The 72,089-nt window shown below is 37.9% G+C and overlaps 1 protein-coding gene across 2 annotated transcripts; it reads left to right on the forward strand.

Annotated features, from left to right (window-relative positions):
• Positions 1–7,654: 7,654 nt before the first annotated feature.
• On the forward strand, positions 7,655–36,291 carry SUCNR1 (succinate receptor 1). 2 transcript variants are annotated; one of them, XM_074298018.1, is made up of 5 exons: positions 7,655–8,054; positions 8,759–8,817; positions 27,987–28,162; positions 33,410–33,651; positions 34,519–36,291. In XM_074298018.1, the coding sequence occupies exons 4-5, from the start codon at positions 33,610–33,612 to the stop codon at positions 35,446–35,448; spliced, it is 972 nt and encodes a 323-aa protein (XP_074154119.1). In that variant the 5' UTR covers positions 7,655–8,054; positions 8,759–8,817; positions 27,987–28,162; positions 33,410–33,609; the 3' UTR covers positions 35,449–36,291. The 2 variants fall into 2 exon arrangements, with proteins under 2 accessions (XP_074154119.1, XP_074154120.1); XM_074298019.1 differs by lacking the exon at positions 33,410–33,651 and having other exon boundaries at positions 7,656–8,054.
• The last annotated feature ends 35,798 nt before the right edge of the window (positions 36,292–72,089 follow it).

A 72,089-nucleotide genomic window follows, 5' to 3' on the forward strand; every position in this document is an offset into this window, starting at 1 on the left:
ATTTTTACCCCCCCCAAAATGTGGAGTTTTCCTAAATTTCTACTATCATCCCTCTTCTTTTTCTCTCTACATTCCCTCCTTTATCACTCTTCTCAGTTGAACAATTTGATATTGCACCTCATTGTGCAGGATGAACTCTCAAGGACTAAGTATGAGTATTGCTACTCATTCAGGTCAGTGCCCATTGGGTGACTGGCAATCTCAAAGCATGGCCTGGTCCCTGCCCAGGTTCACACAGCCAGCATCTCTCAGAGGTGGAATTCAGACCCAGTTTGGCCTGCCTCCGAGGTCAGTTCTATATGTCCGCTCTATTCACGCTTCCCCATGCTCTGGCCTTCCTCTTGGCCAGAGTGGTTCTTCCGAGGAATTGCTGATTTCCCTATTTGTGGTCACGGCACCGCAAACCTCGCAGATGCTCAACTTTGAAATTACAGATATTTGTGACTCTTCCTCCTCTTCACCTTCCACATTCAGAAAGACTTGGCTATTTTTCTAATGTCTCTATCAGGCCTGTCCCTTTCCTTTGTGCTCCCACTTTAGTTCAGCCCTTTATCACTTCATTGCAATGGCTTCTTAACAGGCTTCACTTCCTCCAGGTTTTTCCTCTCTATTCTCCTGAAGCCCTTGTTTTCCTAAAACACCACTTTTCCCTACCGGTGTCATTCTCTCAGGAAAGAAAATAAGGACAAATATCCAGTCTTCATTCTGGATCATCTACATGATCAGGTCCTAAACTTCTGCATTTCATTTCCCAGGAACACCTAAACAAACTCTCCAAAGTGTCCTCACCTCAGCTGTTCATTTTTTGTGGTTCCACAAACATGATCTGCATATTTCTGATTGTCTCTAATGACTTCTTCACACATCTTTACTGCATCCCATCTCAGCTCTTCAGGAGAGCTGAAGTCCTTCCCCATTCATGAAAGCTTTAAAAAACATTTCAACATTTCTCCTTCCCTCCATCCTCTTGTCTCTCTCTCCATCCTTTTAACCTTTTCTCCCTTAGTCCCTCTCTGTCTCTCTCTCTCCTCTTTCTTTCTCTCTCAGTCTCTGTCTCTGTCTCTGTCTCTGTCTCTGTCTCTCTCTCTCTGTCTCTCTCTCTCTGTCTCTCTCTCTCTGTCTCTCTCTCTGTCTCTCTCTCTGTCTCTCTCTGTCTCTCTCTCTCTCTGTCTCTCTCTCTCTCTCTCTCTCTCTCTCTCTCTCTCTCTCTCTCTTTCTCTCTCTCTCTCTCTCTCTCCTCCCTTTCGCTCTGTCTCTTTTTCTGTCTCTCTCTGTCTCTTCTCTCACCCTCTCTCCCTCTTCTTCTTTTCCCTGTCCCTCCCTCCTCTCCTCTTAATTCTGAACTTTACACCTAATTAAATGAGTGTTTCCATATTCCTGAAATATCAGAAAAAGATTGCACATGAAACTGAGAATCTTGATCATAGAAACCTCCTTCCAGGAAGTCTGAAATGGATTCATCCCAAAATGGCCTTTCTGTCCTTTTGATTCATTTGTCAGTTAATTATGTCATATCAATTATTGTCATCTCTGACATTGTTTTTCCACACCGTGCTTCTGCCTTTCCTTGTCTTCTCAGAGCTTAGCCTAGTATTTGGCATTTTAGAACTTAATAAATATTTTTAGGTTGATAGATTTTTCTTGGTGTGGCTAGGAGGTAGAGTGGATAGAGTGCCAGCTCTGGAAACAGGAAAACTCATTTTCTTCCGTTCAAATCTTGTTTCAGACACTTACTAGCTGTGTAATCTCTCAGATAAATCATTTAACTACACTTGCCTCAGTTTCTTCATTTGTCAAATGAGATGGAGAAGAAAATGACAAACTACTCCAATGTCTTTGCCCAAGAACCTAAATGGGGTTATGGAGTCAGGTATGGCTGAAAATGACTGAACAGTAATAAATGCCTTGCCTCCTTGAGGGGAAGCACTGTCTTTTTGTATCCCTTTTAGCACTGAGCACGTCTATAAATGTTCAACTGAATTCATTACCTCTAATGGGGGAAAAAATCTCCCAGGAGCCATCTGCCCCCATAGAGAGGATTATGGGGACTGAGTATGGATCACAACATAGTATTTTCACTTTTTTGTTGGTGTTTGTTTGCATTTTGGTTTTTTTTTTTAAATTTTTTCCCCCTTATTGATCTGATTTTTCTTGTGCAATATGATCATTGTGGAACTATGTATAGAAGAATGGTATATGTTTAATATATATTGGATCACTTGTTGTCTAGAGGAGAGAGTAGAGGAGGGAGAGAGAAAAAATTTGGACCACAAGGTTTTGCAAGGATGAATGTTGACAACTAGGCATGTGTTTTAAAAATAAAAAAAGATATATATCTTTTTATGTGTATGTATGTATGTGTGTGTGTGTGTATATACACACAATGTTGAACTTGAACCAATAAACCAATAAACATTTACATGTGGACAGATTATCACTCTCTCTGGAGCCTTGTATGAAGGGGAAGGCCATTTTAGTGTCTGTCTTCATAGACAGGACCTTTTAGAACTGTTTTATTGATGCCTTTTCTTTTTGTTCATTATCATAACCATAATGGATTCATCCATCAAATCCTCCCTCAAAGTAAATAGAAACAGTTAAACAAAACAAGCCAACACATCAATCATATTTAGCAATATGCAAAATATTCATCCTCCCTGGACTACTACCTTCCCCAAAAGGAAGAGAAGATGCTTCGTTATCAGTGCTTTGGAGCCTAGATTGTTCAAGGCCCTAATCAGAAGAGTGCATTTCTTTTTATTTCCATTATTGAAGTGATTTTGTATGTTTTTCTCTTGTTTCTTGCATCAATATATGCAAGTTTTCCTATGGTTTTCTGAATAAAATGCACATACTTTAATTGAGTCAGTTATTTTTGAACACACTTTCCTCTGGATTTTTGCTGCAATGATAAAAATTGCTACTCTGAATATTTTAGTATACATAGGAACTTCTTCAGTATTCTTGACCTTCTTGTGATGTGCACTTCAACCATGATCCCACTTAGGGTATGAACAATTTGAGACAGAGACAGAAAGAAAGAAAAAGATGGGAGAGAAGGTATTAAAAAGACTGATGATAGATAATGCATTTATTAAGCATTTACTGTATACTAAGCTCTAGGAACACAACTATTGGGGAACAGTTACTGGCTTCAAGGAGTTTATAATTCAATGTTTATTTTTTTTAATTTTTAAATTAATTTTATAATTATATATTTTTTGACAGTACATCTGCATGGGTAATTTTTTTTTTACAACATTATACCTTGTACTCACTTCTGTTCTGAATTTTCCCTCCTTCCCTCTCCCCTCTCCCCTCTCCCCTCTCCCCTCTCCCCTAGATGACAGGCAATCCCATACATGTTAAATGTGTTATAGTATATCCTAAATACAATATATGTGTGCAAAACTGAATTTCTTGTTGCACAGGAAGAATTGGATACAGAAGGTAAAAGTAACCTGGGAAGAAAGACAATAGTGTAAAATTCCCAGTGTTCCTTCTCTTGGTATAGCTGATTCTGTCCATCACTGATCAACTGGAACTGAATTAGATCTTCTCTATGTTGAAGATTTCCACTTCCATCAGAATACATCCTCATACAGTATTGTTGTTAAAGTTTATAATGATCTCCTGCTTCTGCTCATTTCACTCAGCATCAGTGGATGTAAGTCTCTCCAGGCCTCTCTGTATTCCTCCTGCTGGTCATTTCTTACAGAGCAATAATATTCCATAACCTTCATATACCATAATTTACCCAACCATTCTCCAATTGATGGGCATCCGTTCATTTTCCAGTTTCTAAACACTACAAAAAGGGCTGCCACAAACATTCTTGCATATACAGGTCCCTTTCCCTTCTTTAGCACTGCGGGATCAAAGAGTATGCACAGTTTGATAACTTTTTGGGCATAATTTAATGTTTAATGGGAAAAGACAGCACATAACAAAGGACAAAGGGATTGAGGGAAGGGGAGGGATGTGCATGGGAAAGACATGATGTGATCCCAGCAAGATTAGCTGGAAGTTCACCTATCTGAGCTAGAGAAGAGATCCACGATTTTAAGTTCAGTCTTTTTTATTTTGTTATTTTTCATTGTAGAACTCACCTATTCATGCTTATAGTTCTCTATGCACAATTGCTGTATAGTTGTGCATTTGCTCTCTCTTCAGCACCTTTGTCTTTGCTGTCCTGAGTTACCGGTTTTAAGTTCCAGGTGAGCTAAATGAAGATTTTTTTTTATTGGTTTTCAACTAATGCTTGACATGTTGGAAAATACTTGGGATGAAACTGCTATCAACTCCATTTAATAGCTGAAAAATTGCCTTGTGGGTGCCCACGGTCACAGCCATCATAGGGCTTTGTTGAACGAGCAAATATTTCAAACATCCATTGACTGGCTACTACATTTAAGGCCATTTTTCTTGCTTGAGGGGACCAGTGATATGAACACTTGCTTGTTAATATATTCTGCTTATACAAGTTACATTGATCTTGGACTTTAGAGTGGACAGTTTTCTTTATCACATGTCTATAAAGCCAGTAATATGAGTTTTTAGGGAAATTGAGGCTGAGAGAAATTAAGTGACACGCCCAAGATCACAAAGGCAGTAGGCAGCAGAGACAGGGTTCAAGCCTAGTCTCTGTCACCCCAGAACTAGTACTCATTCCATGGTCTTGTTTGAGACCCAATGATCCATCTTGTTGTGTCCCCTTGGATTTTAGCTAAGTTGGTCCTCACATTGGAAAATATCTGTCATCCTCATACCCATGTTCAAAATTTCTCCATTCTAGTAGACTTGCCAGAGTTTGTTCTTTGCTGATATAGCCTTTTTGAGAACCCATGGCCAGTCCTAAACTGTGGTGAACAGGACTTTCCACTACATCCTGTAAAAATTCCCTTCTTACTATCTTGACCTTTACTTGGGAAATCTTCCTTAAACTCTATGATAAATATAGATGTAGGATCTTATTGCTATCCTATTGGAAATCAAGATGGTTGCCCCTGACTTGTATAACCACTTGGTGTTTACTGGAAGTTTGTTAGGTATATTCTTAAGCAAAGATCCAGTGCTTGAATTACGCCTGTGATAGGGCTTTGGATAGTTAATCAAGCTATTTTGCTGATTGCTAGAGTTTGATTTGAATAACTGATTTGTGTATGTCTGTGTAGGAATGAATCTCACACTCTTTGTGTTGAGACTTTTTCAGTCTATTAGGTCTTAGGAATAGAGCTTGCTACCTGAATAACCCTGAGCAAGTCATTGTTCCTTTCTAAACCTCAGTTTCCTAAAAGATAAAATGGGGCAATAATTGGTTGATTGTTGTCATTAGTAATTGAAAAAGACCAAAATGACATCACTCCATTGGAATGGATGTTCAGTGACTGAGACTACTACTGGCCAATACAAATTCTAAATGTGTTATAGTATATCCTAAATACAATATATGTGTGCAAAACCGAATTTCTTGTTGCACTGGAAGAATTGGATTCAGAAGGTAAAAGTAACCTGGGAAGAAAGACAATAGTGTAAACAGTTTACACTCATTTCCCAGTGTTCCTTCGCTGGGTGTAGTTGTTTCTGTCCATCACTGATCAACTGGACCTGAATTAGATCTTCTCTATGTTGAAGATATCCACTTCCCAAGTTCTATCACAGGCATGTGAACAATTGCAGTGGATTGTCTAAGTGTGCACATCTCGTGTTTCTTTTGAGTGACTATAATTCTGCATTGTTCATAGAGTCCAATGCTTCCTTTGATAAAGGTGGGCTATGCTGGGTGGTGATCCTTTGCCGTGTCTCCCAATGGATTCCAAAGTTCTTCAGAGAGACCTTGAGAGTGTCCTTGTATTAGTTCTTCTGGCCCACGTGTGAGCACTTGCCTAGCCATTGGGCTGACCTCATTGCTGTATCCCTCTGAGATCTGGACAGTCTACCGGTGCCATGCCAGGAAATTGAATCGGGTCACTTCCATTTGAATTGTCTTGAAGGTCATCTGGTGTTAGAGTTTTTTACTCTCCCTAACTAATGCTAATCGGTCCTTATTCCTAGGCCTGTCAGAGAAAAACTGGCAAATATAATGTCATCAATTTCACCTGTTTTGAGGTCCTCAGAATCCTCTGGCTGCTATCTCATAGAAAGTAGTTTAAAGTATAACAGAGCACCCGAGAGTTTAAATGAACAAACTTAGATTTTATTCCTGTAAATCACATCTGCTCTATGACCTCCTGCACATACCTTAGTCCAGTCTCCAGGTGGTAAGAGGGGGAAAGGGGGAAAAAAGGGAAGGGCTCTTCCTGTCCAGAGCTTAAATAGAGTCAACGAGATTACAGACACAAGCCAATCAATGATGAAAGCTACATCCCCAAGTTGACAGAGACTTCAGAGAGAGATTTAGGTTCCCATCATGGGTGGAGGTCCCACCCATGAAGGAAGTCCCTAAGTACTCAACTCTTAAGCACATATGGGGAGAAAGACCATTGGTCCACTTACATCTCAATTGCGCTTGCCTGACCTTTCTTTGGACCCTTACAACCTGGCAAGATAAAACTCTGAAGCTCTTTCCAACCCAATGAGAGAGTGCATCTCCAAATAGGCTGGCCATGTTCAAATGCCAAACATACAAACACCTCAAAAAGGGACTATTTAGGGCATCTAGGTGGTGCTGTAGATAGAGCACCAGCCCTGAAGTCAGGAGGCTCAAGTTCAAATCTGCTTTCACACTTAATACTTCCTAGCTGTGTGACCCTGGGCAAGTCACTTAATCCTAATTGTTTCAGCAAAAAAGGAAAAAAAAGGAACTATGTATAGGGCATTTATGTGACCTTGGGCAATAACAGTACTTGGGTACTTGTTAAACACTTAATGTGTGCCAGTCACTGTGGTGGTGATAGAAAGAGAGAAATGAAAAAATCCTTGGGAATATTTCCTTTCAGGGAGTCCACCTTCTAATTGGGCGAACAGAGTGAACACATACAAATGTACACAGAATGAATTTAAAACACTTTGGGGAATGAGTGCACTAATAGCTGAGAGGGTCAGGAAGGGCTTTATAGGTAGACAGTGACAGGAGCTGAATCTAGAAAGAAAATTTTACAGGTTGAGTTGAGGAGAGCATTTCAGAGGCGGGGAACATCCATTAGATTGGAAGTTCTTTGAGAGTGGAGACTGCCTTTTGCCTCTTTTTTTATCCCTAGTGCTTAATTAGGTCAATACTTGGAACATAGTAGGTGCTTAATAAATGTTTACTGGGTTCTTAAACATTCATTACAAAGTATAAAATTGACAATAATTCTATTTTTTAGACATAGTCAAGTCGGCATAGCTTTAAAACTCCCATGCCTTGTGAGTGTAAACACTTTATTCTTATAATTTCAGAAACTTACTTAAAAGTAAAACTTTTGTTTTAGAATTACCTCCATGATCCACCCATATAACATTAGCCACTGACCATTTAATGCAAAATCAAATTGATTCAATTAAAGCCATTGGATACTACACCAATATTTGTAGACTAATCCTATCACCTAAGGATTAATCTTATTTCCCAATCGTCTTCTAGTAATGGGGAAAAGCTGAGATGACTCTTAACCCACCTCCTCATTAAATACCTACCAATTGGCTTCATAAAGAGAGGTCCAATCAAAAGGACTCTTGTAAGTCTGAAAGACTCTGTCAGGGATCATTCAGGGATCTTTGGTCATTGATTCAATTTGTTGGTTACTGCTAGTCTAGCTAATAATTGATTAACCTTGGACTATTGTATCTTTGTTTACCTGAATTTTCAAATGTACCAAAAGGAATGGAGATGAGAGATTGAATATTCAGGGTGAGGATTAGTGAGTTGGAAAATGTGGCTGGATCATAGAGTGTGAGATGGGAATAATGTTCAAGAAGGCTGTAAATATAGGAAGGAGGCAGATTGTGAAGTTCCTTCCTGGGGACTTGTGGTAAAGAAAGCATCTCACTGAAAATATTGTGATGCAGTGGAAAGAGTCTGGGATTGGGCTGAAGAAGATTTGGATTTGAATCTCACCCCTGAACCACTTCAGGTGAATTTACTGAACATGCTTGAGTTTCCTTGGCTGAAAAAAATCAAAGGGTTGGACTCTGAGTTGCCTTTTACCTTGATACCTAAGAGTCTACAGAATATCACTTTTATCTTAAAGTGTAAAATGAGTTGATGAAAAGATAACCTTTTTAGAATTTACTTTTCTGGAGATTATTTATGAGAAATGGGATTTGCCAAGTGGTGAATCATATGGGTGGTTCTCACTTTACTGAAGTGGGTGAGGAAAGTGCTTGTGCATGAGGAAAAAGAAGTCAATTTCAGATAACCTGGGACAAATACAGAGGAAGTGGTCAAAAGGACCACAGGAGAACATTGGGGAATCAGAGAACATTGGAGAACATTGGTTAAATTGGAGTGAATTGGTTAGTCTGGGGAATAGAGGAAAAATTAGCAAGGGATCTCCACTGGAGCTCCCTTAGACCACTGGGAGGTTAGATTTTTGGGGTTTTTGGTAGAAGTTCAGATGGACTTGGTGGAGAACTTTACTTATTTTATTTGAAACAAATTATTTGGCAACAGTCCTTCTAATCTAATTACTTAAAAAACATAAGTGGGTAAAGGGAAATACCGGGATTCAATTGTGGATTCATGAAGAATTATTCAGCAATGGGGAAGTTTAATCCACTTCAATATGAAAAAGCCTTTTGAAAATTAAATTTTTCCCCTGGCTAATCTTTATTTCAGATAGCATCCTGACACTGGAGATTAGGAAGAAGGCAAAGATTTGAAGAGCAAGAAATTCGGTGAGTAAAAGGGGTAAATTTAAGGCTACAGGCGAAGATTTTTTTTGTTTTCTTTTAATGTTGCTTTTTTCCTATTCTGATTAGATCACTTTAGAGGCACCAGGGAGTGTTAATTGAAAAATGTATCTTATGTAAAGGATACTTATCTATTAATGCAGTGCTTCTTAACCTGGGATCCAAACTGGGTGGGGAAAAATTCTTGTGATAATTGCATTTTGGCTTCCTTTGAAATCCTATGTGTTTTATTTTATGCATTTAAAAGCAGTATTCTAAAAAGGTTTAACAGTCTTCACCAGGCAGCTAATGATTAAGAACCTCTGCATTAATCTGTGCCTTGTGAGAGCTATCATTTGTGTCCCTTGACACCTGGAAATTGGTGATTTCTAATCTACTTTAATTGAGGATTGCTAGATGCCAGTGACAATTAATGAATTACTAAGCTAAGCAATGTACACTTGCTCTCTAGTACTGTCTATTATATATACCATTTTTGAGTAAAATATCTTTATTAGATAATATGTGCTGAGAGTTATTAGATAATGTATGATATAATTATGTTCTTTTATTTATCTATCTATCTATCTATCTATCTATCTATCTATCTATCTATTTATTTATTTATTTTCCTTTTTCTGAGGCTGGGGTTAAGTGACTTGCCCAGGGTCACACAGCTAGGAAGTGTTAAGCATCTGAGACCAGATTTGAACTCAGGTCCTCCTGAATTCAAGGCTGGTGCTCTATCCACTGCACCATCTAGCTGCCCCCAATCATGCTCTTTTAAAAATGTTTTGAGTTAATTATATTTGTCTAATTGAACATTTGTAATCTCCCTCCTCTACTCGTTAGAACTTGGAAATATCATTAAACTTTCCTGGATCTCAGTTTCTTCATCTATAAAATGAGTTTAATTAAACTCCCTCAGACATTCCTTCCAACTCTAAATATATGATTGTATGAAATAAAATAAGTAATCTATTTCAAAATGAAGTTTCCCCCCCTGAAATCAATTTTCTCCTTATTAGTTGAAATATCTTAAAATATACTCAAGAATATACAGAATTGTAACTGTTGTTGGTGGAGAAATAACTCATTGCAATTTTTTTTCCTTTTCCCCTATGCAAAGCAATGCATGGTTATATTTTCAGATGATTTTAGATACTTTCCTCCTCCATCTCCAAAAAATAGCAGTATTTTGCATGACTACATCATCTTTTATTATAGTTGAGAAAATTGCTTGAACAATTCTGTAGAATTGTAGACCAAGAGGTCAAAGGCAAACAGAAGGACTGACTGAGCCCTATTTTCCTATAAGGCTCACCCAAAGAGACAGAAAGCAAACACTTCTCTCTTTGCTATCTTTGTACATAAGATTAAAAGCAAAAGCTGCTTCTACCTTCCTGGAACCACATAGTCCATAGGTGATTGCTTAACTTTAGCCTCCAGATCTGGGTTGAAAATGAAATTGGATTTGCAGCAATTTAATCATTTCATTATGGGACAGTTCCAGCAAATTCTGTTCCTTCATATACTCCAAAAGGCATCAACTTGAATCCTTTTCCTCTTAGGGTCAGAGCATTGTGTGAAGTGGGTTAAGATAGTCTTAGAGACCCTTATTGTACATTCTAATCAAGGAGCACCTTTTGTGCTGGGAAATTGGAATAGGAAAGCAAGGAATTAAACAAACTTTACTGTCAAGAAACTCCATCTAAAACATAAGAAAAACTCCTCTCCATAGTCTCATTGTTAGAAAGGTTTTTTTGTTTGTTTGTTTGTTTTTTGTTTTTGTTTTTGTTTTTGTTTTTTTTCTGACAACAAGCATAAATTTGTTTCTTACAGTATCCATTTGCTTAGTTTTGCCCCCTGGGACCAAATGGATCAAGTTTAAGCCATGATTTTAACCTCTTCTAATGCTTAAACACTACTCCTATGTTCCCTTCTCCTCAGTCTTTCTTATCTTCCCCAAGATAAATATACCCAGTTTCTTGGAGTGATGCTCCAATGGCAGAAAACCATATACTACTCCCATCAAAAACCCAGATACCCTGACTTAGCTCATGAGTTTAAATGAATAAGTTATTCATTTAAATTAGTTGGGATCCTTATTTCTAATTATGAGGAAATGCTCCATTTCCCTGATTTATTTTTTCCACAATGGGTGAAAAAGTATCAGAGCTTTTGCTTGGCCAAGCCCTATGATTTCATTGATATAAAAACATTTTCCAATCAAAAAGCTTCTTCTGTCAATCCAGATCAGCAATTGCCTGGTGATCTGTCACATTCAGTGGTTGCTTAGAGGACTGAGGAAAAATGACCTCCTCAGGATCCCACAGCGGACAGGGAGATTTGAATCTTGTTTTTCTGCCTCAGAGGTCAACTTCCTGCTCATTAGGATCTCCTGCTTCTAAGATATGAGCCTGTTATTATGTATGAACCCATTTTACAACAAAAGAGAATATTCTTTCAGCTTCAAGAGAACTTGGAATTTTATTTTTAAGAAAAGAGAAGATGGGGAAGCTAGGTGGCACAGTGGATAGAGTACCAGCCCTGAAGTCAGGAAGACCAGAGTTCAAATCTGGCTCAGACACTTAATACTTCCTAGCTGTGTGACCCTGGGCAAGTCACTTAACCCCAGCCTCAGTTAAAAAAATGTGTAACAGGCTATAATTCAGAAGAAATCAGAAGTTCTGGTTATCAGAAGAAAAATTTTAGCAGAACTTGGAAGGCAGCGACTGTGCCAACTGAGAATTAATGATAGATATAAGGGAGAAATCACCCATATCTCCTGTGCTTCATCACAGCACATGCTAAAGGGCTCAAGAAAAGGAGAACAAAGTCCCCAAACCTAAATATCAACAGAGGAACTTGGTTCACTGGGGATGTTAAGTCCTTTCAATCCTAACCAACTCTTCATGACCTCATTTGGAGTTTTCTTGGCAGAGATATTATGATTTGCCATTTCCTTCTCCAGTTCATTATACAGATGAGGAACCGAAGCAAATAGGGTTAAATGACTTTTCCAGGTCACGCATATAAAGTGTCTGAGGTGGAATTTCAACTTGGGAAGATGAGTCTCCAATGAACCACCCAGCTGCCTTCTCTACAGATGGGAGATCCAGTAGACAACAGAAGCAAATTGTGAGGAGGAAGCAAAGCTGAGAGAGGCCGATATGGCTGCACAGGGAACTTCTTGTCTGAGTTTTTAAAAAACAAAGCTGTGTAGGGAAGATGGAAACATGGGCAAGTAACTGGACATGAAGAGAAACCTTAGCACGGCCCTATCAAAACAGGGTCAGAAATATTGAAACGGAGCAACTTGGGGTTTACAAAGGAGGTCAAGGACAATTAAAAAATGACCTGTAGCCTAGTGGTTGAGGAGCTAGAGAAAGATCAAAGAAGAGCACTTGGAGTAGATGGGACAATGAGAAGGTAGAAGTACTCAACTCTGATTTTCTATCTGTTTTATCTACCAGGGAGAATGACATTCAGACTGGGAAGGAAAGAAAAATAAATGGATGACCTAAACATTAGTTAATTAAATAACTATTTATGTTACTATAATGTTTTACTATAAAAGTCAAGTGGGGGGGGGGGAACAACGGTATCTCCCACCCTAATGAAAATTAAAACTCTCAAGAAAGAGGGGAGTGGAGAGAGAATATGCTTAAATTTGTATTCAATAGGTCTTCTCTGGGTATGGATAGGATTTTTCATTATAAGTTCTTCAGAGTAGATATGGATGATTACTACTGAGAATAGCTGGTCATCCCAGAACATTGTTATTACTTTATATACAGAACATTTCACTTTGATTGAGTTCATGGAGAACTTTCCAGATTTTTTTTTTCTTCCTTGAAAGCATTCTGCTTATTATTTCCCAGGGAACAATAATATTTATAAACACACACTACAGTTTGACAGATTCCCCAATTGATAGGCTTGCCCTTAATTTCCAATTTTCTTGGCCCTGATAAGAGTTGCTATGAATATTTTTTTTTCTTTTTCTTTATGTATATTTGCAACAGAAATACAGTTCTCAAGAGTTCCCTTTACCTTTTTCTGCTTCTCTTAAAGAATCCTATGGTTGGAGATCAAATTTTTTGTTTAGATCTGGTTTTTTCCTTAGAAACAAATGGAATTCATCTGTTTCATTAAATGTCCATCTTCTTCCATAGAAGAAAATGCTCAGCTTAGCTGAGTAGTTTATTCTTGGCTGTATTCCAAGTTCTTTTGCCTTTTGGAATATCAGATTCCAGGCCCTTCGATCCTTTAATGTGGAGGCAGCCAGATCTTGAGTGACCCTTATTGTGGCATCTCAGTATTTGAATTGTTTTTTTTTCCTGGCTGCTTATAATATTTTTTTTTCCTTAGTCTGATAGTTCTGAAATTTGGCCACAATATTTTTTGGAGTTTTTATTTTAGGATGCTATGAATATTTTTTGGTACATATAGCTCATTTTACTTTCCCCCCAAATCTCTTCTGGTATTCTTGTCCAATAGTGGAGCTATTAGTTCAAAGAAAATGTATGAATTTATCAATTGGTATGGCCCTTATTTCTTATAAATTTGACTCAATTTGAAAATTTTTTTCAGAGAAAATTGCTTCAAAATCCTTTTTTACAATAATTATTTACAATAATTTTCACAGTTATTATTGCTAACTTTACTTATCTCATTTATTCTCTCTTTTCACACTGTCCCTCAAAAAAACAACAAAAAAAGTTTTGCTACTAACCACTTCCTCCCCCAATATGCCCTTTCTTTTATCACCTTCCCATATCCCATTCCCCTTTTATTTTCCTGCAGGTAAACTATTGAGTTTGTATGTTATTTCTTCTTTGAGTCAATTCTGATGAGAATAAGGTTCACTTTCTCACCCTTTCCTTCCTCTTTTACCCTTCCTCTTTTTTATCGCAGACAATTTGTACTATTCCAAGGATTGATTATAATTTTGGAAGAGATTACTGAACTTTTCTCCCAATACATTTCTCACCCCTGATTTTTCATTAAAAAAAAAAAAAAAAGATATGTTATTCAACTCACACTTGTGCTTTCTGTCTATATATATTATTTCTAACTGCCATAACAATGAGAAAGTTTTAAAATGTAAAGAAATAAACCTTAATTCCCTTATGATGTCATTTTTCTGATTACCTCCTTATCCTTCTCCAGAATCCTGTATTTGAAAATCAAATTTTCCATTTGGCTTTGGTATTTTCATCACACATGTTTGAAAATCTTCTATTTCATTGAATAATCACCTTTTCCTCTGAAGGAGTTTTGCTGGGGAGGTGATTCTTGGTTGTACTCCTAGCTCTCTGGAATATCATATTCCAATGACTCTGGTCCTTTAATGTAGAAGCTGCTATATCTTTTGTTATCCTGATATGGCTCCATTATACTTGAATTTTTTCTTTCTAGATGCTTGCAGTATTTTCTTGACCTAGGAATTCTGGAATTTGGCTACAATATTCCTTGGAGTTTTCATCTTGGGATTTCTTTCGGGAGGTGATAGGTGGATTCTTTCCATTTCTTTCTTACTCTCTAGTTCTAGAATATCAGGATAGTTTTCTTTGATAATTTCTTGAAAGATAATGTCCAGGCTCTTTTTTTGACCATGACTTTCAGGTAGACCGATAGTTTTATAAACTCTCTCCTGGATCTAATTTTCAGTTGTTTTTCTAATGAGGTATTTCACTTTTTTTTTTTAAGCTTTTTGTATCTTGATTTCTCGTAAAGTCATTGGCTTCCATTTGCCCAATTCTATTTTTTTAAAAAATTATTTTCTTCAGTGAGTTTTGGTACCAGATGGCTGTTTGCTTTTTAAGCCATTCTTTTCCACATTAGCTTTTTGCCTTTCCTTTTGTATCTCTCTCAATTAGTTTCTTATTTTTTTTCTCTATCTTTTATATGATTTTCAAAATCCTTTTTTGAGTTCTTCTATGGCCTCAGCCCAATTCTTATTTTTCTTGGAGGCTTTAGATGTAGGAAGTAAGTGTGTTTTGATCTTTCTTGTCACCATAATAACTTTCACTGGTCAGAAACTTTCCCTCCCCCACCTCTCCACTGCTGATGTCCCCATCCTAATACTTAACTTTCTTTGTTAAAGTAGGGCTCTGTTTCCATAGTGGAGTATGCACTGTCCCAAGTTTTGGGATTTTGTGCGGTTGTTTTCAGAAATCCTTCTAGGAATCTGACCACAAGCTCGTTTCTACCCTGGAGCTGTAAGATCTACTGTGCAAAATCAAGAGTTCTGTTTTGCTGACTTTCAGGCCCTGGAGAACTGGGGCTGAGGCTGGCCTGTGTTAGGGCTGCATACCAGACTCCCACCCCACCACCAGAAACCCTGTCTACTGACCCCCCCAGAACTCCCTGGCATTTCTGGCAGTGATGTCCAGAAGCCTCCAGCATGACTGATGATTCAGAAGTTCTGTCTCCCTGATGCTGGAGTCTGGGCTGGGGCTGTGCTGGTCAGGCCTGTTCTGGGATTACCTTCCAAGTCTTCTTGGATGTCTCTGAGCTGAGAGATCTGGAAGCCACCAGTACTGTCTCTAATTCAGAGGTCTAGCTGAGGCTTGGTCCAGGTCAAGACTGGTGTTGTACTGGTACAGCCTGCATGGGGACTCTTGTGTCATAGACCTTTTCTGCTGACCTAAGTTGCCTTCAGCTGGAAAATGTTCTACTCCATCTTTTTAGGTGTTTTGATGCTCTAAAATTTCCTTTAGTCATTATTTAAAGGAATTTAGAATCATTTGGGGGAGTGGTTGGGCAAGTTCCTGCCTTTACTCCACCATCTTGGCTCTGGCCCAACAGAAGGGGAATATTTTAAGAAATCAAAGTGCTTGAGCCTACCTCTTTGATCCCAATATTCTACTAGAGATGCTATAGAGCTGTGAATCACAGCACCCAGTATCAGAAAAATCAAAAGGTAATTTAATGGTAATGAAACCACACAAAGGAGGAATAAATAAGTAACCAGCAATATATCAAATTCTAAAAGTACAAGATGTCTCCAGAGATGAGCATTTCGGGACAGGTCAATTATGTATCAAGACTGAGAAAGTAAATGGGCTGCTTGAATCGACCTTGATATCTCAATTCTAGTGGAATGATGTGAAGGGCCCCACCATAATGGGCAATTTCTCTATGGAAGGTTTTTGTAAACACAGATTTATATTGCAAGGGACAAGAAAGCATGGGGTGACACATCTTTATCTGGTGGGAAAATGCCTTCACTGATGGAACCTGATGAAATAAGAACCCTTAGCAGAAATGTGGTAAGTGCCCCATAAAAACCTGAATACTTATTTTGAGTCCTTTGTCAGACAAACTAAGCCAGCAGATGAAAAGTCTTTGTACTTCTGGGAGCATCTGGTTCTCAGAATACTCACGGCCTTTGCCTCTTTTGGAAGTCGGGTTGGAGAGGAATGAGGGAATCATAAAGGTCAGGGAGCAAGAAGGGGGTTAGGAGCTGGGGGAGTTGGATGGGTTACAAACTTCAAGGCTCAGGAACCCAGATGGAGAAGATGAGGAAGCAGGAATGATGGAGCCAGGATCTCACTGTTTAAAACAAAACCACAAAGCCCTAGATAACGCCAAGGAGATGAAAATATTTTAAGTACTTATAAAACACTGAAAATTCTGACTATTGAGAAACAAGGTTAATAGCTCAAAGTTATGAGCACAATCTGGACATCCTGATGGTAATAATAAAGCATGGTTATAATTATAGAATGAAGCAATAGACATGCTTTTGTGTCTTTTTAAATGGATCCATGATTTTGTTGGTACAGGCAGCTCTTGGTGCGTTTCCTTTACCAACTCAGACCTTCACAGTGTAGCAAATATGTTTTAAGGATTTAGTGTCAGGAAAAACTGAGCTCAAATCCTGCCTCAAATACATCTCTGGGTCTGTTTCTTCATCTGTATATAGGAATAATAATATTTTACTCAAAAGGTTATGTGCCTCAGTTTCCCAATCTGTATATGTGGATAACAATACTACTTTACTAACAAGGTGAATCTATATGAAGTCCTTTACAACCTCTAAAACACTTTTAGAAATGCCAGCTGCTGTTATTTTCCCACAGAGAGAAAGTTGGGTATATGGAAACATTAGATAACTTGTTCAGGATCATGTAGCCAGTTCATAGTAGGAGGGGAACTTGAATCCAAGTCTTTTTGATTATGAAACCTGCACTGTCCCGTCCTCAATGTTGCCAGTTGTGGACAGTTGTGGATAGTTATCTTTTCAAAAAAAAAAAAAAAAACTTTGGAGTCTTAAGTGGAAATTTAAAAAAAAATCCATCTTGCATAGCTTAATTAGAATATAATCAACTAGAGCATATTAGAATTTGAAAAGGATTAAAACTCCTGGGATTCTCTCACCAAAAAACTTGACCTCTGGTTTGTGGGAAACTTGCAAAAACAGTTGTACATGGAAATGTAAACATTATTCTAACCAAGTATTAATGGATACCTTGGAGAGGGCTTGCTGCTCCATTAAGAAACTGAAAGTTATGTTATTTCACAACTCAACATGACCTAAAATCATTACAGAATCCTAGAGTTAAATCTGGAAAGGGCCCTGGGGACCCTCAAGCCAATCTCTTCATTTCACAGCTAAGGAAATATCTCTATTAAGATGAATGACTTGCCCAAATCCTCTGACTCAACTTGGTTTTCTTTCTATACACACGATAATTATTTGTCTTGGGAAGTGAGAGATTGGAAAGTGTTCTGCATAAAAGGTGATGAGGTTGAAGATGGAGGCTTGTCTGTTTTTTCTTTTTAAAGGGAAGGAAGGGTTATGAGGAAGAAAATCATTGGACAGTAATAGATGATGAAGAAAAAGTACCAATAAAACATTTTTTTTTAAAGAGAATCCATTATAAGATTTGCTTTTGACAAATGATAGTTGGCCCCTTTTTTGATGCATTGTAGAGGGAATCATTTTTTCAAACTTAGAATGAATTGGACTAGTTGACCTCCACAATCTCTGAAGTATAGAGCACTTATGATTTTGAGAGTCACCATGGTGCAGATACTAATAGTTGGTTAGTTGCCTATCAATCATGGATGTCCACTATATGTCAACAAAGGAAAATTGTGAGTGGGAGGAGGAGAGAGAGGAATAGCATATAATTTCTTCCTTTTGGCAAAGAGTTACCAGGAGATAGAGCATAATTCTGTCAATATCCCAGATGGAGCTCCTCTAGCCCTAATAATAGTCACTCATTTCTGTCTCCCAAATAGAAGTTCTGTGATAAATTTCCTAGAGGTAAAGGGATAGTGGGAGGGCATTATCATTTAAGGGGAGTTTTTATTCCTGCTTTGATCCATTAAGGCATCTTGTTACTCCCTCAGTGTATGAAGTTAGCCATCTACATCTTCCAATCTTCTGGAACTCTTCACTATGTCCTTAATACAAATTCCATCAAGGTGGGCTTGCCCAAGTTCTGGGAACTTTCCTATATGTTGTTGTGAAGATGCCATTGGAGCATAAAATGGTAGAGGGAATATTTACTGTCTTTCACTTTCTACATGAAGATGATTAGCTTGGCCAGCCTTCTTATCCAAAGGATTCATTTCTGTTGAGAGCAGGTAATATTTTGCACCCCATTTATGTCTAGAATCAATTTCCCTATTGCCCTTGTTGGGTGATCTATAACTTTACTTCTATGGAAACTCTGGTCTTCTGTGACACTTAGTCAACCATCGTCACTAGAAGGCCATTAATATTACTTATATAAGACTTTGCCACAGAGAAATTTAGGATTAATGAAAACACTGTGTGATCCTGGGCAAGTCACTTAACCCCAATTGCATCAGAAAAAAAAAAGAAAGAAAAAAAAAAGGATGAATGAAAAACACTGGGCCAGTTCATTGTCATCTGCAGTGTTTGTCTTAGATACATACATATACATTGATACATGTGTGTAAATAGATATATATCTACATGTGTGTAAATAGATGTATATCTACATATGTATCTAGCTATAGATATAGATGTATATAAATGGTTTGGATGGGTCTTACACTATTTAGCTGAACTGGAAAAGGGGTGAGGAGGGAAAGATAAGGAGTATGTTCCTTCTAATCATTTTTTTTTGGAACCAGAGTCCGATCTGAAGAAATCTGTCTTTTAATGACTAGATTTAGACTCTCCATTTATCTACTTTTATTATTTCCCTGACTCAGACATTCTAGGGAATGATTTATTTATGACTCAAGTAGAGGACCTTCCCCCAAAAGGAAGGAGTTAAAAAGAAGCTCTTTTAAGATACATGTATTGGGTATGAAAGAACTCCCTATATGGAAGCCCCTTCAGGTTGGTAAGCTTGTGTACCTAATCGATGAGGAGAGCTTGCCATAGGGCATTGAGAGCCTAGCCTACAATCCAAGAAGAATGCAATTAAAAATAGGGGATTTGCTTTAGGAAGAAACTTTGACTTCTAGAAAGTTTTTAATACTGGCTAGCATGGAACGAACACACAATGTTCTGGTTTATATTACAAAGCCCCATAGTGTATTTATGTGAAAGTGGTTTTTGTTTTTTAAGATTCCAGGAAAGATCTAACCCAGAGGCTCATTTGATGACCTTAGGCTTTGTCTGTCCAAGTCATTTTCATAGCCACTATTAACCACATACTGTTAAAACCAGGGTCCTTTCTTCTTTCACTTGAGTAGTCCTACACTGATCATATTTCATTATTTTTTATTGCTGTTTATTTGAGTAGCTTTCAGACAATGGTCAAAAGTCAATTCAACAGAAATCTATCCAGGAATGCTCAAAGAAGCTCACTCTTTCCCTTCCACATATGTAACCTGAAGCACAATATTTCTACAATCTATTGATTCTTTTAGCTTTAATCTGATCGTGATTAGAGAGAAATGAATTATCATAGATAATGATGTCTCTAGGTGGGGCAGTGACTAAATTACTAGTCTTGGAGTCAGGATGGGTCTAAATTAAAATATTCCATTGGATCCTAAGCAATTCACTTAACAACTGCCTCTGTTTCTTTCCTCATCTCTAAAATGCCGGTAATAATAGCGCCTGCCTCATTTGGTTGTGGTAAGAACCAAATAAGATAAAGTGCATTGCAAAACTTCACGTGCTGCATAAAATTAGCTTGCTATTATTGAAAGCATGGTAGAATGTTTTCATTTTTCTCAAGATATTTGTTGATTTGCTAGTCCTAAAAGTTCATTTTTTTAAGTATGTGTGTGTACATAATCATAAATATATACACATAAGTATGCATACATATATAAGTGTTCGTCACACATGCACTTCAACAAACAATTTTAAAGCATCTGTTCTTGTCATTGAAGCTCAGAAAATCCTTACAGTCCTTAAAGGAGGTGACGTAGTACCTTCTACTGACTGATAAAGCGTGAGCCAAATATGTAAATACAAGCAAATATGAGAGAGAGATGAGATCACCAGTAGGTCTCAGGCTGCACCAAGGAGGAGGTACCCACTGTGAATTTTGAGGAAAATAAGGCTTCATAGAGCTCCAGAGGAGAGATCCTCCTAGGATGGAGAATAGCCTTAACCAATTGATGGAATATTTATCTTCTATCCTGGATTATCTTGAAGAATTAGCCTCCACTTATCTTTCCAAGTAAAACAGAAGTTCCTTGAGACCAGAAACTTAAAAAAGAAAACCAAAAAAACCTTATTTCCAGTACCTAGCATCCTGTCTGAAATGTAGCATCCATTCAAAAGACGCTTAATTGATGTTTTTTTTTCAAATTGAATTTCAAAGGACTTTATAAGACAAATCTAGACCATGCTGAAGTTTCTGGACAGCAGGGCCTATGTCACATATTTTTATATCTTCCAGATCTAGCACAAGGGAGTAATTAATACTTGTTTTACTTAATAACTGAAATCAAATCATTAAGCATTGAAGAAGGGCCTCTTATGTGAAAGACTACAAAATGACCAAAACAACAACAAAAAACAAAAATGAAAACAGAAAGATATCATTCCCTGCCCTTAAAATGGATATAGTCAAGTGTAATTAGGAAAAAAGGTAATTGAACATGTCTTTATCAAAATTACTTAAAAGTAATTTTTTTAAACATTTGGTTTTGCTCAGGTTCATACCAATATAATCTGTTAATCTGCTTTGAGTTATATCATAGAGAAAAAGCCAGTTATCATAGGAAAAGCCAGTTAATTATGAATGTTATTGAAATCATTGTAAATCTGATGGTTATCCCTTTCTCTTGGGAATGGGGATGGCCATCCCTTTTTTCAATGTGATGAATGTGCTTTCTCCAAGGAGCTCAAAACCCATTCCTAAATAGGTTTTTTGAGAAAACTTTAACAAGGTAGGGAGGGGGAAGGAAAGGCAAATGAATCATTTGGTTTTTTTCTTGAATTGTTCATTAAATGTAGGAAAAAGGGGATTAGATTATGATCAAAGTTTTTGTATTACAAAGGAAAACCACTTGTTAGCTCAAGAGTGGCTACTGGTAAGGGAAATGACTAGTGAATTTAAGATGTTATGTTTCAATATGTTTTTGCTGAGCTTGTGAAAGGCTGAGAAATTCTAGATGAGTACATTTCAAATACATTGCTATTATTCATGGGCTATAAAAAGCTTTTTCCATTTAATATTATAGCTGAATGTGCCTCATTACCCTTATTTGGTCTTTAACACATCAATGCTTGCAACCATTCCCTGTTTGTAAATCTTATTATTCAAGACAGCTAGGTGTTTTGGGCAGTATTCCTTGCTGGAGTTCATGCACTTCTATATGGACTTTCTTCTTCTCTTCCTCTCCAACATGGAGAGTTGCCACATACCTACATGGAAATATGTTTGCCTCTTGCAGAACTTCTTAGATTACTCAAAGAGTTTTACATAAGAAAAAGGTTGCTATGGTTAATGGTTTAAACCACCAGAAAAAATCTACAAGAACAAGTCCTAAAAACATGGGACTTTATGAGATTTGTCAAAAATTGCAAAGATTAATATAAAATAGTTTTTATATCCAGAAACAGGAATTATATATATATCTACTGTATGCATTTATCAGCTACATCTTTTCACAAAGTTCTGGGATATCCTGAGAGTGATTTGTAAAATGATTAAACAGATTAAGACTGCTCTTCCCCATTTTTACGGGGCCAGTAACAATGCCCCAATTCTATTTAACATTTGACATCAATTAGCTTTTTACAAAGGAGTATTTGCTTTTCATCTATAGCAAGAACTAGCATAAAAATATTTTTTTCTGACACCCTAGGGGCATAGTCCTTCCTGTACCATGCTGATCTCTTAGGAAGATCAGGCTTAAAATTTTGGTCAACTTGTATATATCATTGGTCCCATTAAGTTCATGTTTTTATATGACATGACTTCCAGATGAATTCTTCCATTGGGCTAAAGTGAGAAAGATCAGTCCAAAGATAATTACATATTTTTTTGAGCATCAATGCTATGCTAGCTGTAGAACCCAGCCTGGATTCTGGATTCCTATGAATCTTGAGAGACTCTTACTCAACGTACCTATAATGGAAAGCAATGAACTAGACCAAAATGGCCCTGTTTTGTTTTTTTTTTTTTAATAATTATAAAATTTTTTTCTTGACAGTATATATGCATGAGTAATTTTTTTTATAACATTATCCCTTGTAATAATTTTTCCAAATTATCCCCTCCCTCTCTCTACTCTCTCCCCTAGATGACAGGCAATCACATACATTTTACATGTGTTACAGTATAACCTAGATAAAATATATGTGTGTAAATCCCATTTTCTTGTTGCACATTAAGTATTAGATTCCGAAGGTGTAAGTAACCTGGGTAGATAGACAGTAGTGCTAACAATTTACATTCACTTCCCAGTGTTCCTTCTCTGGGTGTAGTTGTTTCTGTCCATCATTGATTAACTGGAAGTGAGTTGGATCTTCTTTATGTTGAAGATTTCCACTTCCATCAGAATACATCCTCATACAGCATTGAAGTGTACAGCGATCTTCTGGTTCTGCTCATTTCACTCAGCATCAGTTGATGTAGGTCTCTCCAAGCCTCTCTGTATTCCTCCTGCTGGTCATTTCTTACAGAGCAATAATATTCCATAACCTTCATATACCATAATTTACCCAACCATTCTCCAATTGATGTACATCCATTCATCTTCCAGTTTCTAGCCACTACAAAAAGAGCTGCCACAAACATTTTGGCACATACAGGTTCCTTTCCCCTCTTTAGTATTTCTTTGGGATTTAAGCCCAGTAGCAGCAATGCTGGGTCAAAGGGTATGCACAGTTTGATAACTTTTTGGGCATAGTTCCAAATTGCTCTCCAGAATGGCTGGATTCTTTCACAACTCCACCAACAATGCATCAGTGTCCCAGTTTTCCCACATCCCCTCCAACATTCATCATTATTTGTTCCTGTCATCTTAGCCAATCTGACAGGTGTGTAGTGGTATCTCAGAGTTGTCTTAATTTGCATTTCTCTGATCAGTAGTGATTTGGAACACTCTTTCATATGAGTGGATATAATTTCAATTTCATCATCTGAGAATTTTCTGTTCATATCCTTGACCAAAATGGCCCTGTTTTTCAAGGGAACATATAACTTGAGGAGGAAAAAGTAACTATGGGGTAGTCTTTTATCTCACAATATCACCCCATCATAATGTAGCTGAAGACAACGGTAAGGTTGGTAATGGGAGTGGCAGAAGACATTGGCAATTTCTGCTAGGCAGTCAACAGAAAAAGGTCCTTCTCACCTATGTGGTTTGTCAACTGGAACCAATTAAAAATCCTCACTTGTTCTAGTCTCACTCAGTGGCTAGTGCTGATTCTCCCTGAAGCAAGTCCCTTGTGTCCTCCAAATGGAGAGAGAATATCTATCTCCTGAATCCTCTAAATGATCTTAGGCAAGCCCACCTCTTGCACCATTTACACAGACAAGGAAGAAGACAATATGGATTCTAAATCATAACAATTGTCCAATTTTTGGATCCTTACAGAGAAAAATGTCAGACTTTTTGAGGCAGAAAGTGAAACTGCATTAGAATGATCAAATTTTGGAGTAGGCTGGATGCTTTCAAAAATCACCATATAGTGGTACTCCCTCCCCCCCCAAAAAAGGCAAGATGAAGTAGGATAAAAGTGAGGCAGTATATCAAAGTATATTGAACATTCACAGTAAGGGAAACTAAATTCAAATCTTGTCTCAGATCCATATTAGCAACAATGACACACAAACACAGTAGTCAAAACTTCATTTTCCTTATTTGTAAAATGGGGCATATCTTATTTCCATTTAATTACTTCCTATTGTGCTCCACAACCCTAGGATATTTTGAGAAGATAAGACAAGAGATGAAGAGAAATTTGGAAATGAGATGAATGTCAGGTGACCCTGATGTTGAGTCTTGATATCTTTCATGACAATGACAAAAACAAATATTGTTATTCCCATTTGAAAGAAAAGGGAAACTGAGGCTGCCAATAGTTACATGGGTCCGAATGGAGAATTGTACCTTAGAGTTCTTTCTCACACAGTAGAAATCTCTTCGAAGTAGCCATTTCTTGGAGACAGAACAAAAACAAACTCCAAGAACTTTTTACATAATTTTCCTCATCTAGGGACCTTAAAAATTCCTCAAACATTCTTCTGGTTAGACTCTTATTTTTCAAATGTCACTCTTTATTTCCAAAGGCATGTTTTGTTCTGGGAAACACTAATCTGGTCCTGGAAATGGTCACAGAATCCCAGAAATATGTAGAAGCTGTCCTTAAAGCAAGCCTGAATTCTTTTTTCTTCTATCATTTGAGGAACCTTAGATATAAATTAAACATCTCCCCTCCCTCTTAAAGGGAGTTTTTAAATATTCCCATAGACTTACATAGGAATTATTTTCTTCTAACTAGTAAAGTTTTTATAAGATGTCTCAGTTTGGTATCAAAATATGTCTTTGAAAGTTAACACAGGTTAATGGTAGTAGATAGACTGTAGAGCCTACAATCAGAAAAGGCTCATGGGCAAATCCAAACTCAGATACTTTATTTTTTGTGTGACTTTGGGCCAAACATTTAACCTCTATCTTCCTGTTTCCTAAACTAAAAAATGGGATTAATAGCTGCTTGTTACAGTCATGTCTGACTCTTCACGTTTCCTTTGGGGATTTTCTTGAAAATATTGGAATGGTTTGCCATTTCCTTATCCAGCTGAATGAGGAAACTGAGGCAAAAAGGATTAAGTGAAGTGCAAAGGGTCACATAGTAAGTGTCTGAGGCCAGATTTGAATGCAGAAAGTTTTCCTGACCCCTATTTCAACACTTGATCTAATGCATCATGGAGCTGCCCAAAAAAAATTATTGCTGTTCAGTCATGTGCTACTCTATGATCTCATTTGGGATTATTTTAGCAAAGATTCTAGAGTTCTTTGTTATTTCTTTTTCCAACTCATTTTACAGATGAGGAGACTGAGGCAAATAGTTGCAGAATTAGTAGTGTTTGAGACTGGATTTGAACTAAGGTCTTCCTGTCCAGGACAGGTTCTCTCTCCACAGTACCACCTAGCTGCCTAATAGTGCATTAATGTGTCCCTATTTTCCCAAGTCCCTCCAGCATTTGTCATTTTGCTTTTCTTACAAATTAGTCAATCTGATAGGTACAAGATGGCACTTCAACATTGTTTTAATTTGCATTTCTCTAATGAATAGTGATTTACAGAATTCTTCTACATTGAGGGTTTTGATTTCTTTTGAAAACTACCTCTTCATACCTTTTGAGCAGATTGTCATTTGGGGAATGACTCTTATTTTAGGAATCTGGCTCATTTTCTTATGTATTTGAGAAAGGAACCTTAATCTGTGAAATTAAAAAAAAAATTCTCCCAAATTTCCTATTTACCTCCTAATTTTGGTTGCATTGTTTTGATTTGTGCAAATTCTTTTAAATTTAATGTAATCAAAATTATCTATTATACTTTCTATGACCCTCTTTATCTCTTATTTGTCATAAACTCTATATCAAATACTACAGTGTTTTGGTTATTTATTTCCATAATATGTCCCTAATCTCTTCTACTGATTAACCACTCTATATTTTATCAAGTACCAGATGGTTTATTTTTATGAATACCAATTTGTTTGAAATCTGATACTGCTAGGCTTCCTTCTCTTATTTTTCTCCTACTGATTTCCTGTCTTGGCCTTTTGTCCTTCCAGATGCATTTTTTCCTAGCTTTATAAAATAATTCTTTGGTAGTTTCTTTGGTATAATGCTAAGTAAGCAAATTAAATCAGGCAGAAATTTTTATAACTTATAATTATATTGGATCAACATGCATTTATATGATATAATATATAAATAATATATAATATATATAATGATAATATAATGAGCAATTAATAGTTCTTTAACTGTTAAGATTTGTTTTGATTTGTGCAGACTATTTTGTAATTGTGTTCAGATAATCCCTTTGTTTGTCTTAGCAGGTAGACTTGGAAGTATTTTATATCATCTACAGACATTTTAAATGTCATTTATCTTTCCATTTTTTTTTTCCTTCTGGGTTTGTTGGTAGTTATAGAAATGTTGATGATTTATGTGAGTTTATTTTATATCTTGCAAATTCACTAATGTTAATTGTTTCAACTAGTTTTTTTTTTATTTGATACTTCAGAGCACTCTAAGTATACCATATTTGCAAATTTTATTTCCTCAGTGTATATGTTTTTCCTTTGATTTCTTCTTGCTTTTTGTTTCATTTTTGTTTTTTGTTATTTTTTTGCTGTAGCTAATGTTTGTAGCAGAATACTGAATGCTGGTGATATTATTGTTTCACTTCTGATCTTATTAAGAAGACTTCAAGTTTATCCCCATTAGGCAATATTTTCTGATGTTTTAGATAGATATTATCTTTGAGACTCTTTATTCATATGCTTTCTAGTGTTTTAAAATAGGAATTGGGAATTGTATTTTGTAAAAAGCTCTTCCTGTATTTATTGATAAAATCATGATTTTTTAAAAATTTTGTTATTGATACCAATTCTGTTGAGTTTTCCTGATATTAATCCACCCTGTATCTCTGATATAAATCCCCTCTTTTCATTGAGTATGACCCTTGTGATTATGCTCATGAATGATGAAACCTTAAAGGGACTATTCAGTTTGCATTGGCATTCAGTTTCTTCATTTTGGAAAAGTAAATCTTAATTATCCTTGCATACGTTTTGAAAATAAAAATCTTTAATTAAAAAAAAACAATAAAAAATAAAATGTCATAATCCCCCTAAAAAATGAAAACTTTTTTCTACTTCCATAAACTAGGTACAAAGAAACATTTGAGTAGATCTAGAAGACAAAAAAAAAAAAAAAAAAAAAAAAAAAAAAAAAAAAAAAAAAAGAAAGAAAAGAAAAAAAAAAAGGAAAAAAAAGTAAATCTTATTATCCATTGTTTCTTTTCTGGTCCCACAAAGAAATGAGTGGATAGCAAATGAGCCATTTCTTTTAAATACCAGATCTAGCTTTTCTTCTGTGGGAAAAAAATACTAAGGATGTTGACTTTAGACTTTTTTTTCCTAAATCCCAAATTAGCACGTAAGTAATGAATTGCTAGATATGTTTTTGTAGATTGTGGATCAGAGTTCACTGAAGCATATTTATCTATCTACTTTTGATAGACACAAACTGCATGAGGGAGGTATGCATTGTGGGTCTACAGCCAAAGGTTCTTAATAATTTTAGATAGAGATAACTAGATGAATATATGGTTAGAGATAGATGAATAGATAGATGTGTACATCTATCTACATAAATATTTATGTAGATATTTAGGTAGATAGATGGCTGAATAGATAGAGATGAATAAATGGATGGATGGATGTAGATACTGATATCTATATGTATACAGCACATACATACAGATAGGTAGATGAATGAATGAGCAAATGGATAGAGATAAATGAATATCTATATGTGTAGATATTTATATTTCAAATTTAATTTCAAATCTAAATGCTCTGAAACCAGCTCAGATGTAATAGCTTATGAGTGAAAATAAGCAACACTCAGCTAATGTTTTAATTGTGCAGAGGGGAATTTAAACATTCGAGTTTTCTAAATCTTCACTTTGTTCTTCCTCCCTCATGAAAGAGTTAATGGGCTTGTGCCTCCCCTTTACAGGAAACTGCACATAGGTCTGCTTTGGCAGGGCAGATAAATAAACTCTTCAATGTGCTTTGAATGATTGCATGATATGCAAATGAGATGAAATAAGGCAATACAGCTGCTGTCCCGCCACCCAGAAGCATCACTCATCGCAGGGGCTGCTGAGGAGTGCCTGCCCATCCGAAAGAATGGTAAGCTACACTATTCCTCTCCGGAGTCGAGTTGTTCATGTCATGTTGGATCAGCAACTAGTGGCCCGCCTGGAAAAGGGGTGATTAATATTTTGGATAATGCTTAAACCATGGTCAGCTGGTCCAAATTCACTCCAGAAGTGTGTTTGTGGGGGGGGGGGTAGGATGTAACTTGTAAATTGTTTTCTGTCTTATGGGTTAATATCAAAAGCACTGTTCTCTTTAAAAATTAATGTTCCTTTAAAATAAAACTGCCAAAGGCTTGGTTCAACTTATGGATCACGTTAGTGGTCTCTGACAGTATTTTAAGAAGAGCTTTAATATTCACTAAAATCAGTAAGTAGAGTTCATGAAATAGCTATGGTTATTTAGCAGGAAAAGTACAGAGGACAAACAATATTATGTTTGCTAGGAATACATGTAGCTGTTCTGTCCATTGGCTAGCAACATATATTAAGGAACTATTTTAATAAAACTATTTGAATCATTGTTTGCATTTAACAGGAATGTCATTTTTATTTAACATTAATAATTAAAATAAACCTGAGGATTTATTTTGGGGAAAAAAAAACCAAAACAAATTCCCAACATATTGAAGAGCTTGAACCACACTAGTTTTTAGAAAACTTGATTTAAGATGCCATATGAATATATGTATAAGGAGTCATATGATTATTTGTAAATACAAGCACCTAATAAATATTCTATCAGGGCATAAAATATTAATATTTTAATTCTTTGCTATAGGAGGTCATTTGCACAACAAATGTAAAGTGCTCAAAATCTAAATGGTTTTTCTTTCCCCCCAGCATTCAAAGAGTTTTAATAATTGAAAACCTTATTAAATAGAAGTAGTTACTTATTTTCAGCAGAGGTAATTCACCTTGGTTTGTTTTGAAAAAACCTGCCTGGGGGTTCTAAGAAAAATTCTATAGGTAGAGTACTATGCAATCCTCAAAATGCTTTATAAATACCAACTATTATATTATCATTCTTAGTGGTTTTGTTGTTACTGCAAAATGTTTTCATACACTGAGATATTCCTAATTTGATTATTTCAGTTTTACAACTAAAATTTCAAATGCATTTGAAATGGATGCAAATGGATTTTTACAACTTATAGCAAAAAACAAACAAACAACATCAGTGGGAAATTACAACATAAATGTGATAGTGAATGTGCTCAAATGCCCAGAGGAGCAAACTGAATGGATGCTGGATTCTTTCACAGAAGTCATATTTTTAAAATGATTAATCCTTTTAAATGAGCGTGATCTCACATAAAGCTTTGGAAGCCTCAGACATAGTTTTAGAGATAGTTCAGAGGACTCAGAATGCTACTTTCATGGCCATTCTCTCCTCTATCAGCAACCATTTGAAGAACCTAAGGAGAAATGTTGTCAATTAACCTGTAACCATTTTGTCACTTTTTCTATTCTGTATTTTACAATATTAATTATTATCTATATAATATTCTATATTAAAGAGTATCTAGAGATAGAAATACAAATGTCAGTTCTTCATTGGAAAACATTTTTTGATTCTAGTAGGAAAGGGGAAAGGGTGGATATTATATAGGGAAAAATCCTGGGAAGCATCTTGAGACTCTGTAAAATACTTGCAAAAACAACACTCCTAAAGATCACGGTTGCCATCATTATGTTTTGATACCTAATTGATTAAATACTGAGGGTCCTAGGAAGCTTAACTTAGCCCATAATCATTGGTTTTAAGATTGCCTGTCTTTGCCATCTCCTATCTATTAGAATAAAAGGAAAGGAAATCAGTTGCTAGTGCTAGGGAACAGATGCCAGAAGAGAGAGCCATTTGGTAGCTTGTGACCTCTTTAAGCTTTGGTCTTTCCATTGGAGTTCCCTTCATCATTAACCTGAGGTGAAGTTCAGGGATAAAACTCTAGCCCTAGGATATTCCCTTGCCCCAGCTTTCCTAGTTCTGCCTGAGAGTTCATTAGTCATCTGGCTTTTATTGGCTTTTCCTGTTGCTATCATCCCCTCCAGGCAAGGACTCAGCCTTCCCTCTCTGTTTCACTCATTCATTCAAGCAAGTTTGGAGAATACACAAGAGAGCATGAGGTGCTCTCACAAGGAGTATAGTGGGAAGTGGGATCCAGATTATGTGGAGAGGATGGGGGGAGGGAAGAGAGAAAAGGCACTAGTGAGGCACAAAATTAGGCACAAATGTGATTCCTGTTTTGAAAAGCCTTCACCTGTAATAATTTCTCATTTTGATACATGAAATTAATTTTGTTTAAAGCCAGTCCAAAGTATAAATCGCATTATTATTTCTTAATGACTCTTTAAAACAACCTTATATTATTTGCTTTTGTTTTCTTCCATCTCTAAGCATCTCTGTCCTTCCCTCCTTCTCAAGAACCATCCTTAGAGCTAATAATTTTTAAAAAGAAAGGAGGAAAAAAAAAACAAACTAGACTATATCAGCTCAGTTGGATAATATGTTTAGTGCTCCACATCAGGAATACTTCAGCTGTCCAAATAAGGAGGGAAATTCCTTTTTCCAATCTCTTTTTCCAAGGCCAAGCTGAATCATTATCATTATATAACAGTCTGTTTTGGTTGTGGCTCTACCCATGTATATGGTTGCAATAATGGATATCTTTTCCTGTTTATTTTACTCCATAATAGTTTTTATAAGTCTTTGCATGCTTTTCTGAATTCTTCAATATTATCATTTCTAAAGGTCTAGTACTGCTCTATTTCATCCATCATCATAATCATAATTTATTTTGCTGCTGTTCTACAATTAATTGACATTTACTTTATTTCCAGGTGTTTTTTTTTTGTTGTTGTTTTTGTTGTTGTTGTTTGTTTGTTTTTTGCTCTTATTGAAAAAAAGTTATTACGAATATTTTGCTGTATATGGGACCATTATTTTTGCCTTTGAGCTTCTTGCCATAGATATAGACTGCCCTGAAAGTCTTATTGTGGTTTTAAATCTTAAAACCATCCTAAGACTTTTGAGTTAACACACACACTTGATAGGTGTGCAAACACATAATATACAACTAACTATAAAAATAATTTAATAATAATTAATAATTAATATACTACAGTAGCATACGTATATGAATACATGTGTAAGTATATAGGATAGCTCAAAGTCTTAGTATAGTTTTAAGCTTTTAAAGTATATATTTAAGTTCTTCTCTATGCCCCATGCCAAACCCTAACTGCCTTCATTCCTAGTGTCCAAATGGTTTTAAATCATGAATTCTTCTACTGCCATAAGTTTTTCAAAATGTCTGCTTCACTAATAGATTAGTGATTTATATAACATCTACCTGATAAAGCAAAGCAGCAAGGAAACAAATTAAATTGTCAACAATAACAAAAAAGTTACCTTGATTTGTTTTTGACTGAATTGTTTCACCTCCAAGGGATAAAGGGGGGGGGAATATCACTAAATTTTTTTGATGGTTTGCCAAATATATAGTTATTAGGATTATCCAAGCATCATTTAAATTATAAAATTGCTATAGATGATTCTATAAAATAAATGAACACATGGTACATATCAGCATCCCTTGCAGTCCAGTAATGGTCCCCAAAAGCCCAGGTGTATGAATTACAGTCAAGCACATTTTTATGGTGTCTCGAAAGATTTTAAAGATGTTTCATACAAGTTATCCTGTAATTCCCATAATTTATCAGTATTATTGAATAGAGCCACTAAAATCCCTCATTAGAACTCTTTAGTATTGTTCTTCCTCATCATTATACATTAATCCTGAAACAAATATTAGATAAAATATTGGATTTGGTGCTTCTAGGGAACACAATATGATAGAGTGGGGAAAACATGATATTTAGAATCAAAACTCTTGAGTTCAAGTTCTTGTGCCACTATTAATTTGCTCTATGACCTGAGGCAAAGTCACTTTAACACTCTCTGAATCTCAGTTTTCCCATTTACAAGATGGGAATAATAACAGCAGTAGGATCTACTTTGTGAGATTCAAAGATAATATATGTGAAGGATTGTCCAATTCTAAGACTATAAATGAGTTATTACTATTGCATGTATTTTCAACCACTGTGCCCAAGCTGATGCTGCTGAACTTGAAAGCACTAGTGGATAGGTCTCTGACTTGAACTTTTACATTTACTTCTGACTAAGGGGGGCTCTTAACTTTCATTTTTAAAAAGCTTGTTATTGCTGGGGTTTTTCCTAGCACATTTCCTTGTCCCCATTTTTAGGTCCCAAGTGATGTTCTATCATTATATGTAACTGATATAAGTTGATTCAGGAAAAATTCCTCTTCTTTGGGGGACATAAAATAAACTTTAAATGATTTCAAGTTGTTATTGATTGATTATGCAAAGAAATCTCTGAACAAAAAAGCAGTGAATGGTTCTCCTGAAGTTCCTATGCTGTAGTTCCCAGTAACGTTCCTCAAACCATGGAAATCAGCTTTTCAAAACTGAAATTTAAGTTGTTTTATGAAATCTTCAGGATTAACAAAAATTAGATGCAACTCATTTTGCTTAATGTTTGTACTGGTATATTTTTCAGAAAACAAAATGTCCATCTTTTTTTCTTTCTTTCTTTTTTTTTTTCCTGAAGCTGGGGTTAAGTGACTTGCCCAGGGTCACACAGCTAGGAAGTATTATTAAGTGTCTGAGACCAGATTTGAACTCGGGCCCTCCTGAATTCAAGGCTGGTTTTCTATCCACTGCACTACCTAGCTGCCCCTGCTCCATCTTTATTTTTAATTTCCTATTGGTCAACTGTCCTTATACCTCAGAAGACTTTTATAATTTTTGAAATGAGGAATTTATTATTGACTTTGTCATTATTTAAGAATTCAATACTAACTAAGAATTCAATACTAATAGCTAGCATTTTTATGGCACCTTAAAATTAGGAAAATTTAAAGCACTATCTATCTATCTATCTATCTATCTATATCTCTATCTCTATCTCTATCTCTATCTCTATCTCTATCTCTATATCTATCTATCTATCTATCTATCTATCTATCTATCTATCTATATATATATAGAGAGAGATTTTATTTAGTCTTTGTCATCTTTATGAAGTAGATACTATGAATGTCTATTTTTCAATGAAGAAAATGAGTCACAGAGAGGTTATGACTTGCTGCGTCACATCAAGGAAGCATACAAATGAAATGTACAGTATGAAATATAAATATAGAAATATATTACAAAGTAATTAAATAAGGGAATCACCAAAGGTCTCTTATAGAAGGTGCTTCTTAAACTGAGTCTTGGAAAAAATCTGGGCATTCCAAGAAGCCAAAGTGAGACCAGATACCATTCCAAGGATGGGGATCAGCATTTGCAAAGGCTTTGGGAGAGAATTATGTAACCCAATTTTGATGGAATGCAGATTGGAACTAATCTGAAATCGATCTGGGAAAAATTGATTGGAGCTAGAGTTGGAAGATGGCACTCTTGAATCTAGTCCACAAAATCATAACTTCTCAGGTAATTCGGGTAGCTATGTGCTACCCAATTGGAAGTTGATAGGTCATAATTTTTTGTAACTGGAGAGGAGAGCTGGCCACATTGATTATTGCTTGTCCAAAATATTATTTTATGGAGAACTCACACAGGTCAAGTGCTCATAAGGTGGTCAGAAAAAGTGATACAAGGACACGCTCAAGGTCTCCCTTAAGAACTTTAGAACTGATTGCATGACATGGACACAGGACCACCCAGCATGGCGTGCCTTCCTCAGAGAAGATGCTGTCCTCTATGAGTAAAGCAGAATTGAATTAGCTCAGGAAATTCACAAAGTTAGAGAAATTACCTGAAAAGTTCAAAGGGACTGTCTGTATTAATGATATCATTTTGGTCCTCTTGAAGAACAAAGGACAACCACCTTCTACAAGATGAGACTGAAAGATAGAAAAGAAAAGTGACCTGGACAATAGAAAGAGAGCTGGGATTTGAGCCTCGGTTGCTTGACACAACTAAGAATGTTGGGGAAGGACATGTGAATGTTTAGCACAGAAATGTTCAAAATACTTGTCTTTGTTTTTCATAAACATATGGAGATATAATTCTACCCTGTTTCCTAAAAATCAGGATCTCAGCCATTCAACTGTTGTGATTTGTTATAATTTGTAAGGTTGTTGTTTAGGCTAAAAATATGTATTAGTTCATAGATTTAGAGCTGAACGTGACCTCATACTGCTTCAACCTTCCCATTTTATGGATAAAGAAATGGAGTAGAGAGTTTTAAATGACTTTTTTGATCACAGAAACATTAGGGTTTTGTTAATCAGTTTTTTGTCTCATGGGAAAATTTCATTATTCCTAATTTTTTTTTTCCTTTTTCCTCTTGCTTAGGATCAGAACAGGACTTGTGACAATTGGCTGGAAATAGAGGAAGCCCTAGAAAAATACTTTCTTCCTACTGTCTATTCCATTGAGTTTGTCGTTGGCATCCTTGGGAACGTGGCTGTTGTTCTGGGCTATCTTTTCTGCCTAAAAAACTGGAAAAGTGGCAATATTTACCTCTTCAACCTCTCCCTTTCTGACCTCACCCTCTTATGCACACTCCCCATTTTGGTTAGACAGTATGCCAATGGGGAAGGGACATATATCTTGTGCATAAGCAACAGGTACTTACTCCATTCCAACTTATACACAAGCATCCTTTTCCTTACATTTATCAGTATCGACCGGTACCTGCTGATGAAATATCCCTTCCGGGAACATTTCTTGCAAAAGAAAGCAGTTTCGTCCTTGATCTCTGTGGCCATCTGGATCTGGGTGACCCTTGAGCTTCTACCAATCCTCTTTTTCCTTGACCCGAACGATAGCACCACCTGTAATGACTACGCGAGTTCTGGAAATCCCGAAATGAACCTTATCTACAGCGTGTGTCTGACCTTCCTAGGGTTCCTCATTCCACTCTTTGTCATGTGCTTCTTTTACATGAAAATTGTGCTTTTTCTGAAGGAGAGAAGCAGACAACTTAGCACTTCTCTCCCCCTTGAGAAGCCTCTCAACTTGGTCATCATGGCAGTGGTGATATTTTCAGTTCTCTTTACCCCCTATCACATCATGCGAAATGTGAGGATAGCATCCCGCCTGAAGATCTGGGAGCCGACCAAATGCGTAAAGGTCATCATCAACTCATTCTACATTCTGACCCGGCCCTTGGCATTTCTAAACAGTGTGGTCAACCCTGTCTTCTATTTCCTGATGGGAGATCACTTCCGGGAGATGATGATCAATCAAGTGAGGGTCATCTTCAAATTCATTAGAAGGTGACCCCCTCCTGGCCTGCTGAGGACATCCTTCAAAGACAAAGGGGTTCTCCTTTCTTCAGGGGAGCACGTTCTTGTTTCTCTTACAGATCTGTGGAAATGTTAAGACGTGAGTCAAGGAACTCTCTCTGAAGAAATGAAATTGCAGATCCTCAATAGGGCAATGGAAAGTTACGTGGTGGAGGGGATACACTCTCAGAATGAGGAAGGAAGAGCTATATGAATGTCACCATAGTGATGGAAAAAGACAATGGATTGTTCCTGTGATGAGAGAAAGGGATAGGTGGCCCATGGCCTTGACAATGGCTGCTACTCCCTACCTCTCTAACACATTGGGTCTCACCTCTCTAACAAAATGATGGGAATAACAGACTATGCAGTCAAATCTCCATCACTAGAGGGAAAGATCATGTTAGGAGATCACAGCTGTCAAGGAAGATGGGGACCAATGGGAAGAGAAATGAAAGAGTGGACAATTGGAACTATGTGTTGTTTAGGTTGTAATCTCTTATTTTTGTCAAAAAGAGTGAGTGTGGACAAAATCACTCTTCCTGCTCCATGAGGAAATTGGTCAGTAGAGAAGAGGCACGTGAAGGAATGCTGACAAATTGAAGGAGTAGAGTACTAGGGAAGGGAGAGGAGGTTTTTGCTCTCCTTAAATCCTTTTCTATTTTTTTGTATACATGTGGTATTTCCTGCTGGAGAGTGAGCTTCCTGAGAACAAGTTGTTTCTTTTTTGCCTTTGTTTACCCAGTACTTAACATGGGGATAGAAATCAAAGCTTAAAACTCTACTATAACTCTGGGACATTTGGTGTAGTAGGTGGTCAATAAATGTTAATTCCAGGGACGTGTGATATGGTATGCATATTAAATATAATATGGGTGGATGGGAGATGGGGCAAAGGGACAATCTGGAAGAGCATCCCTTTCTCTGTAGTTTTCTAGTTGCCACCTTTGTGACCTTCTCCCTGGAGCATTGCAAGAAGCTTCTCACTGTTTCCCTGTCTCAAATCTCTCCCCACTCCAGTCCATTCCCTACCCAGCTGCTGAAGTGATTCTTCTAACTAACCATCTCGTACTCTCTCCTCAAAAACTTCAATGGCTCCCTATTACTTCCATGACCAAATATAAAATTCTCTGATTTCCAAAACCCTTCAGAATCTGGCCTTTCCTTCATTCTTATACCTTCTTCCCTTCCATGCCTTCTAGGATCCAGTGATTTCCTTTCGTGCTTTGAACATAACACTCAACTTATTCACTGCCTGGCTTTCCCCACTGGTTGAAATGTTCCCGTCCTCACCTATGTCTCCTGGCTTTCCTGGATTCCTTTAAGATCTGGTTCAAAGTCCATTTTTCTAGGGGCAGCTAGGTGGCACAGTGAATAGAGCACTAGCCTTGAATTCAGGAGGACCTGAGTTCAAATGTGGTCTCAGACACTCAACACTTCCTAGCTGTGTGACCCTGGGCAAGTCACTTAACCCCAGCCTCAGGGAAAAAACAAAACAAAGTCCACTTTCTGCAAAAGGTCACACGAGTGTCTTCTCTCTAAGCCTCCCATTTGCTGTGTGTCCATGGTGGTTTGTATATTGTCTCAATAGAAAGTGAGCTCCCTGAGAGCAGGAATCATGTTTTTGCCTTAATTTGTAGCCCCAGCCCATGACATTACAAGCTCTATGTCCATATTCTAAGCACGTGATATTCCATAGCACTTAATAAATGCTTGTTATCTTGCTGATTCCTAGAAAATTTGGAAAGGAAAAACATTTAATTTTCATGGGAACCAAATGATATGATAGTGATGTTGAAGAAAGCACCTTCCCTCTGCATAAGGCTATCCTTCAATTTATATTTCTCCTAAATCCACTTTTAGGATGCCAAAAAATGAGTTTCTTTTAAAGTTACAATTTTTCCCCCCTCCTTAATAGCAGACATGATGAAATAACCAGAAACTTTGATCCTCTGGAAGATCTGTGATTTTATCAATGTGGACATATTTTTGACCAACAGATATTGAAACCCCACTTCTGCTTATCTATTTCAAGAATTGCACAATTTCACTATCAGATCACCAGTCTTCTAACCATGAATGTACACAAATATCCTATATTTATGTAACCTTTCAAGAATTTACCAAGAAAGGTGATTAACTTAAAATGAAGAAAGAAACATATCATTTCTAAAAATGGTCAATATAGGAATCTGCTTTTCCAGATCATACAACTTTTCTTGGGGGCTTAAAAAATTTATGGGTGAAGGTAGTGGGAGGGAAAAAATAATTTTTGAAAGAGAAAAAAACCCCCCAAAGAGTCAAGGGATATTTTATACTACACATTTAAGTTAATGTTTTATTGCTTTGTCATTGTATTGCTCAAAATTAACCTCCAAAGACTGATGCACGCTGCCAAAAAGTAAAGGTGAAACTATACTGCACCATTTTGCTATTAAAATGAAGACATTTTCTACCTTGTCAGCAGAAGACTGATATTGATGTTTGGAAGAATGAATGGGAAGTATTAGGAAACTAGGGGACACGATGCATAAAACATTGGTCTTATGATCAGGAAGACTCATCTGCATGAGTTCAAATCCTGTCTGAGACACTAATTGTGTGACCCTGGACAAGTCACTTAACTCTATTTGCCTCAGTTTCTTCATCTGTAAAACAAGTTGGAAGAGGAAATGACAAACCACTCCAATGTCTTGCCAAGAAAACCCCAAATGAAGTCATAAAGAATTGGATATTTCTAAACTACAATAAAATTATTAGGGGAAAAAAAGGTTGTGTTAAGTGCATCATTTTTTTTAATTGAAGTTTTTTTTTATTTTCAAAACATGCAAAGATAATTTTTTCAACATTGACCCTTGAAAAACCTTGTGTTCCAATTTCCTCTCCCCTTTCCCCCACCCCCTTCCCTAGATGTAATCTTTTTTTTTTAATTTTGAAATTAATTTTATAATTATAGTTTTTTTGATATTACATATGCATGGGTAATTTTTTTTTACAGCATTATCCCTTGTACTCACTTCTTTTTTGAATTTTTCCCTTCCTCCCTCTACCCCCTCCCCTAGATGACAGGCAATCCCATACATGTTACATGTGTTACAGTATATCCTAGATACAATATATATGTGGAAAACAGAGTTTCTTGTTGCATAGTAAGAATTGGATTCCGAAGGTAAAAGTATCCTGGGTAGAAAGACAATAGTACAAACAGTTTACACTCAATTCCCAGTGTTCCTTCCCCTAAATGTAATTTAAGAGATGTTAAACATGGTAAAGATATGTTAAATCCAAAATAGGCGTACATACTTATGCAATTCTCTTGCTGCACAAAAAAAGTCAAATTAAAAAAAAATTCAGGCAAACCACAACAAAAAGTCAAATGCTATGTTGTGATCCACACTCAGTTCCCACAGTTCTCTCTGGGTGCAGATGGCTCTCTACATCACAAGGTTATTGGAATTGATCTGAATCATTGTTGAAAAGAATCAAGTCCATCAGAATTGATCATGGTATAATCTTGTTGCTGTGTATAATGATCTCCTGGTTCTGCTGACTTTACTCAGTATCAGTTCATGTAGGTCTCTCCAGACCTCTCTGAAATCCTGCTGATTGTTTCTTATACAACAATATTCCATAAACTTGATGTACCATAACTTATTCAGCCATTCTCCAACTGAAGGACAGCCACTCTGCTTCTAGTTTCTTATCACCACAAATATTTTGAAATGTATCATTATTTAAAGTGGATTTCTATTTTTTAAATCATTGCATTGTTAAAGGCTTTTGTGTGAAAGTTAAAATAGTGCCCTACTAGATGCAACTAAGGCAAGACTGAAAAAGACACACATGGTTTCTGCCCTCAAGGAGCTTACAGTCTAATGGAGTTGTCATCCAAACAACTATGTGTATGTAAACAAGAAAGATAAGACAGTTGGGGATATTCTTGGAAGACAGGAGGATTTAGGACTAGGCTGGATGTAGAAGGTGGGATCTCAGTTAAAGTTTGGAGAAAGCCAACAGTTCTGGGAGGTGAAAGTTGAGAGAGCCTTCAGGTATTGCTACCAGCCAGAGAAAATGAATGAAGAGAGAGAATTCTGGGAAGATGGCAGAATAAATCAGAAAATTCTAAGCTTTCCAGATTTTCCCCACAAATAAGACAAAATAAAGTCTCAGGGTGATCATGTTGCTGGGAAAAAAAAAAAATTAAGTTGGGGGAGAAGAGTACTTTTTCTGGAACAACTGGAAGAAACCAGGACAGAGATTTGGCCTCTGAAATATAAACACCTCCAGGCTAGTTCCCCAGACACAACAAATGTGAGCTGGGGGTTGGGAGGTAGCCTCAGCCTCAGCCCCAGCCTCAGGACAATGTGAGAGTTCAGTGTCTGAGGCTACTCAGATTCTACTGATAAGGGATGTCAGACACAGCTGTGTCTGAAGGAAACGGCATACTCTCAGTGCAGAAGATGTGAGACAGAGATAATGCTGGCTGTGGGCATTTATAGGAGGGTGGAGTTCTTGGTTTGGGGTTCCAGGCCAGAGGGGAGAATTGAAGGAGGACCTGAGACTAGAAGCATCATTGGTCATCCCTGAGCTAGAGGCGATTACACTTAACAAACACTTATTTTTAAAAGTGAGAATACAAAGGATAAATAATTCAACCATAGAAAAGAATTATGGAAATAGAAAATACCAGAGTTCATCTTCAGAAAATATGGAAGTAAAAAAAAAAAAAAAGCCCTTCCTGTCCCCAAAAGCAACATTAAATGGCCACTTGCCCAAAAAGAATTCAAAAAAGATTTTAAAAGTCAATTGAAAGATAATGAGGAAAAACAAAAGAAAAAACAACCACCAGAAATCCAAGTAAAACAAGATTATGAATAGAAAGCTAACCAACTAGAAAAGGTGATCCAGAATCTTAAGGAAGAAAATTATTCCTACAAAACTGGAATTGGGGAAGAGGAAGTCAGCAAAGTTACAAGAGACCAAGAAATAAAAACAAAATAAAAAGAATGAAAAAATGGAATAGAATGTGGGACATCTCATAAGAAAAGCAATAGAACTGGACAACAGAGAAGAAAAAGCAAGAATAATTAGACTACCTGAAAGCAAAGATCAAAAAAAAAATCTTCAGACAGTAATGGCAGAAATAAAGAAAATTGTCCTGAAATGTTAGAACAAGAGGGGAAAGTAGAGAAAAAAAATCTACCAATCATTGACTGAAAGAATTTCTACAAGAAAAAGCTTCAGGAACATCACTGTTAAATTTCAAAACCTGTAGATCATGGAGAAAATATTACAGGCATCAAGAAAAAAAAAAACAATTTAAATACAGCACAGCCACAATTAGAATCACACAAGATCTAGCTCCATTAAAGACTGCTGGTCTTGGAACACTATATATTTAAGAAGGTTGTGGCTGAAAATATCATACCCTGCAAAGTTAAGCTTAATCCTGAATGATAAAAAATGCACTTTCAATGAACTACCAGACTTTCAGGATTTTGTGGCAAAAAGATCTGAACTTAATAGAAAAAAATAACATATAAGGTCTAAGAGAAATATAAGGTAAACATCACAGACTACAAGAAACTCAATAACTACAAACTATGTTTTATATGTGAAAATATAAACCAGGTGTCTAAGATTTTCATTAGTAATGCTTCAATAATTCAAAAGAAAGATTGGGGTAAAGCTGAATGAGAAGTGCTTTTAAAAAGCAAAATTGTGTAGGAAAAGGTAACAATAATTATACAAATGAGATGCAAAAGCAAGAACTTACAGAGCAATTAGATGGGCTGGTAGTTCTGGAATCCTATTGGGAATAGGTTTAAGAGAAAACAACTTAAATTTATAAAGAATAAGAGGGAATAACATTAGGGAGCATATAGGAGGCTTTGAAAATTAATAGGAATGAGGTAAGATGTGTAGATTAATGGGAATGAGGTAATGAAGGAGGAAATAGTGGAGAGAGAGGATAAGGGAAGGATCCTTGGAGATGGGATACATTAAATGATAAGACAAGGTAGGGGTAGAAATAAAGCAGAGGAGTCAGCAGGGATAGGAAATAAGAGATGCTTATATACATAATAATAATGATCAGGAATAAAAAAAATTAATAGAAAAAAAAGGGAAGCAAAGGTAAACAGTACCGAATATAATGTGCAGTATTTATTATATAAACTTTCTTGAAATGGAAATATATTGTCTAATGTTTTGAATCCTCTCATGTTCTGTGCACATGGCAATTGTTTCTTTTTCTTTTTGTCTTTTTCTATTTTGTATTTAAATTCAAAAGAAATATATTAATTAAAAAAAAAAAAGAAAGAGGATCAGAAGAACAAGAGTCTTGTTTGAGGAAATGGGAAGGAAACTAGGGTCAATGGACTTCATGGAGTGGGTCAGATATAAGAAGACTGAAGAGTTGGGAAGTCTGGGGTGTGAAGGACTTTAAAACTCAAATGAAGAATTTTGTATTTGGTCCCAGAGGTGATGTTATGGGACCAGTGGAATTCATTGAATAAGGAATGGTGTGGTATGGTACACTGGGCAGATTACTTTGGAAGCTCTCTCCCTATTAGCCAGCCTGGTTTTCTGGCTACAAAACTCATTCCTCTGTCCAGATTGGAGGCTTTCCCAGCCTGTTGGAAGCTTCGAGTGCACAGCTGGCAAAAACACTTAAGAGACCCACGGCCATGGTCCCACCACAACAGGACATCAGAGTAGGAGGGAAGTAGTGATTCAGAAAGATAAATGTAGGCTGAGTTTAACTTCATTATTCCTATGGAAAATAATTAAATACCTTAATATGTTTTAAAGACTTCCAAGGGACACGTAAATGCTAGTTGCTACTAGCAAAATAATAACAACAATGATAATCATAAATGTGGGTCATAAAGTTCTCCTTGGGCGCCATCCACATGAACACAGCCATATGTCAACAAAGTGGCCTTGAGGGCTCAGAGTGGTGACTCAAGCCTGTAAGCTCAACTTGTGGGGAGGCTCAGGCTGACCCAGTGGCCTAGGGCTTCTGGGTTACGTGGGCTATCATAATTGGGGGTCTCCACTGAGTCCAGGACCAATATGGGAACTCTTATGGTATGGAGTGCACTAAGCTACCCAAGGAGGAACAAAGGGGCTCAGGTCAGGAAAAAAATGGATCAGATTCAAGTATCTATACTGATCAATACTGAGACTGAGTCTCTGAGTGGCTACTGAACTCCCAGGACTGGTAAGGTGGGGAAAACTAATCTTACAAAAAAAAAATTCAAACCTATTTGTTTATAGAAATGGAAGGGTTGATGTGGGCAATTTAAATAGATTGGGCATAGTTACATCTTTCCTTTCTTCCCTCCTTTCCTTCCTCCCTCCCTCCCTCCTTTTCATCCTCCTCCCTTCCTTTCTTCCATCCTTCCTTTCATCCTTCCTTCCTTTCTTCCATCCTTCCTTTCTTCCTTTCTTCCATCCTTCCTTTCTTCCATCCTTCCTTTCTTCCTTCCTTCCTTTCTTCCTTCTTTTTATCCTTCCATCCTTCCTTCCTTTCTTCCATCCTTCCTTTCTTCCTTCCTTCCTTTCTTCCAACCATCTTTCCTTCCTTCCTTTCATCCTTCTTTCCTTCCCATTCTTTCATCCTTTCTTCCCTTCCCATCCTTTCATCCTTTCTTCCCTCCCATCCATCCTTCCTTCCTTTCTTCCATCCTTCCTTCCTTCCTTTCTTCCATCCTTCCTTTCTTCCTTCCTTTTATCCTTCCATCCTTTCTTCCTTTCTTCCATCCTTCCTTTCTCCCTTCCTTTTATCCTTCCATCCTTTCTTCCTTTCTTCCTTCCTTTTATCCTTCCATCCTTTCATCCTTTCTTCCCTCCCATCCATCCTTCCTTCCTTCCTTCTTTCATGGGTATTGTGCCCACCATAAGTGAAGCATACAGATAGTACTAGACACAAGAAACATGAGCTTCAAAGAAACTAATTTACTTGGGATGCAACACAGAGGTATTCCAAGAGGGATTCAAATTCAGGTCTTCCTTACATGAACAGATGCTAAGTGAAAGGAGTAGAACCAGGAGATCATTGTACATGGTAACAACAAGACTATACAACAATCAAATCTGATAGACATGGCTCTCTTCAACATTGAGATGATTCAAACCAGTTAGTTCCACTTGTGCAGTGATTAAGAGAGCCATCTATATCCAGAGAGAGAACCATAGGAACAGACTATGGACCACAATGTACCATTCTCACTCTCTGTTGTTGTTTGCTTCCATTTTCTTTTGCTTCTCTTTTTTTTCTTGTGTGGTATGATAATGGTATAAATATGTATGCATATATTAAATTTAACATATTTCCACCATGTTTAAAATATATTGGACTAGCCATCTAGGGGAGGGAAATTGGAACACAAGGTTTTGCAAGGGCTCATGTTGAAGAATTGTCCACACATGTTTTGAAAAATAAAAAACTTTAATAAAGAAAAAAAATTCAGGTCTCCCTGGTTCCAAACTTCTCATTCCAGCCCCCAAATCAAGGTGCCTCCAGGAAGTAATTTAATTGGAAAATAACCAAATTATGTTTTGTAAATTTCAAAGCCCCAAATAATAGCACACATTTCTAGAGTGGTTTTAAATTCTCAAGGTACTTTACAAATATTATTTCATCTTTATCCTTAGAACCCCCTTGGGGTATAGTTGCCCTTATTATTCCTGTTCTACAGATAAGGAAACTGAGGCAAAAATCACACAGCTATTAGTGCCTGAATAGATGTCTTCTTGACTTTAACCCAGTGTTCTCTCAGCCTCACCACTTAGTTTCCTTCATCATTACCATCATGATAACATTATTACAATATTGTCATATAGTTTTACTATTATATTATATCAGTCTATTAGTACTATTATGATAATTATAATAATTACTGTTGACTGGGTTTCTGGTTTACATAGAGAATAAGAAGGCACCTTCTAGACTGTGTTGTTTTGCATGAAAAATTACTGAAAATCAGATGCTTCTCTCTTTCCTCTTTCTTTGTTTTTATCTTTCCTGCCTTCTGTCTTTCCTCTTCTAAATGTTCTCACAGTGTCAAATAAATGTGCATTTGTACATTGCTCCTTCAGCATTCTGAGCAGCTGGTTGCCTTTAGTAGGTGCCTAATAAGTGCTTCCTGAAGTGGCTTCCTTTAGATTGCAGATGTTGTTTTATGCGCAGAACACTTCCAAGAGTCTTTGTGCCAGAAAGCTGCCCTGAAGAGGCAGCCACCTAGAGGGTCTATGAAAGTGAATATGAAATGGAATAAGAGAAGGGGTATGTGTGTGGAAGACCATGTGTTTAACCCCCTCAGATCATAAAAAAAGCTTCTGGAGTGATGTGTCCGTCCCTGCTGTGGCCGGGGGCTCCCGGAGCTAGTCACCAGGGGAAGGAGAATGGCAATGGATCACTTCCAATCCCTTGCATCATGTTAATGAATGCTAATTGCATTGTTTTGAAAGGAAAACACAGATGACTGAAGATAACAAAATACAAGGGCTGCTCTCTTGTGGTTTTAGGAAATGGAAAGGTTGGACAGTGGCCGTTTGTTCCAATCCCTGAACCCAAGAGAAAGGCCGCGTGGAGTGGTACAAGTGGACTCAGTGTCCACTTTTGTGGAAACCATCCATAGCCTAGTCAAGAAAAAAGAGCCATAGAATTCACTGATCTCTGAAAGAAAAAGTCCCCAGAGACCTTACAGACTACCTGCTCTTGTTGCAGATAAGATTCCCTGCTCATAGCTTTCCCCACAGATGGGGAGATCTCCTAGACTGGGACCATAGGACCATGGTCCTTGCTTTTAGCAAAGACCCCCATCCTCTGGGAAGGGGTGCAAAGCTCTAGCATACAATGAAGTCCAAATATTAGCTAAAGATGGGTGGAAAAATATAAGTGTCCCGGTTTGTGCATGTCTTACAGATGAACACAGCAAGAGATTTCTCTGCTCTCCTCCCAGAGCAGCCTAGCCCCAGTAGTTAGTCTGTCCTTGCTTATTGGGCTGGTACCAAAAGCTCAGTGCTTTACTGCAGGAGTCCTCAGAGGCTCACTGAGTCCACTCCTCTTCCAGATAAGGAGGATGTGGGCTGACCAACCCCAAATGGGTTATTTTTTTCTGAGGGTCTTTCATCTACCTCTGGGATGGGCTCCCAATCTTGCGGTTGCCATGACCACCCCGATGTCTTTGGGAAGTAGTTCCCTGAGGCTTGGGGGCACTGGAAGGGTGGGAAGCACCAGCTGCCTTTTGAGGTCATGTCATACCCTAGTTCAGAGCAAGAGGAGAGTCCATTCCAGATACAAGAATTGTGTAGGAGGCCATGATGGGGGGGGTGGAGAGAAGGCCCTCCAGAGTTCAGAAAGTCCACCCTGAGATCAGTGGGAAGGAGAAAGCTGAAGGACTGGAATGGCCTCTCTGGTGGAGTGCCAAAGTTCTCACTGAGCAGACACTAAAAAGGGTCTTCCTGGCATCTGAGGAGATGGCCAGATTGTGCCTGCTCTGAAGAGATGGGGAGAGGAGGGTCTCTCTATCCCATATTCCCAAGGAGGTCCCACTGTCTGATTCCCTACAGAGGCTGAAAGATTCTCTTGCACTGATTGCTCAGGGGAGTGGGGAGTTAGCTGAGGGGGTAGACTAAGGGGTGTGCTGGAGTCAGCTTTGAGGGGTTGTTAAGCTTTCCCATAAGCCCTTGCATCCTGACAGAAAATACTACATATTAGATCTTGTTTGAGATAGTCTAAGTTCAAGGAAATATGAATAATGCAGGTTAAAATTAAAATACATCCCCCTACTCCTTTTTGTGGGCTTGATGTTAAATATTACCAGCTAGCCCCTGAATTGTTGCCAAGCAAGGAGACAAAAGACACAGGAGCTGCCCAGGGGTAGAAGAAGATCTGGAGTGGGGGTGGGACAGTTTGACCCCCGTTCTCAGGTACATGGCCAGACATCATTAGGGGGCATTGCTATATATTTGGATTTTATGTTTAAATCGAATATAGTGATATTGCAAAATTGCATTAGTTAGGATAATGTTATGTGGGAGACATCTGTGGAGTAAAATATAATTAAAGCTAGAATGACTTAAAGGCTCACCCCTTGGTATAGTACCTGGCACCTCATAGAGGATTACTGAATGTTTATGGGATGACTTACTAACATATTACTGACCAGAGATGGAATGGAGAGAATCGGGGTCCTCGGAAACTCTGTCCCAGAGAGGTGGGTGAGTCACTCTCCTAGTTCTTTGCATCCCCAGGACCTACTCTTGCCTATTACGGCTTGTGGGATGGATTGGACTGGACAGGAACGTTCCCTCTGGTGCGGCCCTGAGTCACGGAGCATAGGACCGGGAGCTGGAAGGGCTGGAGAAGTCGCAGGCACCAGCACTTTGAGCCCTGGAATGATACAGACCTAGAGGATATTCTGGAATAAGTCACTGAGTCACCGGCAGCCTTATCACAAGGACTGCTCTCTTCCAATAACCTGTCACTTCATGCTGGGCCAGAGGAACCCAATGAGGATGTTCTGCCTGCAATGTAGATGACCCGAGTGACTCCCAGCTAGAAGAATCTGCTTCCTCAGGCTGGGAAAAGCCAGGCTATACTCAAAGGTAGACTGCTTTTTTTCACAGGAAGCATCCCAATTTCTAAATAGCCACCTGAGTCTTATGAAGCTGACTACACCAGCTTATGGCTCCTATCAGTATGAGGTTTAGAAATAATCCTTGAATCTCTATTACATGCAAAGGGTACATATTTATAAAGCCAGATTCATTTCACTTTTCATGAATTGAATATCGGTATGAATGGAAACAAAACATTCTGCCTCTCCATCATCCAGTTTGTATAAGCTAGAAATGATCTTGAATTAGATCGTTCTTCAGTGGATCTCTCCATTGTTTTCTCTTCCAAATCAATACCAAGAAGTGGAGGGGTACATCCCTATCTGGGGGTAGCTTGGATTCAGATCAATATGGTTCATATGAAAAGTAGGCTCAAGTATCAGCTCTTCCATATGCAGACTCACTGATCTCAGACAAGTCAACCTTGAAAGGCCCCCAGATAAATTTCTGAGACGATAAATTGTGAACAGGTGCTAACTTAACCTGGTGAGGGAGTTTCCTTGACTTTTGAAATCATAAACCCAGACTCAATCACAAACTACAAAACAGATCTATCTATCTATCTATCTATCTATCTATCTATCTATCTATCTATCTATCATCTATCTATCTATCTATCTATCTATCTGTTTGTCTGTCTATCTATCTATCTATCTATCTATCTATCTATCTATCTATCTATCTGTCTGTCTGTCTGTCTGTCTGTCTGTCTGTCTGTCTGTCTATCTATCTATCTATCTGTTTGTCTGCCTATCTATCTATCTATCTATCTATCCAGTGTCTGGTCCATAGTATGTACTTAATACATGTTTTTATAGTCTCCAAACAATGGAAATGAATGTTTTAAGTGGCACTTAAAAATAAAATTATCTAAACCATTTGGGAAAACGTGGCTTCAATGGAAAGATATTGCCTATTGGGTACAGGGTATTTGTAGATCAATGCTGCCACCATTTTGGATGTGACTTTTGAGCACATGGAATATACTTTTGAACCAATATTAGCCCAAATGCTGCCACTTTGGGCTTTTTGTTTTGACTTGTTCAGATGGATACTTTGGGGTTCTCTTTTCCACTCAAGGGCTGAACAGCTGGAAATTCACATTTTAGAAATGTCTGCACTTGGGTTGATAAGGGCTTTACTCTTAAATATTTCTCTTATTGGAAAAAAGCCATCTCTCAAGTGTCCACAAACATCAGCAGCTGATAAAGCTTGCCTATAGCAAAGGCTCAACGGGCACATTTATGAAACACTTCCTGTTTGGTCAAGCACAGTGGAGTGAATATTCTGGTCCTTTGGAAACTTGGCTCCCTTTCACTACATACAAGCAGCTTCCAAGTTTTGTTTCCCAAGCAATACATAAACTAACTAGTCCCTGGACTAGTCTTTTCTCTAACTGAAGAAGAAACTTTGAAATGGAGAAGTGAGTTGTAATCCTCTTGTCTTGGTGTGGTGCCCTTTTACCTTAGGGATATACTCTGTTCTAGATTAAAACCTTGTTCACTATTACTCCCTCTGCTGCAACAGTGTACTCCTGGGGTTCCATATGTAGGAGTGGAGAAAATCCCTTGTCTGAAACTGGGGAAGTGAGGCTGGCTTTGAACTTCACTAAGATGAGTTGTTATATGTGCAATGAAGCATTTATTGGAGAAGATAATTGTTGGAGGTTAGAGTTCCTTTTATAAAGGAAAGTTTCCATATTGTGCTTTATGTATTCGAAAAATTAATATTTGGAAGAAAATAACCATGGAATCCCCACTCAGACTTCTGTCCCTTCTATCTTCTGCAACCATGCTTCAATACTCTTCATTTTTCTGAATTGTTTTCTACTGTTTCCTTTGTTTGGAAGGAAGGAAAAAGGAAGGAAGGAAGGAAGGAAGGAAGGAAGGAAGGAAGGAAGGAAGGAAGGAAGGAAGGAAGGAAGGAAGGAAGGAAAGAAGGAAGGAAGGAAGGAAGGAAAGAAGGAAGGAAGGAAGGAAGGAAAGAAGGAAGGAAGGAAGGAAGGAAAAAGAAAATAAAAAGAAGGAAAGAAAAAGAAGTTAAGAGAAGAAAGGAGGGAAAGAAAGAAAGAAGGAAAGAGAAAAAAGAAGGAAGGAAAGTAAAAAATAAAGAAGGAAAGAAAGAACCACAAATTTTCTTAGGAAATAGCTATCTATGTCTTCTAGTTACTAATCTAGTTCTCCTCCTTTACTTACATACTTGTAGAAAACATAGCTGATACCTTCTGTATCTACTTCCTCAACACCCATTCACTCTTTAAACCTACACAGTCCGACTATTATTGTCACTGTTCAGCAGATACTATTTTCTGAAAGTTCTCAGCAGACATATTAAGGTCAAATACAATGACCTTTTCTCTAGCTCTATTCAACTCAGCTTTCCTGTACAAGAGAAATATTAAACTTAAGGCCCACAGGCTGCAAGCTCATGGAGAGTCAGATTAAAATGTAATTGGAAAATGTTTAACAAAACAAACAAAACTATAATGAGATATAGATATAGCATAATTTATTAGTTTCTAAGTCAATTTTCATCCTCAGAGATCCATTTCTAGTTTAATTGGATACACTGCTATAGAATCTGATAATGCTGACCATTCAATTCTTATAGAAATCTGTCCCTTAGTTTTTTCTAGATTTTTCTTCCCCAAAGGACTCCTCTCCATCTCTCGCCCTACCCCCATATCTAATAGCCTGTTGATTTCATCTTTGTGACATCTCTTGAACATACCCTTTGCCCCCTTCTTTTGTCTCTCACCTCCTTCACCTGGTATAGGTTCTCATCCTGGACTATTGTGTGACATTTTTAATGCATGGCTTAATAGGAGATAGCTGATTATCATGCTTGCTTTTGCATTCAATCTATTATGATTTATTGTTTTATTTGAAATATATAAAAAGTCTAGTCTTTCACAGATTGATAGTTTAAAAAGGGAATAGTATTTTAATAGGCAAATCTTGTCAATATTATAATGGTGATGGATTTGACCCCTGAAAGGAGATCCAGGCATCCAGAGTTCATACTTGGAAGAGTCAGGGCTTAAAATAACAAATTTAAAAAATAAAACTTCCAAAGGAATAGAGGTCTTGATGGTGGATCTTGGCCTTCTGTTCAAGTATGTAGGAAAGTGGGTCTTGATCATTCCCTCCTTCACCTAGAGATTTCACTGATTCTAGTTCTCAGACATTATCTCTCCCTCATGTTCCTTCTGTACGTTATGGCCACTTTTCCTAAAGCAAATTCCCTAAGTGGACTCAACAACTGGCTCTGTCTTCCAAGTTGGGTTTATCTACCTTAAATACAGATGTGCAATCTAGAACATCATGGCGAATTTCCTTGAGCCTGCTTTCCCATTCTTATCTTTAATATGAGTCTCCTAGATCCAGACAGACTGATCTCCTGTTTTGGAGACCAAACCAAGTTCTTGTTCTGATATTTTACTGGTTGCAGTACTCACTGTGTGATGAGATAAGAGATATATGTCCATATTCCTCTTTTGTGGGGCTTCCTGTTTATTTCACTCTCTTTCTAGGTCATTAAGACTATTGCCTCATTACCCCAGTATCCCCCCTATATTTTTTTCTAGAACTTAAATTTACAATGTCAGAACAGAGATGACAACTCTGCACACATAGTAGTGACAAGCCTTCTCACCAGTCATGGCAAGTTTTGTCACATAGACAAAGGATTAGCCTTACTTGTAATTAATAATAATAAAATAGCAATCACTGGGATTTGAGTTTCAAGGTTTGCAAAGCATTTTATAGTCCTGGAAGGAAGATGTTAATTATTAGCCCCATTTTACAGAAAATGCAGAAGATTACATTATTTCCTCAAGGTCACATAGCTAGAAGCTATTTATGGCTAGATTTGAATTCATATCTCTTGAGATGGCAAGACTAATGAATGACCTTTCCAAGGTATCACATGAATATCTCTAGTTTAGGTAGCTTCAAATGATGTATCTTGGGTTTTATATATCATGGGTTTGTGTTGAAGCACAAAAGGTCAGGGTCAGCTAAAGTTGGGTCATTAAAAAGGAGATTAGCAGGAGGGGGATGTGCAAAATGGGATGATTTGAAGAAGAAACTCAAAGATCTGAAGCTAGAAGACAAAGTTGGGATTATAAGGCACGAGGGGACCCAAGGTCTTACTGGAGCAGATGGTGGCCAAGCCTACAGAGACTTGCTTGGCTTCCTGTGATCTGATGTACAGCGTCTCTAGATACCAGCAGCTTTAGCCTATACTTTAAGTCTATGTTGCTATATATATATATATATATATATATATATATATATATATATATATATATATATTACCACCTCCATTTCTATATTTATTTAACAGAGAGAAAAAAGGCAATTCAGTTAAACCAAGTAGCACATCAACAGACAGTACATGCAATGTTCTTCTATCATTTCTCACTTCTGCCAAAAATGGGAGAAGTAGCAAAATGATTCAGTGAATAGAATTCTGTATTTGGAATCAGAAGGATTTGAAATCAAATCTGACCTAAGAAAGTGACCCTAGGCAAATCACTTAAGCTTTCTGCCTCAGTTTCCTTACCTGTAAAAAGCAAATGATCACAGTATCCATCTTGTTGTTGTAAGGCTCAAGCTAGATCACATATTATAAAGAGCTTTACAAACTTTAAAGAACTACCTAAACAAACACTAGCCCTTAGAAGTATTATCTCTTCTTTGAGACCAAGCACAATGGCTTTTTTGTTTGTTTGTTTGTTTGTTTTTGTTTTTGTTTTTTGCTAGAAAGGGTGTGTATGGTTTTATTTCCCTTTGGGTGTAGCTCCAAATTTCTTTCCAGAATGCTGGGATCAGTTCACAACTCCACCAACAATGCATTAGTGTCCTAATTTCCCACATCTCCTCCAACATATTTCATTTCCCCTTCTGTCATATTAGCCATTCTGATAGGTATGATGATCTGAAAAGTGCCTGTTCATATCTTTTGACCATTTATCAGTAGGGGAATGACTTCTATTCTCATAAATTCGACTCAGTTCTCTATATAATTGAGAAATGAAGCCTTTATCAGAACATAATTATCGTGAAAATTATTCCCAATTTTCTCTTAGCATCATTTTTTTGGTAGAAGCAAAGAACTGCGAAGTAGAAGCTCATTTATTGAAGAATGATTAAAAATTGTGCTATAATATTATTATGCTATAAGAAAACATGAGTGTGATGAATACAGAGAAACACCAGCCTGAATAAAAGCAAATTAAAGTCAACAGAACCAGGAAAACATTGTACACAGTAACAGAAATATTTTATGAGGATCCATTGTGAACAACTTAGCTGTTCTCAACAATATAATGATCCAAGACAATTCTGAAGGACTTACGATAAAAAAAAAATACTATCAGTTGCTGGAGAAAGAACTGAGCATGTCTCAATGTAGACCGAAGCTTACTTTTTTCCCCACTGTATTTTTATTTTTTTCATTTTTTTGTCTGTGTTTTATTTCACAACCTGATTAATATGGAAATATATTTTGTATAACTGCTCATGTATAATCTATACTAAATTGCTTACCATTTCAGGGAAGGGAAAGAACAGCATTTGGAACTTAAAACTTAAAAAGCTAAAAATTGTTTTTACATGCAAGTAGGAAAAAGTAAAATATTATTTTAAAAGTAAAGTCTCTTCTAATTCCATTTTTTCAAATGATGTTATGAATGATTTGCTGTATATATGGCCTTATTTTCTATGTTCAATCTCCTTTTGACAGACTCCGAGCAACAGGCTCGCTGTGTCAAGGGGTATAGATATTTTGTTCATTTTATTCATCTTGTTCAGATACACCTAAATAATTTCCCAGAATTCTTGAGCATCTTTAAAGCTCCTCCAATAATACATTTGTGAACTGATGATCCCATAGCCAACCTGCAATTCCTAAAGTGATTTCCAGCCATACCCACAGGAAGACTCATATATATCTCAAAACTAAGACCACAGGTGGAAGAAAATAGTGGCAGATTTCTGATTAATATAAAGAAAAGTCTTCTAATACTTAGAGCAACCCAACAATGATAGCTCAGTTTTATAAGACCATGAGCTCTTCTCTCTATGTATCTGAGACTGAGCATCTCGAAGTTGGAAGGTCTCTGGAAATTCTTATTCTAACATGTCTCCTAACAAGGAGTTTAGAATTCTCTTGAAGATCTTTAGGGAAGACCTAATACACTTTTTCCCAAGGCAATCTGTTCTCCTTTTCAACAACTTTAATTGTTTGGTGATGTTTCTGTGTATGACATGCATGCGAGTTGGAAGAAAGAAAGGGTTGAGTTATAAGACCTATATTCTAATTCTGTATTTGTAATTTGTAAAATCTATGAAGTTTTCTCATCTGTAAATGAGGAGGTTGGATGTCAAGCCACCAACAACCCTTAATTTATCTCTCTGTAACTTCTTCCAGTTTTTCTTCCTACTTCTGCTCTCTGACAAGAGGTCAAAAGGCTTTTATATCCCATATTATAGACTAGCTTCTAGAAATTACAAAATTTAATTTGAACAAAATTTGATGATTAAAACTGGCCTTTGAAGCCAATTAAGTGATTTGGGACAAAGTTGTAGAGGATCCTGATAGATACTGTAAACCATAATCCTATTATATTCCAGAAAATGTTAAGTGCAAATTGAGAAATGCCCTCAAAATATCAGTAATTTAGTCATTTTATCATGATAATTGCTCCCAGATCTAAATGTCATGGGATCAAGTTAATAGCAGCAAACTATGTCCTATTTAATTTTCATAAAAGTGAATTAAAACATGTCAAATCTTCATGGCTTTATTGCTTTTAATTTAACTATAATCTCATTTTATCTTCATTGTATTTTCATAGACTTACTTGAAACAATTAGATTCAGGAAGAGAGAGGAGAAAGATGAGTTCAGACCTGAGCTTGGCTCTATTTGTGGAGGAGGCAAGCCCTAATAAAATGTCCATTTTGATTTCTTCACTTATAAAATTGGGCTTTTTATGTTGCGCTCTCTCATGGAGGGAGAAGAAGAAAGCTAATGAATCTCTATAAAAACTCCCTATTCCACAGAGCACTTTATTCACGGTTAATAGCTGCCTCTATCATCACCCAAGGAGAGTGCCATCTCAATTTATTTCAGTGTGAAATCCAAGATTAACTGCCTTCGGGACCAGTCCATTATTAAACGTGAGCTCCCTGGTAACTGGGTGACCTGAGCCATGTTGTGTTAAAACACGACTTTGGGAGATGGAATAGACTTAGTGTGGGTGTGCGATGATACTGGAGTGCCTTCTGGCTTGATCTGATTATGACTGAGTGAGAAAAAATGTCTTGATGAATGGCTTTCCAAGTTCCTGAGCAAACACCAAACTAATCTGGAGTCGCTTTTAGGAACAAGTAAGTTGGGAAATGGATGCAGTGGGGCCTTTCTTGTTAGGAAACCATTAGTTACTCACATAATCAGGGCACATCACTTGAAGGTTTCTCAGTTACAATCACCAGGTCTCTGTCTATTGACTGAATTTGCCTTTTGTAACTAAGAAAAGAGCCTTGCAATCACAGAATATATTTCCTTCCTAACAACTCTGTTTTGAGAAATTCAACATACTCTGACAAGCAAGCTTGAGGTCAGGGTATATTGCATCTTTTTTGTGCATCCCTAATACAATATCTGACCCATCGTTGTCACATCATTAATAATAATAATAATAATAATAATAATATCTAACATTTAGACCCGATGCTCTAGTGTTTGCAGAGTTTTATAATATTGTCTGACTTTATTCTCACAAAGCCCTGGGAGGTAGACATAAGAGTTATCCCCATTTTACAGATGAGGAACCTGAAGTAGACAGTAGTTAAATAACTTGTCCTCAGGGTTCCTCAGCTAGCAAGAGTCTGTGGTAGAATTGAATAATTTTGTGGTATGGTAATTTTCAAGGTATAGGATTCTTAGTGATCTCATTTGGGGTTTTCATGGCAAAGATATTGGAGTGCTTTGCCATTTCCTTTTTCCAACTCATTTTCAGATCAGGAAACTGAGGCAATCAGGAGGAAGTTGTTTTTCTGTGAAAGCCTCTGACTGAATGCAAGATGAAGAAGCCATCAGGAAGCACAAGGAGGTCTGGGGGACCCCCAGAAAGGCCATTTTCCTTCCTTGGTAGCAATGCCTTCGTGCTCACAGCTGATCAATGTCCCCTCATGCTTGCCTCTCCCCATCCCCATCTTCCTCCGATCCCAATTGCATGCTAATCACGAAAAGGACGGTTGCTTTTAAATAGCATTTCATGGCTTCCCAGTCTCCTTAAATATATGATCTCATTCAATATTTGCAGTAACCTCATGAGGTAATTTTAAAAATTATTATCTCCATTTTATAGATGGGGACTTTCAGATTCAGAGAAGGTTAAGTGATTTGTTTGTCATAATTTAGCAAAGAGCCCTGAGACTCCTACCCAGTCTCTCTGGCTCCAAATCTAGGGTTCTTTCAGATTATTCTTAGAATCCCTACTTTTTTTAACACAAAATCCTTCCTGATTTCCCCTACCCCCTTACCTCTACTGCAACATTACTTTGTTTTTTGTTTGTATACATTTTGCATGAGTGATGAGTGTAGTGGAGAGAATGTTTCTCCTCTAATAAATAGACTGTGTCATTTGACCACTCAGTGATATCAAGCTCAAATTGAAACAGATTCCCTCCCCTCTTCCTCCCAGACCACATATTGACTTTGAAAACTACAAATGAAGATTATCTGGGTTGTAATTTTATTTATTTTGTTAAACATTTCCCAATTTTACACACACACACACACACACACACACACACACACACATATATATATATATATATATTTTTTTTGAGGCGGGGGTTAAGTGACTTGCCCAGGGTCACACAGCTAGGAAGTGTTAAGAGTCTGAGACCAGATTTGAACTCGGGTCCTCCTGAATTTAAAGCTGGTGCTCTATCCACTGTGCCACCTAGCTGCCCCCCCCCCAATTATATTTTAACCTAGTTCTCCGGGTATTTTGGAGCTGCTTGGGCATTTAGGCAACTTTCTAAGGCAGAGAATATAATCATTGGCATTGGGAGAAAGAGTTTCCTCCCCAAGACTTTCCTCCATTAAGGAAATCCCAGGTCAAATCCAATTCCCATCCTGTCTCTTGTTTTCATGTCATGTCCTTTTTTTCAGAATCTAAGTTGATTGAAAATTCATATTACTTTGCACAATTATTTGCACATGGCACTTAATAAATCATACTTATTAATGAAAGCCACTTACTAGATACTGATTGATTGATATAAACTACTGATAACAGCTTCAGATCATAGAGACAAATGTATACCAAGTGCTGGTAGGTAAAGTGTACATCCCTGTCCTAGGCCTGGCTAAAAAAAAAAATAATGAGATGTCACCTGAGATGTCACCCTCAGAGACGTTTGTATTTGAACAGGAACCAAAGTCTCTCCAAAATGGATTAACTCTTTGACACAATGTCTTGAGCAGATTTTGTTTCAGACCACATGGTGGTCACTGACTTCATCACCATCTATATGATGGTTTGGTGGCCATCTCTCTGGACAACAACTCTTCAGGGGCATCCTTAGACATCTGGAAGTTGTTTGCTTCAGGCACTTTATCTTCCAATGGCTCTTCATGCTTCTGATAGCTCCAGAGGCAGCCTGTTCCACTTTGGTTTGGGAATAATATTCTGTATTATCCGATAATAATCATAGCCTTTCAGTTGGAGATTTAGAAGGGACCTCAGTGATCATCTGATCCAATCTATATCAGAAAAGAATCTTCAGCCTAATAGCCCTGACAAGTCTCCAGTCTCTACTTGAAGACCTCCAAGGAAGGGGAATTCTGTTTCTCAAGGATGCTGGTATCATTTTTGATAGTTCTGATTGGGAATTTTTTTTTACATCAAGCATGAAAGAGAAATACTCTCTTCACCCCTAGAACTCCACTATTTGCTACTATCCTTGGGCCATCGGAGTGAAGTAGAACAAGTATTATTCTTCTCTCCCATGGCAGCCATTCAATCATCCACCTAAGGCTTTTTTTTTTTTTTTTACCCATCAATCCCTTGTCCTCCTGTATCACTCTTGTCCACACCCTACCGAAAATCTTCCAGAGAGGATTGATTTAAAGCTAGATTCCTTTTAATAGCTCTTTAAAGAATACTTCCAAGGATACCAAGAGCAAAGAATGCTTCTAAGAGTAATATTACAATTCCAAACTTAGATTAGACTATACTAAACAAGGCTGAAGTGGAATCTCCTACAGGTTGAACAAATGAACTGAGAGCATTAATTTCCTAAGACATGAATTTAAGATTCTTACACAAAAACTAGGGAGTTTTCCTGAACTTATCCAAGGACACTATTCTGCATGTCCTATAGACTCATGATTATGTCAGTCATTCAAAGATGAAAAGCAAGAAAAAAGATCCTTTTTCTATCTTCCTCTGAGTCTATTCTCTTTTGCATGTGACCCTGAGGAGTAAACAATTGGTTTAGTGAATGCTCTTACTGATGACTATAGTCAGTCACATTGGCTCTTGGGGGGGAAGGGGACCCAGTGACTCATGCTTTCCTCATCACTTTAAATCTCTTTTGATTTGTTTATTCAAAACAACCAAACAATCCATTGTTATAAGCTATAATTAAAACCTCCTCGACTGAAAGGACCAAAGAATGAATGAAAAAGACAGGGAACATGGGAAACCAGACACCTTTCCATTTTCTATTATGTTGGCAGAAAGTAATAATACACAGGGCATTCTAATTTGCTTGCTTTTGGGTTTGGGAAATGTAACAATACAATTTTCATCAGCATAGTCACCTTCCTAGTTGTGCAAATAAATCGGCCTTCGATGAGCACAAAGATAGGGGGGGAAAAATTCAGATCCTATGGTATTGGGTTCAAATCCAAATTCTGCTGAGAACTTGGGCAGAATCACATAACCTCTCTGTGCCTCAGTGTCTTTGTTTGCAAAATGAAAAGATTGGAGTAGATGGTGTCTTAAGTTTCTTTAAGGTCTCAGCAAATGATCTCATCATTGAGAAGGGACAGCATGATAGAGTGAATTTGGAATCAGAGTGATGTAGATTGACTATTTTCTCTAAGTAGGTGTATGATCATTCCCTTACTCCTAGATAATGGGGTTGGTCTAGGTAAAACCAAAATGCTCCTTGAGATCTCAAATCAGAAGTCTAAAGTATTAGAAACGCATTAAAAAGTTGGTTTATTTCTATTCCCTAATCTTTCTAAAGGCCTTTCCACAGGGAAGATTTTACTTATATGTATAACTCAGGTTCAAGTCAAAGATTACAGAAACCCAGTAATGATACAAACGAGAGCCTCATTTCTCGAATAGAGAACTGAGTCCTCAAATTTATAAGAATACAATTCATTTCCCACCTGATAAATGACAGTATTCCAGATAAGAGATTTACACTATTCATAGCCACGTGGAAAAATGCTCTACATCAGTATTGATGAAAGAAACGTAAATAAAAACAAGTGTGAAGTACCAGATCCCATCTATTAGATTGGATAATACAACAGAAAAGGAAAATGACACTTGTTGGACGAGTTGTAGTGAAATTGGGATTGTCGGTGAACGGATCCAGCTGTTGTGGAGAACAATTTGGGACTATGAAACTTCAAACTTGAACCCCCAAACACCACTATTTATTTCGTCTATATGCCAGAGGTAAAAATAAAAATGTAAAAATACCCACATCGTTATAGCAATTCTTTTTTATGGTGTCGAAGAATTAGAAATGGAGTGATTGCCACTCAGTTAGGGAATGGGTACGTAGTTGTGGTTTCTGATTGTGATGGAATATTATTGCGCCTTGAGGAAGGATGAGCAGGGTAGTTTGAGATAAACTTGGAAAGACTTAAAGGAATTACATAAATGAAGTGAGCAGAACCAGTTAAGTCAGTGGTTCGACTCATAGACAGATGTGCCTCTGTACCAACAGAGAAATCTTGAAATGGGACAACTCTACAAGGAGCACTGGGTCAGGAACACTTGCCAGTTTCTCCGATCTGCTTTCTCTCCAAGCCATGTCTCTAGATACAATGTGCTCTGAGGCCCCTGCCGGCTCTAAATCTCAAGGTGCCCTCTCCCCTAGGACCTTTTATAACCCTAAAGTTTCTCCGGGGACGTCCTCCGGCTGGCATCTAGTTCAGGGAACACGCGGTGATTGGCGCCTTTCACAGATGGGCTTTCCGAGGCCCGGTTAACGTTTTGCACACTGCTCCATTTAGCATTTCCCGTCTTGTGACGGCCCCTATTTTCTGCTTCTATCAGAGATCCTTGGCTTGGAGCAGCCTTCGGCAGCCTTGACATAAGGTGGGAGCGGCCTTCAGCATCTCAGCCTTCGATCCCCACCCACAGGTGCTCTGGGAAGATGAGCAAGTGGTGTTTCTGTTACACTTCAAGATTTTCAAAGCACTTCAGACACCTCCGTAGCAGGAGCGAGCATTTCCATAGCCCCTACTATGTGCTCCTCATAGTAGCCTCCAGAGGTAGATACTGTTATATCACCCCTGTTTTACAACTGAGGAAACTGAGGCAGACAGAGATGAAGTGATTTGCCCAGAGACACGCAGCTAAAAAGTATCTGAGGTTAGATTTCCCCCCCCCTGAGGCTGGGGTTAAGTGACTCGCCCAGGGTCACACAGCTAGGAAGTGTTCAGTGTCTGAGATCAGATTTGAACTCGGGTCCTCCTGAATTCAGGGCTGGGGCTCCATCCACTGCGCCCCCTAGCGGCCCCCAGGTTGGATTTGAACTCATGATTTCCTGAGCCCACTTCCCGGGTGGGGGTGGGGGGGACCTCCCTTCCACAAACCCGTGGAGTAGCTACCGCTTGGGAGAGGATTTGCACCCAATTTGCAAGTTCAGCTTTGCTGAGTTATCCTAACTGCTCCAAGCTCCGTTTTCTCTCCAGGAAAATGGGATAATACCGCCGTGGGAGTTTGTGAAAAGGGCTTTGTAAATTTATAACGAGCATATAAAGGTTTTCTATTAGTCTAAAACAGCTAAAAGGGGGGAGGGAAGGAGGGCACGAAAATGCGTGTGACCGGAAGAAAAGAAGAGCCAGGATGGGAAACTGAGGCTCAAGTCCAGCTGAATTCCCACTGGGCCAGGAATTGGGCTCCTAAGGCGAGGTGCCCCCTCAGAGGAGGAAAAGAGGCGAAAACCAGGCCGCGGGGAGCCAAGGGAGAGGAGGAATTAAGAGAAGCTCGGAGCGGGGGAGGTCTCGGGCGGCGGATCGGCCCCCGCACAATGTACTCCGGGGCGTCCGGCCCCGCGGAAGCCTAAGGCACGTTCTCTGAGCGCCCTCTGGTGGCCGAACGTGGACGGCGCGCTCGGTCGCCCAGCCGCTGGGCACAGCGCGGTGCCTTTCAGCGGGTCAGCGGCAGAGTCCCCGCCGAGAGACGCTGGGGGCACCTCACGCGTCCCACTGCGGGCCAGGAAAATCAGTGAGGGAGCCCGATCCGCTGCCGAAGCTGGCGCGGGCCGCATCCGGGAGCGCCGGGGCGCGCGCTTCGGCCGAGACCCCCGGGCCCCCCGGGTCACGTGGTCCGAGCGGCGGCCGGAGAAGTTCGGAGGTGGAGGAGATGTGGCTACAGCCGCCCGGGAGAAAGCCCGGACTCGCGGGCCCCAGAGCGGGAGGAGGAGCCACGGGGGGCTTTGCAGAGACAGGCTTAGGCTTCGTGTGTGTGCGTGCGTGTGTGTGCGTGCGTGTGTGACTGCGGGTGTATACACGTGTACATGCACACACAACAAGTATATGTGTACATCTACCGAAATGCAGATCTGTGCTATGTGCGTGTGTATACACACCCGTGGGCGGTTATATATTTGTATGTGTACATGCACATGTCCCGACAGACACACAGAATTGTGCGTGTGTATAGCTACAAAAATGTGTGTGCGAATATGCACCCTGTGTGTGCATAGATGTATCTGGATGGGTGTGGCTATGTACACGTGTACTTCCAGGCACATATGAGTATACTGTATATCTACAAAATGTACGTATGCATGTGTGTGTATATGTATGTGTACCTAAAGACAATCTAAGCAGATGCATATGTACAAAAATGTATGTCTCTGTGTTACCTGTATGTGTGCATGCCTTGTGCTTGTATATATGTATAGTGCATATACACACATGCATACAGACACATCTAAGCAGATGCATATGTACAAAAATGTATGTCTCTGTGTTGTGTGTATGTGTGCATGCCTTGTGCTTGTATATATGTATAGTGCATATACACACATGCATACAGACACATCTAAGCAGATGCATATGTACAAAAATGTATGTCTCTGTGTTACCTGTATGTGTGCATGCCTTGTGCTTGTATATATGTATAGTGCATATACACACATGCATACAGACACATCTAAGCAGATGCATATGTACAAAAATGTATGTCTCTGTGTTACCTGTATGTGTGCATGCCTTGTGCTTGTATATATGTATAGTGCATATACACACATGCATACAGACACATCTAAGCAGATGCATATGTACAAAAATGTATGTCTGTGTTGTGTGTATGTATATATGTATATATATATACATGTGTGTATATATTCTAGTGTGTTTGTATATATACATATATATACATATGTGTATATATACACATGAACATATAGATACATCTAAATTTGTGTCTGTCTATGTGTACAAAAATCTATGTCTATTATCTGTATGTGTATGTGCATATATATGTATGTGTGTATATGCCTTGTGCTTGTATATGTGTATATGTGCATATACACACATGCATACAGACATATCTAAGTATGTGTATATATAAAACGTATGTCTCTGTGTTGTATGCATGTATATGTGTATATGTATGTGTATATATACTTATATATGTGTATATATACATACATATATGTATGTACACACACATACACACACACACACACTACAGTTAGGGATTATTATTGTTAAATAGAGGGAGCTGATTCTGTGGACATAGTGTCCCTGTCTGGGAGATCATGGAGTGAAGACCAAATGACCTTCTGTCAGGGATATTATAGAAGGGGATTTTTATTCAGGTTTGCATTAGACTAAGTGGCCTTTGCTCTCCGCTCTGCAAATTCTGCGACTTCCTTACCTAGCAAAGGCATCAAGCAAACAAAAAGCCCAAGAATTATCATTTGACATATTCAGTACCTGAAAACTCTGTGGTTTCTTTCTTTCTTTCTTTCTTTCTTTCTTTCTTTCTTTCTTTCTTTCTTTCTTTCTTTCTTTCTTTCTTTCTTTCTTTCTTTCTTTCTTTCTTTCTTTCTTTCTTTCGGGGGGAGAGGGTTATTTGGTTCTATTTTGTCTTTTTTTTATTAATTTTTATAATTATAACTTTTTTTTTGACAGTACATATGCATAGGTATTTTTTTTTTTTTTAAACAACATTATCCCTTGGACTTCCTTCTGCTCCAAATTTTTCCCCTCCTTCCCTCCACCCCCTCCCCTAGATGGCAGGCATTCCCATACATATTAAATATCTTATAGTATATCCTAGGTACATTATATATGTGCAGAACCGCATTTTGTTGTTGTTGTTGCAAAGGAAGAATTGGATTCGCAAGGTAAAAATAATCTGGGAAGAAAAACAAAAAAACAAACAAACAAAAAAATGCTCACAGTTTACACTCATTTCCCAGTGTTGTTTGGTTCTGTTTTGACAAATAGTTGAGGCCTTTTTGTAAATTAAAACTTTGAAAACCCTCTCTGAGTCCTGTTAGTCACACAGTCTTTGTAAGACTCTACTTATATCTCCTACTTCCTCTCTCACTAAGCCTTGGAGACGCATTGCCACTTGCTCAGAGAGGCTAATGGAAATGTCTTGTTCACAGGTACACACAGGTGGGATTTAATCTTGATCTTCCTGACCCCAAGGAATCCACTTGAACATTGTCTGAGCAGGAGGAGGGAGGCCCCCCTGGCCGGAATCACCTCTGAGCTCAGAAGTCACAGATCTCTGCTGGAATCATCTGATATCCTGTTCTAATAAACTAAAACGTGAACTGATTACGGACAATTTGGCACATCCGAAAAAGATTTTTCTATTAAAGCTGAAATTCATTTCTTTTGTTTTTTTGTTTTTTCTGAGGCTGGGGTTAAGTGACTTGCCCAGGGTCACACAGCTAGGAAGTGTTAAGTGTCTGAGGGCGGATTTGAACTCAGGTCCTCCTGACTTCAGGGCTGGTACTCTATCCACTGCGCCACCTAGCTGCCCCTCAGTTGCCATTTTGTACCTCCTCATGACCTGCCCAAAGTCTTTGAGTTAAGAGCCTTGCATCTGCTTCCAAGGGAGGCCAGGCCAGAGTGGCAAGCTAGAGGGCCTCCAGAACCGAGCCCAGCCACAGAAATCTTGGGCTCCCTCTCAGTGTTCTCTGCTCAGGAGGTAAGGGGAGTAGTCCCCCAACAAGCCAATCACTCTTTCTCTGAGCTCCATGGGTCCCACGTAGCCCTGACAGCTCCGGAGGCTGCTCTCCAGATGCCTCTCTCAGGGCCTGTTAATCTTATTTAGGGAGGGAGGAGCACCTGGGCTGTAATTATTAAAGCCTGTCCTACCTCTGTACTTTCTGGTTTTTTATGCTCCCAGGAGGGTGGAGACTCAGAAATCTGAGGCTATAAAGGAACAGGAGGGGCCCATTTTCTGAGTCAGCCTGAGACAGGGCCAGCTATGTGTTCATGGTAAAGTGAACTCCAAAAATAAACTCCAGGTCTGAACATTATAATCCTGGATGTCTTGAGCTGTTGGGCCCTCCCTTTCTCATGTTTTTTTTTTTTTTTTTTTTTTTTTGTTTGTTTGTTTGTTTCAAGAAGAAAGGGACAGACTCCAGATTACCACAGCTTTTTAAGAACCTGTTTTCTCAATCTTGTCCCACTCTGTGGTGCCCAATGCTTACTCATTTGCTCTGGCCCTGGGCAGGAGGAAGTCTGTCCTACGTGATCTGTTTCAGTCCCACTGAGGGAAGTTTCTGATGATGTCCGCTTCTTAGACTGATTGGAACGAAAAGCCTCAATGGAGGCTCCATATGCCTTTGATTTCTCAAGGTCAGAGCTAGAATAAGTACATTAAACAACCGATTGTCCAAAGCATTGTTAAGAAAAAACAAATCTGGCTGCTCCTGTCCTGACCTACAGGACAAGCTGGTTCGTTTTCTTCTCTTTTTCTTCCCTCTCCTATTTTTTAGAGACAACTAGATGATGAATAGACATTTGGAACTGGAAGAAAATGTGGAGGTCATTGTCCGATTGTCCAATTTCCTCACTTTATGGGTATGGAAACTGAGAAATATACTGGGAGTAAGAGCTTTAGTCAGGATTTGAACCCAGGTGTCCAGCACTGCGGCCTTATGATTTTCCTGTGGCATCCATGTCTTGCTTTTTCCTTTTACCATAAATCAGCATTATTTTATAAAAGAGAGCAACATTGAGCATCCATGAGCATTTCTTAATCTTTTGTGAGTTTCCATGTAACAGGTACTGAGCTTGCTTCTTGAAACTGGAAGGCTCCATCACATATCCTCCAGGAGAGCAAAAACATGAACAATGTTTTTCATGGTCAGGGCTTAAATTTTGGTTTCATGACTTATTATGTCCATTAGCTTGGCCATGTAAGTCCATTAGGCAACGAGCATGCATTAATTGCCCGCTGTGTGCCAAGTACTGCGCTATCACTTAAAATGCCTGCTTGTCATTTTCCTCAGCTCACATTTCACCAAATGAGGCACAGAGAGGGCTCCTTCTTTAGGAGGCTTTGCTCACCCACCCCACAAAGAGCTTGGAGCAGAAGGACCAAGCAAACCTAAATCCTCCTTATCTGTAATGGGAAGATGGTTGGGTTTCAGGATCTCCAAGACCTTCTCCCACCCTAGATCCCACAGATGGCAGACATTTGTTCGGAACTGAATCAGTCCTAGACACACTGCTAAAAGACAAGAATAGCTTGGAAAGGCTGAGAAATGGGTTTTTTTTTGGTTGCTGCTGCTATAGGAATTTTAGGGATTCCTAAATGATCCAGACCGATTTCAGCAAATCACTTTGCAAAGTTGAGAAATCAAAACATAGTTATTACAGATGCTATAAAATAGCTGACATATATAAAACATATAAACATATAACATATAAAATAGCTGACACTTTAGGATATCCAATGCAAAGCAGTCTCCTGTTAACTTTAAAGGAGGGTCAGGGGGTGATTACCATGCTGGGGAGTTACCCAACTCCTGGGAGTCAATCAAGCAATCAAATGAGTTGACATGTAAAGCAATTGGTAAACTTTATATAAATACTAGTTATTATTAGCAACACATTTTAGGTCCTGACTTTGTGCTAAGCCCTTTACTCAGCTTTGAGAATACAAAAAAAAAAAAAAAAAAAAAAAAAAAAAAAAAAAAAAAAAAAAAAAGGCAAATACTCTTCCTGTTCTCGAGGAGCTTACAATCTAATGGAAAAGAGAAGGTAAATAATCAGACATATACCCTCTACGGGCAGAAGAAATGGTAGGGAAACTTCTAGGGGAAGGTTTGAGCATCTATGGGGCTAAGAAGAAACACTGAGAGGTTGAGGGTGGAAGGGGACAGGGGAAAGCAATGCTGGGGTAAGGGGAGGTTTTTTGGTCAAGTTTTCTCTTGATCTGTGAGCAGGAAGATCTTATTTTGAAACGCCAGGTGCAGCCCAGGAGGCAGGTGCAGCAATCTTGGATGGGTGGAGCTGGCAGCCCCCGAGGAAGGCGGATTGGCAGAGATAAGGCAGGACTCTGATAGGGCAACTGTACTCAGGGAAGGCAAACTAAAGCTTCTGCAAGCTAAGTGCCTCAGCCAGGGCAGGGCTAGAACGTGAAAAGAGGGTCTTTCCAACCCCTGAAGGTTTGTGGGTGAAACATGATCCTGGACTATAACAAACGTAAGTTGGGCAATGAGTTTATTCTGAAAGTCAGGCTTTGGTGTCTTAATAAGGATATCAATTTACTCTCCATACCACAGCCAGTCTTCCATACAAATGCCAAAGTGGCTTTCCTTAAACCTAATTGATCCCCAATTATTGATTGGGGATTTTATTCCCAGTCCATAAACTCCAGTGATCCCTATTATCCCTAGGACCAAAGAGCAATCCCCTGTTTGGCTCTTAAATTTTGTTTTACAACATGGTCCCATAGTCCCTTCCAGCCTCATTACACATTGATCCCCTTCCCCCCAAGTTAAGATCGTCTATCTTAGTATTTCTCCCATTTCTGAGACTTTGCACTGATCATCCCCTGGGCCAGAAAGGGACCTCCTTCCCGTCTTTCCATCACAGATTTCCCACTTTCTTTCAAGACTTGACTCAAGCTCTACTTTCTACATGAAGTCTTCCCTGATTCCTCCCAACCTCGATTGTTCTTCCCTACTTAAACTCTCTCCAGTGTGCAAAGAATTCTATAAGCAAGTGATGTAATATTGACTCTTTTGAAGGAAGGTACTAGTTTGGATTGGTCCTTGACTCCCCAGCACCTAGAATAGTGCCGCTTAATATAGTAAGTGCTTAATAAATATTTGCTAATCTTTATGATTCTGGAGATATGGTCCTTGCTCTTGTATGTGTGTGTGTTGGGGTGGGGAGGGGAGTTTCCAAGGCTCGGTATTTATCTTCCCAGAACCCTCTCCTTTTTACATAAGGTGAAGATGATGCTAAGTCCTAAATAAGAGGTAATGTCTGAAATGTGGAGCTTGTGAAACTCGGAGAAGAAATGTGGAAGCACTCAGAATTATTAAGAACTTGGGACTTCATTGACTTGGAAGCTATTTCCTACTCATTGCTGGCTATTTACCACCACCTGTACTTCCCCAAGGCAGGGATGGTTTTATTTCGGATTCTTTCCATAGTTCTTAGGTCAGTTCCCATCCCAGAAGTAGCTTTTTTTTTTCTTTTTTTAATTGAATTAAGAATAAGACTAGTTTCCTAATAATTTACAAGCTTTATTATTCACTAAGCAACTACCAAACCTCAGGTATGGCGTATGGAAAAAAATCCTTCCAAAGTCCAAATTCAACTCTCTTACATGATAGAAATATCTTGGACACTAAAAACTTCTTACCTCCCAAAATCATACCACATCCCATTAATGAAGGAGCTGGTTTTTGGCCAAAAAAAGGAGAAACTCTACATGTGTTTCATCTATTAGCTAACATTCCCTTCCCCAATAAAACCCATCACATCCTCAAAAACATGGCTGACTCTTAATCTGGATTTATTTTTTTTGAGGACTGAATGGAGTTCCAAGAATGAACCCATTCCTTCCTAACTTTTCCAACCCGTGTCTATCAAAAGATACCAATATTTTCTGTTGATTTTTTTTATCCCCAAATTTCCAGCAATCTAAATTTTGTTTCAAGCACAAAAAGGTCGGAGGTTAACTAGAGATAAATGTAAATGAAAGTAGAAAGCCAGTTTAGTCTAAATGTTAGGAATTTCCTAAACTAGGGGCTCAGAGTGATTATGACTGTTCTCCTAACTTTTTGTTACTATAAATGCCCTAAAACAACAAAAGAAAGAGTCATGTTGACCCAAGGGGCCATTATATTGCCCCTAAGCTTTAAAAGAGCTCTTTTTGGTAACAAGATGTTATGCTTACACTGAAATGAAAATTTAAGACACTTCGGTCTGAAATCAATGGATAAGTATTTATTGACCACATCCTGTCTGTGATGAGAGAAATCCTGTTTTCAGCTAAGAGTTGTATTTGAATTCAGACTTTACCCTGGGTAGATTTGAGTCTTTGGGGAAGTTCTAGGATTGTGAAGTAGAAGGAGTCACCTAGAACCTCAAACGTAATTTTCTACTTTACAGATGATGAAATTGCCTCAAAGTTACATCATTTAATTTTTCTGGTCATCAGTTTACCCATATGTAAAATGGACATTTTATAGCAATGCTATTTACCTCATCTTGGTGTTATAAAGCAAGAGCTTTTGAAATTATAAAATCCTCTGGAGATGTGTATTTTATTTTATTTTATTTTATTTCATTTTATTTTATTTTATTATTTCATTTCATTTCATTTCATTTCATTTCATTTCATTTCATTTCATTTAATTTCATTTTATTTTATTTTTTGCTGAGGCAATTGGGATTAAGTGACTTGCCAAGGATCACACAGCTAGGAAGTGTTAAGTGTCTGAGACTAGATTTGAACTCAGGTCCTCCTGACTTCAGAGCTGGTGCTTTATCCACTGCCCCACCTAATTGCCTTTGTATTTATATTTTTTAATTTACAAGATATATGCATGGGTAATTTTTCAGCATTGGCAATTGCCAAACCTTTTGTTCCAATTTTTCCCCTCCTTCCCCCCACCCTCTCCCCCAGACGGCAGGTTGACAAATACATGTTACATATGTTAAAGTATAAGTTATGTATTTTATTTTTTAATAATGACAATTTGTCCAATTGGAAAGCTTCCAAGCAATGATAATCCAGTGTTGGAAACAGGAAATTTCATTTAAAAACATCTTTTGCATATAAGATTAAATAATGAGATTATTAAATAATGGGAAGATTAACTCAGAGCATAAATAATGTCCAACCATTTGAGGAGCTCTTTGGGTCCTGCCTTATATTGTTGTCTTTCATGAAAGAGCATCAGACAGCAGTAGGAATGATCTGGCAACCATGATGCTTGAAGAGCTAATGGAGGCAGCTGCCAACTTTAAAGAGCTTTGGATTTTTAGCAACAACATTTTATCATCAGTCCTAGTGTATGTTGTGAGGAGAATGGTTTAAATTGGTTTTCATATCCAAATGTTTTAATTAAAAAGCCAACTAACATTTTTTCAGTGAAGAAAAGGAGAAATATTTGATGATCTAAACTCCTGGCAATTAGAATCTGGTGCAGAGGCTTTCATAGTAATCATGAAAATGGTGGTTAGAAGTTTGAAGGATTTTTTTTTCTTACTATTCATCCCTCTTAGGAATTGCTTAGCAAAATATAATAAGGAGGCTTGTATTTTAATATGTACATGTTTGGGCCTCCCTCTGCCTCTTCTTGATGTAATTTTTTTTTCTAATTTAAAAATAGCTCAAATTTGATGTACATATTACAGGGTGGTCCTGGCACTTGCTGGTATTATTATTAAGTTGGCTGAGATTTCAATGGTTCACATGAAATCAAGGTTAAAAAGGAGGTCACTTGGAACTGTAATTCAAGCTACTCCCTAATTCTGATCCTTATTTCTGATTTTAGGGCAATCTCATTAGAAGAGGTGAATCTCTCAGAGGAGACTCTGAAGAATTTCTATTTGTTTCCATTTAAGCTCAAAGGTGGTCCCCTCCTGGGTTCTATTTTGGTAGTTTTAGTACAGGAGGAGAGTCATATATTTTTTAAACCAAGATTAGGAAGAAGACTAATTCTAGAGGGGAACAAACTGATTTCTCATGCTCTCCTAAAACTACCCTGTGTTCATCTTGGACAAAGATACAGAATACAGTTGTCCTGATGTATTTCAAAAGGCCAAATTTTGGCAATATTAAAAAATGCTTTCTTCCTCAAATAATGTCAAATCTGTCTCTAAGTCATTTTATTTAAATGAATTTATTCTTCTTTTAGGAACTCAGAGAGCACAAATAGAGACCATCCCTTATTTTATGAGGAGAAAAACTGTCCTGGCACATAGTAGGTATTATAGAAATGCATATTCCCTTCTTTTCCCATTTTTAAATGAATGAATTAATAGAGAAGTTCATCTTAAATGATCATTTCATTTCTAGCATGGAAAATATTATTAAATATGCTTTCTCTAAATAAGGGGTTCTCAGTGACTTTGAAGAGCATAGGGTCTCTTGATGAGAACGTTTGAGAACCAGGGCCTTAGTGGAGGGAAGATAGATCTTGTGGCCTGGATTTGTTTTTCTAGACTTGTGATTTTCCAATATCAGGAATTCCTGGAGGAGAAAGGCCCTCCACCAAGTCACATCTGTCATGTATAGTCTTAACAATGTCTGCTAAAGATTGGGACATTTCCTGCTTCTGACACCCATTGTCTAGGTCGCTCTGGACAAGTCAGTTTAGTTTGCTGAGGCTTATATCTGCAAAATGGGGACAATGGGATCTGTTCTGCCAGGGTTATTGGGAAGGTTATTGAGTGAAGATATGTGCAAAAAGTTATCTTTAAGGTGATATATGTCCTTGTTGTTATTACTATTGGTAAGGGTCTGTAGCCAACAGAAAGAGATGAGTTTCCTGAAGGCTGTCCTCCCTGGGTTTGCTGACCAGCTCCTGCAGCCCTGACTTCTGAGCATTTGCTCCCTTCTGGAATGGACTTAAGTTCACATATAGAAGGTAAATAACTGGAGAGCAAGGATCTTTTCATTTTTGTCTTCATTTTGTAGTTCCCTGGCTCCCTAGCCTGGGGTGGCCAAGCCGAGATAGATAGCCGAAAGAGGTAAGGATTTTGGTAGTGAACACGTGGGTCTTCTGACCAGGTGTTCATTCGGGAACCAACAGGTCAGGGCATCAGTCAGGGCATCATGTAGTAGGTATAATAAAGGCTTTTAAGATTACACGTGGCTGTTCTTGAGTGCAGTACTGGTTATTAAACTATAGATTCAAGAGATCATGGCCAGAGACCTTTGAAGGCCTCAGAGGAGGCGAGCCGTAGAGTTGATACTGCAAAGGTCAATGGTCAAAGGTACTCTGTTGGGCCTAGGGCAGACTAGTACCTGATACCTAGTAGGTGATTAATATACGTTGGAGCAGTTGACTAAATGCACTCTAACAGCCACAAAAGATTATGGATCTTTAAATATTGAACAAATCTAGTAATTTAAAATAATCATTCAATGTTAATTCTACATATTTCCATGGACCATTTGACAAATGAGAAAGCATAACTTTTGATTGAAAAGACTGACATTTCCTTCAGGATTATATACTTCTATGATCCCTTTCTCCAAGGGATTGAGGAGAACCCATAAACATCTCTAAAACTGACTTCTCCCAGCCAAGGAAGAGACTCCAAGGTCAGTCTCTCTGGTGATTCCACTTAGGGCTAGGAGATTGCTGCTTTATTTTCCATTTCCCACTCATATTTAGGTAATGAACATGTCAAAATAATAGTTATTTAGGAGGTGTTTTTAAAATTCAAAATTTAGTTAGCAATGCAAAAAGGCAAATCCAAACCATCTAACAAAAAAGAAATTTTTGGAAACACCAAAGAATTCAAGATAATTTTTAAAGGTACAGATACAGAGACATGTTGGAACCGACTTGACCTGGCTCTCCAGGCCAACTGTTAAATTTTCTGTATGAACATTTATACCTCAGAAATCAGCAACGGCTCTATGTAAATCATAGCTTGATATATTGTTGATTATCTAGACTTAAGTGAAGGAGAAAATATTAATGATGCATATTCAACTTAAAAGTGTGCCTTGTGTGTGTGTGTGTGCGTGTGTGCGCGTATTGAGAGAGAGAGAGCTGGTTGTTAAACATTTTCTAACACACCTTTTCATGATTCTGCCATACAACTACAAGTTGATAAATTTGAAAGTCTAAAACAAATTATGTACAAAATATAAAATATCCACATTAACCAAACAAACACATAAACTAAGTAGATCAATTTCATAAGGAGATATTGGGCAGCTCATTGCAGAATTCTTAACATATTCTTTAATGAATTTGGTAAATTTTAAAGAATAAATGACTCCAATATTATAAGACTTTTTTTTTTTTTTAAAGAGAAAGATGGTGGATGGCTATGTAAAGGTGAGAATAGACATAATGATTGGACCTTTGGAAATTACTATCCCAATTTCCTCAAGGGAGAGACTCTAGAACCAAATGGCCAGGATAGAGATTAGAAGGATATCCTTGCTGAAGGAGAAGAGATGCAAATAAGAGCAAAAAGGAAAGATAGGATAGGCAGGTGGGAAACTAGCAGATGGAAGCCAGAGGAAGGTATGTCAGTG

Source organism: Sminthopsis crassicaudata, chromosome 3 (genome assembly GCF_048593235.1).
Source record: "Sminthopsis crassicaudata isolate SCR6 chromosome 3, ASM4859323v1, whole genome shotgun sequence".
Taxonomy (NCBI): Eukaryota; Metazoa; Chordata; class Mammalia; order Dasyuromorphia; family Dasyuridae; genus Sminthopsis; species Sminthopsis crassicaudata.

What these genes read in the sequence shown, in the direction of transcription:
- SUCNR1 (XM_074298018.1), top strand. Translation starts at nt 33,610, where the DNA reads ATGGCACTCTTGAATCTAGTCCACAAAATCATAACTTCTCAG. An exon ending in ACAAAATCATAACTTCTCAG is followed by an intron (nt 33,652 to 34,518) that starts GTAATTCGGGTA and finishes CCTCTTGCTTAG; the next exon opens with GATCAGAACAGGACTTGTGA.